The sequence below is a fragment of the Silene latifolia genome, chromosome X, assembly GCF_048544455.1.
Source record: "Silene latifolia isolate original U9 population chromosome X, ASM4854445v1, whole genome shotgun sequence".
NCBI classification, from domain to species: Eukaryota; Viridiplantae; Streptophyta; class Magnoliopsida; order Caryophyllales; family Caryophyllaceae; genus Silene; species Silene latifolia.
The window spans coordinates 323,452,930-323,525,018 of record NC_133537.1 but is presented as its reverse complement, the minus strand read 5'-3'; the positions used below and the strand labels follow the sequence as shown (position 1 = coordinate 323,525,018).

General features: G+C 33.9%; 6 protein-coding genes and 1 long non-coding RNA gene across 8 annotated transcripts in view; 6 read left to right on the top strand and 1 right to left on the bottom strand.

Annotated features, from left to right (window-relative positions):
- Nucleotides 1-20,196: 20,196 nt before the first annotated feature.
- On the top strand, nt 20,197-21,090 carry LOC141620721 (NAC domain containing protein 50-like). The gene has a single exon (XM_074437521.1). The coding sequence runs from the start codon at nt 20,197-20,199 to the stop codon at nt 21,088-21,090; it is 894 nt and encodes a 297-aa protein (XP_074293622.1).
- A 1,102-nt stretch (nt 21,091-22,192) lies between these two features.
- On the bottom strand, nt 22,193-23,944 carry LOC141622047 (uncharacterized). 2 transcript variants are annotated; one of them, XR_012532846.1, is made up of 4 exons: nt 23,265-23,944; nt 22,947-23,131; nt 22,728-22,794; nt 22,193-22,639 (listed from the first exon to the last, which is right to left on the bottom strand). It is a non-coding gene; the product is annotated as an uncharacterized LOC141622047 (long non-coding RNA). The 2 variants fall into 2 exon arrangements; XR_012532847.1 differs by having other exon boundaries at nt 23,024-23,131.
- A 13,095-nt stretch (nt 23,945-37,039) lies between these two features.
- Nucleotides 37,040-41,546, top strand: LOC141622046 (endoglucanase 8-like). Its single transcript, XM_074438118.1, has 6 exons — nt 37,040-37,325; nt 39,413-39,835; nt 40,337-40,429; nt 40,519-40,689; nt 40,783-40,882; nt 40,962-41,546. Exons 1-6 carry the CDS (start codon nt 37,119-37,121, stop codon nt 41,450-41,452), a joined length of 1,485 nt encoding a protein of 494 aa, XP_074294219.1. The 5' UTR covers nt 37,040-37,118; the 3' UTR covers nt 41,453-41,546.
- Nucleotides 41,547-60,310: 18,764 nt separating this feature from the next.
- LOC141620719 (uncharacterized) lies at nt 60,311-63,523 on the top strand. The gene is made up of 11 exons (XM_074437520.1): nt 60,311-60,481; nt 61,144-61,411; nt 61,508-61,595; nt 61,690-61,820; nt 61,909-61,993; nt 62,102-62,222; nt 62,333-62,445; nt 62,606-62,729; nt 62,839-63,051; nt 63,262-63,300; nt 63,389-63,523. Exons 1-11 carry the CDS (start codon nt 60,311-60,313, stop codon nt 63,521-63,523), a joined length of 1,488 nt encoding a protein of 495 aa, XP_074293621.1.
- A 1,042-nt stretch (nt 63,524-64,565) lies between these two features.
- LOC141620718 (uncharacterized) lies at nt 64,566-69,061 on the top strand. Its single transcript, XM_074437519.1, has 8 exons — nt 64,566-64,635; nt 64,976-65,080; nt 65,194-65,322; nt 66,918-67,091; nt 67,171-67,618; nt 67,711-68,216; nt 68,368-68,805; nt 68,928-69,061. The coding sequence occupies exons 1-8, from the start codon at nt 64,566-64,568 to the stop codon at nt 69,059-69,061; spliced, it is 2,004 nt and encodes a 667-aa protein (XP_074293620.1).
- Nucleotides 69,062-69,096: 35 nt separating this feature from the next.
- LOC141620717 (uncharacterized) lies at nt 69,097-70,766 on the top strand. Its single transcript, XM_074437518.1, has 3 exons — nt 69,097-69,436; nt 69,962-70,240; nt 70,333-70,766. The coding sequence occupies exons 1-3, from the start codon at nt 69,097-69,099 to the stop codon at nt 70,764-70,766; spliced, it is 1,053 nt and encodes a 350-aa protein (XP_074293619.1).
- Nucleotides 70,767-70,880: 114 nt separating this feature from the next.
- LOC141620716 (uncharacterized) overlaps nt 70,881-72,089 on the top strand; it is a 1,229-nt gene continuing 20 nt past the window's right edge. Inside the window, exons 1-2 of the mRNA XM_074437517.1 lie at nt 70,881-71,093; nt 71,288-72,089. The exon at nt 71,288-72,089 is cut by the window's right edge and continues 20 nt beyond it. Coding sequence (XP_074293618.1) covers nt 70,881-71,093; nt 71,288-72,089 — 1,015 coding nt within the window. The remainder of the gene's footprint in view (nt 71,094-71,287) is intronic.

Below are 72,089 nucleotides of genomic sequence, written 5' to 3'. Positions count from 1 at the left end.
TTTGTTGAGCAGTTTTTATGGGGCTGTTTTGACGGGTTTCTTTATGTTAAATTGAACCAACTTTCTTGCTATTGTCTCAAGTACATGTACGTGTTTGGATTGAGTCTTTGGTTCGGGTGGAATCCGTCCTAGTTTGGCCTAGAAAACCGCTCTAAGATGGTCAAATGAAGGGGAGCTGCGTTTTTTTTCGGTGCTCAGATCTGCCGGCTTTGTTTGCGTACTACAGGCTGCTTGTGCGTGTTTGTTCGGGGGGCCAGGCCAGGCCTTGACAGTGGTCAGGGGCGAGCAGGCCGGCTGGGCAGCACGGCTTTAATCCGTGTGTGTCCAGCTCGTCTCTTGTGTAGTCCGTGACCGTCTTTCCTCCTTTGTTTTATGCCTTCTCATATCCTATGTTAAGTTTTGGACATGCCTTGTGGTTGTTGGGTCACTCGTATATTGCGGCATATGCTTATGAATGGCTCACATGTGATTATTTACGTTTCATCTCATGTTTTACATAATGCAATTGTTCATTCCCGCTTGTTTTCTTTTTGCTCAAATGGCTTTTAGTTATATGAAATAAAATGGTAGTCCTCGTTATAAAAGTATGAAATGACGTGGAATACTCCATTTACGAGTTTTTAGTTGCTCCTTTTCATTTATTTATCACGACTCAAGTACGTATGATTTATTCTACATGTTAATTAAATTGGGTTAATTTTTATCCGTGAAATATTTTTGTTCGGGTTTAATTGAATTGAATTCCGTCACATGTTTTATGTATCTTAAATTCATTATTTGCCGTTTATTTATATATTTCTCACATGAATCATAAATGTGGAACTTATTGTTTATTCATGTCATAACTATATGAAATATCTTCATTTATCTATTATATGAGCTTTAATTCATTTATTCTCATTTATTTATCGTATTTCAAATACGAGTAATTTATTCCACATGATTAATTAAAAAGAGTCGTATTCTTGTAGAAATGCCATAATATCATCGTATATGCTTGACATACATTTCCGCCCTGCTTGTGCTGTTCTGGCAAGTACGGGTTTGACCTACTTGTCTTTGATTACGGCAAGTACGGCTTTTGGCCACTTGTCTTTGCTCGGCAAGTGAGTCTTATCTTAGTCTTTCGCCACTTTCGTCTTTGTTCGCGATTGGGGTACTCGGTCTCATTAGTAGTCGAGTCTTGGGTGCGTGCTGTGCTGGCGCACGTCGAATCGGGATGTACACCCGAGAATCTGCAGATTTAGACAAGGACCGTATCATTATCGTAGTCCTACCCGGGGAAATTATAGTCTAAGAGTGGTAAATGTCTTGCATTATTTGGATGATTACTTTGGTCATATCTCCTTGAAATACGTGCTCGTGGCTAAGTGGTCGTGTCTGCTTCCTTGTCTTTCTGTTCTAATTATTTATTGTTGCTTATGCATTACTTACTTGTTTATTCCACCATTTCTTTTAACCTTGTTGGTTTAAACACGTATGATCCCATGTTTAGTTATAATCCGATTTAGTCATATCTTATCTATTATGATTATGTGTTTATATTCTTTGTTATGTTCGTTTTGACATTTTGTGGCTGGGAGAACCTTGAGTTACTCCCCACTGACTGTGGCGTTCATGTTTACATGAATGACAGGTATTAGTTGGTGCATCTATGGGGTGAAGACATGTGTGAGCTAGCGAAAACCTTGGACTAGTAGTCGGTTTAGTAGGATTGCTTAGACTCACCTTTTATCATTTTGTCATTCGAGGGATATATTTTCCCTCACCTTGACTATCACGTTTGTATAATTTAATCTTTATTTCCGCATTCTTTATTTGTGTTTTGGATTTTAATGAACCCGCGCTTTAAACTTTAAAAGTTTCAAAATTTTCCAAATTTCCGCTTGAATTTATTAGTTATATTTTCCGCGTTATAGCGGGGGTTCACAGTTTGTCTTTTGTCTCAGGGAATTTATTCCTTGAGACAGTTCTCATTCTTGGCCCGAGTGTTTTTGCGCTTACAGGTTATAGTTCAGCTATGGAGGTAATTTGTGGAAGATGTGGCGAATGGGGACACAATCCCATTTCATGTATGGCTACATCCGAGAGCGTTCTAGCCTATCGGAAGTTTAGGCAAGGAGGCTCTTCCCTCGAGCTTTATGCTGACAATGTTCAGGTCGAGTACAACCTTAGGGCCGCCATTCACACGCAACATCTTGAGCAGAAATCTGGTGCGGATGTCTTCCGTAAACTGCTCGAAAAGTGTGAGTCAATGTGCTTAGAGGAAGACCCGGTAAATGCAATAAGTTTGAGGAGTGGTCGCACTTATGACGGACCAGAACATACTCCAGAAAGTTCAAACGCCGAGGCAAGGATCACTGTTCAGCAAAATGACGAAGAATTGCTGAAGGGTAGTCGATCGAGTGAAATTACCTCTCGATCGACCAGTGCTGAGGAAGAAACCACTCGATTGAGAGCCGATACTTCTCGATCGAGTAAGCTGCACAATGAAACCTCTCGATCGAGAGAGGTTAGCAAGAAAAGCTCTCGATCGAGCACTTCTGAGCCTCGATCGAGAGATGCTGAGCCTGCGGACACGCATTCCAATGCTGACCGTAGTGGTGTACCCTCCCGTCTTTGCGCGGGGTGTCAAGAACGATAAAGGTAAAGAGAAAGAAGAGGACCCACTTCCTATGGTCAAGGTCCCTTACCCGAGTCGATTACGCGACACAAAGACGGAGAGACAATTCAAAGAAATTCAGAGATATGGTAAGAAACATTCGTGGTAACCATTCCTTTTCTTTGAGTTAATTACCCAAATACCTCCTTACGCAAAATTTATGAAAGATATTATTACGCGTAAGAGGGAATTTGGAGAAACAGCTACTGTCGCTTTCATGGAAGAGTCTAGTAGTCTAATTTCGGGAAAGTCTCCCCCTAAATTGAAGGACCTGGGTAGTTTCTCTATTTCTTGTGTTATAGGAGATGTGGTGATAAATAGGGCGTTGTGTGACCTTGGAGCTAGTGTCAGTGTCATGCCCTATTCTATCTTTTCTAAGCTTAAATTGGGTCACCTAAAAATGACCAATATCACCCTACGGATGGCCGACGATCCGTTAGACGGCCCTTAGGTATCTTAGAGGATGTGCCTGTCAAGGTAGGCAAATTCTTTATTCCAAAGTGGACTTTATTGTTTTAGATATTCTTTGAGGATACCCGTGCCAGTTATTTTGGGTAGACCGTTTTTGTGTACAAATGAGCTATTATTGATGTCAAACTCGGGCGTTTGACTCTAGAGGTAGGGGATGATGTGATTACGTTTAGTCTGCCCGAGACCTTATCTAGACCGATGATAGAGGATACTTGTTATTCTGTTGATATTATTGATGAGTTTGCTTACGAGTTTTGGTCGGATTCCTTAGTTAAGGATCCGCAGGAGTCTTTGATGTTTCTAGATGAGTGTGCAGATTTTTCAGATGACGAGGACGATGTCGAGCAGTTGCTTGGAATTACTACAGATGAGATAGAGTCATCGACGTTCAGTGAACAGGTAGAGAACTTGGCACACACTTTGTGCTCAGTCGAGGTAAAGGTCCCCGAGCGTAAAGCTCTCCCCTCTCACCTTAAGTATGCCTTTCTTGATGATACTTTGAGCGCTTTCCGGTGATTGTGAGCGCTAAGCTCAACGACGACGCTTAACTCGCTTTATTGATCGTCTTAAGAGAAATAGGAAGGCGATGGGATATTCGTTGGATGACCTTAAGGGCATCAGCCCTGATGTCTGCATGCACAGGATTGAGCTAGAGGATGATCACAAACCTTGCAGGCAGGGTCAGCGAAAGCTGAATCCGAAGATGGAGGAGGTTGTGACGGCTGAGGTTATGAAACTACTCGACACAGGTATTGTTTATTCAGTTGGGAATTCCAAATGGATAAGTCCCGTTCAGGTGGTACCTAAGAAAGGTGGTACTACAGTTGTCCGAAATGAAAATAATGAGCTAATACCTACTAGACTAGTGACCGGGTGGCGGATGTGTATAGATTATCGGCAATTAAATGCCGCCACCAAGAAAGATCATTTCCCCCTTCTTTTCATTGATCAGATGATAGAGAGATTGGCTTCTCATGAGTTTTTCTGTTATCTGGATGGGTACTCAGGGTTCTTTCAGATCCCTATTCATCCAGATGATCAGGAAAAGACTACTTTTACTTGTCCGAAGGGTGTCTTTGCTTATCGCAGGATGCCTTTTGGTTTGTGTAATGCCCCTGCCACCTTTCAGAGGTGTATGATGGAGATCTTTTCTGAGTATATCGAGTCTATCATGGAAGTCTTTATGGACGACTTCAGTGTCTATGGGAATGACTTTGATAATTGTTTAGCTAACCTTGATAAAGTTTTGCAGCGATGTATTGAGGTTAATCTAGTGCTAAACTGAGAGAAGTGCCATTTTATGGTAAATGAGGGCGTTGTCCTTGGGCACTTAGTCTCCAACAGGGGTATTGAGGTAGACAGAGCAAAGGTGCAAGTAATCGAGCAATTACCCCCCCCCCCCCGTTAATGTTAAGGGGGTGAGAAGTTTCCTTGGTCACGCTGGCTTTTATCGTCGGTTTATCAAGGACTTCTCAAAGATTGCTCGACCGCTTACACAGTTGCTTTTAAAGGATGCTCCTTTTGATTTTAATGATGAATGTCTTTCTGCTTTTAACACTTTGAAGCAGGCTTTGGTCTCTGCACCCATTATCCAGCCTCCGGATTGGAAGCTGCCTTTCGAGATTATGTGCGATGACAGTGATTATGCACTAGGAGCGGTGCTAGGCCAACGGAAAAACAAAGCGCTGAGTGCGATTTATTATGCAAGCCGAACTCTGGATGAGGCTCAAGTGAAATATGCTACCACGGAGAAGGAGCTTTTAGCTGTTGTTTATGTGTTAGATAAGTTTAGATCGTATTTGTTGGGTTCTAAAGTTATTATTTTTACAGATCATGCAGTAAAAACACCTTCGAACAAGAAGGAAGCTAAGCCCAGATTGCTGAGATGGATACTCCTTTTACAGGAGTTTGACTTGGAGATTAAGGATAAGAAGGGAGCATAAAATGTCGTAGCCGACCATCTGTCGCGTCTGACGCAACAGGAGGGGAAGGATTCTCTTCCTATTAATGATTCTTTCGCTGAAGACTCTTTATTTTCTGTTGATGTTTTTTCAGTGACCTCTGTGAATTCTAAGGATGGTGCTGAACCTTGGTTTGCAGATTATGCTAACTTTGCTGTCAGTCAGGCACTGCCGCCAGATTTATCTCATCAGCAGCGCAAGAGATTCTTACACGATGCACGGCAATATTTTTGGGATGACCCTTATTTATTTAAGGAATGTGCAGACGGACTCTACAGACGGTGTATTCCGCAGTGGGAGACCAAAGCTATCCTAGAAGGCTGACATTCGGCTCCTTGTGGAGGACACCACGGTCCATCACGTACCGTGGCTAAGGTATTGCAGTCAGGTTTTTATTGGCCAACTCTTTTCGCTGACACTAAAACTTTTGTTGCGAGCTGTGATGCTTGTCAGAGAACGGGAAACATTTCCAAGAGACATGAGATGCCTCAGAACGGCATCCTAGAGGTTGAGATTTTCGATGTATGGGGCATTGATTATCAAGGGCCATTCCCGTTAGCCAGGGTAATGTAGTATATTAAGTAGTCAGAGACTATGTGTCCAAGTGGGTGGAGGCAATTGCCACTCCCAATTGTGATGCCAGGACCGTGATTAAGCTGTTTCGTAAGATTATTTTCCCCCGTTTTGGTGTCCCTAGGGTCGTCATTAGCGATAGGAGTATCCATTTTAGAGAACAACAGTTGACTGCTTTGCTGTCTAAATATGGTGTCAAACACCGTAGGGGTTTGGGGTATCACCCTCAGACTAGCGGACAGATTGAGGTCTCTAATAGGGAACTAAAAGAGATATTGAGCAAAGTAGTGTCTAAATCACGGAAAGACTGGAGTGCTAAACTAGAGGACACGTTGTGGGCTTATAGGATGGCTTTTAAGACACCAATCGGTGCTTCACCGTATCGTTTAGTGTATGGAAAGTCTTGTCATCTTCCTGTTGAGCTAGAACATAAAGCTTGGTGGGCTATCCGCCAGCTTAATTATGATGCTGACTTGTGTGGTGAGAAGCGTTTATTGCAGCTAGATGCGCTGGAGGAGTTTCGGCTGAACGCTTATGATAGCTCCCGGATTTATAAGGAGAAGACTAAGCGTTGGCACGATAAGAGGATTGTACCCCGTGAGTTCCATGTTGGGCAAAAGGTGTTACTGTTTAATGCCCGGTTGAGATCATTTTTCTGGTAAGTCAAGTCCAGGTGGAGTGGTCCGTACACGGTGACTGGCGTTACAAAATTTGGATCAGTTGAGTTAGAGGACTCCGAGGGGAATCGCTTCAAAGTTAATGGTCATCTTGTGAAGCATTATTATGGGGCTGATGCTGTGGTTGGACGCGTCGAAGTTCTCTTTTTCGACGCGATGGCGGAGAGTGATGTTTGACGCTTATAGGTCGTGCGGGACCTTATAAACCTGCGCTAATCGGGAGGCAACCCGATTGTAATTTGTTGTGTTTGTTTTTCAAACTTTTAACATTCTTTATTTCTGTTTGGTGTGCGTTTGAACAATTTTAATTGAATTTATGCGTATTTTGTACAGCACAGGTACCGTACTGTTGCTTACTGATGCAACAGCCCTCGATCGAGTAGCCTTCTTGCTCGATCGAGTGGTCCTTCCCCTTCAAAGCCCTCAATCGAGCTCCTACTTGTTCGATCGAGTTTATGCACCGCTAAAAGCCTCGATCGAGTGTTGCTTGTCTCGATCGAGTACCGTGTTCTTCTCGATCGACCTGATCCTTTGTCGATCGAGAGCCCTACTAACCTCTCTATCTGGTTCGGTTTGGGGAGGTCCGTGGTCTGCGCGCTTTTGTAAGTTTTCGACTCTCCCTCTCTTTGGTTTGCATCTCTTTTCCTTTACTTTGTACAATGGGGACATTGTACAGTTTGGTTTGGGGAGGGTTTGCATCCATATCGTGTCTGCATGTTGTTTTTATCGCATTTTTGTTACCACGTTTACTTACGTTTGCATTGTATTTTATTTCATAAAAATCAAAAATCTTATAAAAATTGAAAAATTTCAAAATTCAAGAAAAAATCATGTTTATTTTTGCATTTTAGGTTGAGTCTGATGGGAGTTTTTCATTGCTGATAACTGTCTTTTTGCTTAAGCCTTGCATTGTTTCACATCTTTTAGCAACAGCCTTTGCAATTTCTCGAATTTCGTTTCAAAATTCGTTGAACAAGTAGACTTGACTTGAAATTTTGGCAAACTACAATATCTTTCTGAGGTTTAGAGCTTTATAACTGGTGACATCCATGACCAGTTCATGTAGGAGGTGAGTAGTTACTCCTTATAAGGCATGTAACATCAAATTGCATAAGCATGAGTTTAGTCTACTTAGTACTGTATGCATTCGGTCTCGTGGTTGGTGACACATGTTTGGAGAGGCAACCCCTTTATTTCATTTTACCCATGAGCTCCACATAGCCAAATTGCCCATTTTGTCCCTATTTAGCTACAATCCATATTTTTCCTACCCTAGCCGAGCTAGTGATGGTAGCAATGTTGGGAATGCGTTGATTTGCAGTTGGTTATTATATCTTTTCATGAGATGGATGGGTGAAGGAAATGAAGGAGAAATATTGAAAAAGAAGTGAAGAAAAAAGAAAAAAAAAAAGAAAAGGAAAATCCGAAAAGAAAAATGAAAAAGAAAAAGAAAAGAAAAAAAATCATATGCGGAAAATGAAAGACTGTATGTTGTGATTTATACTCCCATATTTAATCTATGCCTTATGGGGAGTTGATAATTTTATGGTGATTAGTGAGTTGTGTGCATCCAATTTGCACTGTTTCGTATTGATTTGTATGGAGTTTGAAGTAGGGAAGTTGTATAATTTGGATCCGTTGTTGCTAGCCTGGCTATTAACCCCACGTATCCAAATTCATTTTAGCCCCTTCTTACCTATTACCTCACTTACCCATATGTAAGTCCTCGGCATGTGTCTTGGTCATCAGTTTGGTTGGAATGCATATGTACGGTTGTAGAGACTTTATTCATGTTAGATTGCATGCATGTTCTTATAGGTCGCAGTTAGATGAGTGTTCTTTATTCCTTCTATCTTATATTATATATCACCTTATGCTTAATTGTGTGATTGAGCGACCCGTGAGAGTCCATTTTTAAAAGTCTTGCAAGGTCGAAAGTTCAGCGTCTCTTTGAAATATGCATGAATTCGTTTGCCTTGATGTCGAGCTACTAGTAGTTGATTCTTATGCATTAAACGGTTTAAGCCGACGGTCTTCAGCTTGTCTATGTTCTACTCCTATCCATTTCGTCCTAACTAGTTGCATTAGTTTGCTTGAGGACAGGCAAAGGTTTGGTTTGGGGAAGTTTGATGCGTGCATTTTATATAGACTTTTACGGTCTCTTTTGGCACGCATTTCTATGTATTTGAGTGATATTATGTCACTTTATACCCCGAATAGTCTACTTTGGCCGGCTTTGCATTATTTGCAGGTACGAACCGGAATGACTGGAAATCAGCCTATTTGCGATCCTCCAAGCTTGCTTAAGAGAGTTGGCGCGAAACTTTACCATCTTGAGACGCGTGAAGGCATCCAAAGGATTAGGAGAACACACAAGAAGTCAAGAACCCCTCGATCGAGATGTCCTGTTCTCGATCGAGTGAATGCAAAGGTGAAGGCCTCGATCGAGATGTCCTGTTCTCGATCGAGGGAAATACTTAGGGAAAGCTCTCGATCGAGCAACTGTGGAGTTCGATCGAGAGGCCACGCACTGATGGGCTTTAATTCGATTGTGTTGTTATTTTATAACGCTTTATTTCTTTGCTATTTTTCTTATAAATAGGCAAGGAATACTAGAGACCTAATTATCACATTCTAGACGTAGGACGGAGACTGTTGCTTTAGTTTTTGGATCGGAAGTACTTTTCATCGCCATTTCTCAATTTTTCTTCTGTTGAATTCGGTATTATCATAGCATAATTTCAATTTAATTTCGTTTATTATGTTATCTATTGTTATTTGCTTTGCTACTATTGTTCCTCATTTCGATCATGAATAGCTAATCACTTTGCTTGGATTTAGGGTAGCCATGGCGTAGGAAGGACGAATTAATTAGGATACCCGTAGTCTAGTTGTATGCATCTGCTGCTTTAATTTCTCTTAATTGTTTGAGTCGACGCACTCAATTAACTGTCTCGATATCCCCTTCTCCTAGATCGAAATATTGGAAAAAGAGTAGTTCTGCAGCGTTTCATTAGGATTTATGCTAGCTAGGGCGAAAGCTAAACTAGTATTGCCTAGGGCGAACTAAGGACCGAAAGGTGACATTTATTACCCACAGCTTGGATTTAGGGCATCTATATTTTAGTCCGGACTTTAGAAGCCATGGTGAACCGATAATCCTAGTACCTTTCTCCCTTGTTCATCTCTATTTTATTTCTCTCTCGTTCCTTTTATTCTCTCCTTTACTCGTAGTTTTTAGAAAACAAACAAACAAACCCCCAATTTTGGTTACTTTCGACAGACCTAGTTGACTATAGGATTCCCATCTCCCTGTGGATTCGATACCCGACTGCCTCTGCTACATTTAGTTGAGATCCGTTGGTTTTATCTTTGACAGGGTTGCGACAGCCGTGTCAATATTTTTTCATTCAACTTGTGACTAACGGTTTTTTGAAGTGCAGATTATGGCAGAGAAGAAGAAGAGAAGAAGAATTGAGAAGAAGAAGAATATGGAAGTGAAGAAGTTGTAAATTATTGTAGTCTTATTATACTGATGTGTACTCATATAATCTGTGTAATAGTTTAGAAAACCAAGGTTTTGGGGGGGGGGGGGGGCGGGGGGAATATTTATGAGACTTTAAATTTCCCTCTCATTGTATTTTGGAGGGAAATGAAAACTTTAAAGTGTACTTAATTAACTCAATAATTCTATTAAGCTTTCGGTTTATATGCTCTAATCAAGCCCCACTTGCTTTTTTCATGAATACTTTTTCATTCTTTATTCAATACCCTTAATTCTTGTGCAAAATGAATTGGGGTGAATATAGATAAGTGGAGGGAGTACTAGTTAAGATGTGCAGGTGCAGTGCTCTGTTAGAGTGTTAGTTATCTTCACATATATGAGGAAGTGGGTCATGTACAAATGAGAGGCTACCATCTTTAGATTTTTCGTAAATTAATTATGGTTCAACACGATAATATTCGTCTTAAACTTTAAACATGTCAAATAAGGTAGATAGAATAAAATGAGGATACCTAGGGAGTTGGGAGTACAAAGATTAAACCGATGTATAATATATGTAAGTAGGAGCACATTTTTTTTTTGCGTGAAAGAAATGGATCTAAATGACAAGAATCTTATCTCGTATGTTTATAAGGGGTTATATTTGACCCGTTTTATCTTTAAAACGGGTATGACCATCATAAAAAGGCCAATTGGAAGTACATAGTCTAGCGTTAATGTGCATACTTGATTCAACCTCAAAGCAATTATTCATCATTTTACAAGTAAAACGAATATGTGGGAAACCCGTAAATTACACTAGGATTACAGTGGCGGAGTCAGGATTTCAATTTTGGGGAGCGAAAAATTTTAGGGGGGCGAACGACTAATTTCATAAGGCACCCTCGAAAAAATTTCGAAAAATTTAACTAAAAATTTCGAAAATTTCATCCGCCAGGGGGGGCGACCGCCCCTGCTAGCCCCCCTAGCTCCACCACTGACCAGGAAAGTACAGTAAAGAGGCAATCAGACAAATTGAGAACAATAACCCCAGCATAGGTAGTTAGGTACTGTGCATGAGACTGTCACCAGGTTGAGATCCGTCGAAGGTTGCATGGTATTCTAACTTAAGGCGAGCTTCCGAACGAGGAAAAAAATACACGGGCATGGAAATCTTTCTCTTACTATTTTGGACTTGTTGGTTTGTTTGGGTTCGGTTTGGCTTTGACGGTTGGTCCTCAATTCTGTTTGTTTAGTTGTTGGGTGTGTCTTATGCAGTTTTTGTTATCTCTTGTTATAGCTGGTTAGGAATGAAGGCGGTTCATCTCGTTCCTATTCTGATTTATCTTGGTTTTAAATTGGTATTCTGTGTTAGTCAGTTCAAAAATGGTGTGTTTGGTTGTGTCCATATGGGGTGGTCCGTGGTTTTGGGTGTGTCGGTTGTGGTGATTCTTCAAAATTAAATGTCAATTTATCTTAATCGCTTTTATTTCATTTCCTCCAATAAATAATTTCGTTATATGTGATAATAATGACTTGTTCGAGCTTGGGGGTCTTGTCCTTTAGTTCGTCTTAGGTCTCCTCTAGTTTGAAGATGGTTGTTCGATGGGCTAATGGTATTCTTTATTCCATCTCATCTATTGGTGGAGTTTATGTGGTTGTTGGGTTGTTGTTTACAGGACCTGTTTATCTCGATGTAGGAGAGTTTTCTCCATCAGAGGCAGTACTTCGTGGCCTGTTATATTCTTTGTCTTTCTACGTTCTTGTATCATAAGTGCATCTTAGTCTTACTTCTTTGCCACTCATTCAACTATCTCAATGGCCGGTAGAAGTTGCTTGTCTTGCTGTTGACTTGGATGCGGAAGCTTATAATGTCCTTTCTATCTGTTACCATCTAGACTTCGTTGTTATAGTATATCTTATTGATGTACTTTTAATTTTAAGTAGGGTTATTTCATAAAAAATAATCCAGCATATAGGTGGCTTACTTAAATTACTCTAACCTATCAATTATTTCAATTAAATTCATCCTATGCGACCTATCTTCCCATAATAGTCTAAGGTAACCGGCTACCTACTCATAAGGTCATATTTAAAAAAAAAATTATAAACTGATAAAATATTATTAAATTCTAAAAGCAGAAAAATAATTAACAAAAATTTCATCACTTTTTTCTTCTGCTACCAGTACCACTGTACCACTCCTCCTCATCTATTGTAAGTTATTTTTTTCCTAATGTCAAAAAAAAAAGAATTGACTATTAATTTTACGGATTAGAAAAAAAATCATGAAATTATGATCATATTATTAGATTTGCTATAAAAACATTGTCATAATTTAAGAGGTATATATAAAATGGTTTTAGTTTTTACACATTTTTGTGTGAGATTAATGACGGACGATGATTGAACTTTTTTTTCATTAATTTGTAGCTTATTCTTAGATTTATCTTTTTTCACTTATGAGTAGGTTAGTTCGACACTTCATTTGAGCTCGCATATCCGTGTCCGACCCTTGACACTTGAACATTGGTATAACACTCCACACTTCATTTTAGACAAAAATCCATGTTCCATAAAATTTTCTAGTCCAACACTTAAGCACACACCCGTATTCGACCCTTCAATCCGGGTTGATTACATAGCATACATATGAATGCCTCACTTGTTTATTCTTCATTATTATTATCTATACAATACTATTAAAAGGGGAACTTAAAATGCCACGTAGTAAATGTCACCTTACACTACCAAAAAGCCACGTCACTTACTACACATGACATGGCAAATTTTAATATGACATGGCGAGTTAATGTGATATAAATCATCAACTTATTATTATATGACATTAATTTAAATATATTTTTTTTCCAAAATTTATATATCCCTTTCAAATTTACATCAAAATTTCATAATTTATAATTAAAATTTACACCAAAGTTTACATCATTATTTCTAATTTTAAAAGTAAAAAAGAAAAAAAAAAGAAATATTAAATGCAAATAGCATAACAAATATTAAACTTTGGACTTTTAAGTTTGTAGATAAATTAAACAACAATTAAAATCAAAATTCATATTAAATTTTAAATTTCGACGTTTATTGTTAGAATATTTTAAGCAACAAATAAATATCACATAATTCTAATTTACTCCGTTTATTAAAAAAATAAATAGTTTGTAAATATTAAGAGTAAATAATAACATATTTAACACTAAACAAGGTGGCTTTTGTCAACAAAAAAATAAAAAATAAAATAAAAATTAAAGCAAACCTTTAACATTTCATTTCTCCTTGCTCCATATTTATGTTTATATTAAATTTGCTAATAATGAAAAAGAATGCTCAAAAGTCCTAAAACCTTACTACATAATTATTATATATATTAAATTTGATGATAATAATAAAAAGACACCCAAAAGTCATAACATGCATCCTCAATTGGATATAAATGTTCGATGTAAGACAACATTTGTGAGCCAAATTTCACGCCAATATTTTTTTGCCCTCATCGCCAACAAAATCGTAGTTGTATATGTAAATAGTCTTTTTTAAAATCTTATCATTATATCAACATCAAGGTAAGTGTATTAAGGTAAGGTAAATGTATTAAGGTTTTAAATTAATAATTTAATAATTTATTTTTAAGTTGCATTGGTTATGAAATGCTCATCACTTTTTAAAACTTTCTTATGTAGGAACTATCAAGATTTGTGGTAGGTAAATCTATTAAGGTTTTAAATTAATAATTCATTTATTTGTTTTTAAGTTCAATTGGTTGCTCATCACTTTTTAAAACTTTCTTATGTAGGAACTATCAAGATTTGTGGTATTGTGCTATTTAAAGGTAAATAAATATACTTACATCTTTATGACTCAATGCCCTTTTTGTATTATTATTTAAAGAAAAATTTAAATTAATAACGATAAGATTAATATCACGTAAATCAAATTTCACCATTTTATTTCTTATTAATTACTCGGTGGATTTTATCCTTTTTTTTTCCCTTAGAGATAGTTCATTGGAGAAAAAATACTATATGGAGAAAGAAAATATTAGAATTGCTTAAAGAACTACTCCCTTCATTCCACTCAATACTGTATTATAAACTAACTACAAGATTGACTATAAGTTTTTGACGGAAGACAACATTTGTGAGACAACATTTAAGTAAATATTTTTGTACCACTATCGCGAAAAGAATTGTATATGTCACTAACTTTTTTTTTTATCATTGTATTAGCACCAAGGTAAATGTATTAAGGTTTTAAATTAAGAATTCATTTATTTATTTTATTTTCCATTGGTTATGAAGTACATCACATTTTTAAACCTCGCATATTTGTTGTTTATTTCTTATTTAGGGATATTGAGATTTGTGGTGTTGTGCTATTCAAAGGTAAATATACTTACATCTTTAGACTCAATGTCATCTTTCTTCCATTATTTAAGAGAAACTTAAATTAATTACAAAAATTAATGACTAAGTGATTTTTTTTATGTAGGGATGGTTTATTGAAGAAAGAAGACTAAGGAGAGAAATATTAGAATTACTTAAACAAATACACTATTCATTCGACTCAATACTATATTATAAACTAACTATAAGATTGACAACATGAATGTAAATGACTAATTGTTTTTAGGTTCATAAAAAAAATTAGTATTTCAAAAACTTTCAAGTATGCTTTATTTTGATATGTGTTGTTTTTTTAATCATCATTTTTCCTTAGAAAAATAACACTCATAGAATGAAATTGAATTTGCGAGGATCTCAATCTTATTGACATGGATAATAGGTAGCATAAATAATGGAGTGAAAAGCCCAAAAATTATCATTTAAGAAAGGAGTTAGATGTTAAATTAGTGGGGTGAATTAATTATCAATTATTAATAACTATAAAGATGAGAGGAATCTAAAAAGTTTATTTACTTCTACATTATTCTTTTGTACACATTAAATTTAATTTTCATTTTCTTTAATTATACACATGAGACACATGCCTATTCAAAATGGCTTTTGATAGAAAACATGATTGAGTGGAATGCTTAGTTTACCTATTTTGAAGTATACGGTTGAATCCCGAAGGTGAAAAATTTGGAGAAATGTCAAAGCACATTTTTGTTTAATATTGTTTAATGGATGAATTATAGGGACTTAATGATCCAATTATTACGAGTTGCTCCTTTCAAATTCTTAGTTCCGCAATTTATTATAGTACTAGCTACAATATTATGGGTGTTGTGAAATGTTAGTTTTTGTCACAACAATTCTAATCGTGTGTTTTATATTAATTTCGGATTTGTTGATAAAATTTTAAAATCTAATTAGTGAGGGTGTTGCATGTTTGGCAATCTTTGTTTGATAATATTATGGTTTCATGTAATGTGATTATGCGAATACCTGTATTATTAATTGATTTTAATTAGCTTCCATTGAGTTACTTCAGTTTTCGATTATGCGAATACCTCTATTATTAATTGATTTTAATCAGCTTCCATTTGCGCATATTTGACCTATCACAAATCACGTAAAAGGATTTGAGTAACACCGCACTTACCATTTAAAACCCTCATAAAAGAACGTCAAATAATGGCATGGTTTTGATAAAAGTATTTACTATATAACACTTTAGTTTCTGATTTTACATAAAACTATTGTACAAAAAAACTAATTTGTCTTGATTTTATAGAAGTCTTATAAAACATGAAACCATATTGTAGAATGTTATGATTTGATTCACTAAAAATATCATAGTAAAAAACAAAAGATCCCGTGAATTTCACGGGTCACAAAACTAGTTATTATTATTAATAGAGTAAATTGATAACTTATACCGAGTATAACACAGTTTTTCAAATATTATACCTAAGATAATTTTCTTTCAAAACTTATACCAAAAATCCTATTTTTTCACAATCTTATACCTAAGAAAATTATTCTAGGTATAAGATTTGAAAAACTGTGTTATATTAGGTACAAGTATAAGTTATCAATTTACCCTTATTATTATCTATAAATACTATTAAAAGGCTACCCTAAAATGTTCAATTAAATCCACGTAGACAATGTCACGTAGGATAAAAAAGCCACGCAGACATTTGAAGCTCACGTCAGCCGCATAACCCAAATGCCACACACACATTCATACCCAATTACTCTGTCTCTTATCATCACTGTTCCTACCGACAACGACAATCTCCCTTTTTCCGCTCATTTCGTTAACCGCCATTAATTTATTATTACATGACATTAATTTAATTCATTTATCTATAAATTAATTTAGTTCACTTATCTATAATATTAAACGATATTATCTATATTCTTAAATGATTTTTGTATATTGAATATATTGTTTTCCCAAATTTATGTAAACCTTAGAAATTTACATCAAAATTTCATAATTTATAGTTAATACTGACATTTTAATTGAAATTTTTGTGATAAAATATGTTAATAAAATTTATGATTTATAATTAAAATTGAATTTGTTGTAATAAAACATGTTAATAAATTAATTAAAACTTATTAATTAAAACTCTTCATATTACTTACCACCCACCATTTTTATTAACATTTTTTCCTATTTAATTCATTTTTTTAATTAAACATGGAAATAAATTGATTAAAACTCTTCATAATACTTAACACCCACCAAATTAATTAAAACTTTTTCCTATTTAATTAATTTTTATAATATAATATGTTAATAAATGGATTAAAACTCTTTATATTACTTAACAGTTAACACCCATAATTTTCATTAACATTTTTTCCTATTTAATTCACCTCTTGAGCTTCTCGGCAATCAATTATCTAATTAAATAATACCACAAAATAAATTAAAAATAAAATTAAAATATTGGAATTTATGGTTGTATAATGGTTATAAAACCTATAATAATTTTTATCTATAAAATCTTATTAAAAGGCTAACTTAAAAAATATGACATTGCAAGTTTAATTGTGACGTGGTAAATTTTAATGTGACATGGTAAAAAAAAAGTTATATGGATTACCAATTTAAGAAAATTAAAAAATATATGATAAAAAAATTTAAAAAATATAAGGTATAAACACAAAAAAAAAAAAGAAAAAAAAATTGTAAACCATTGATCTCCTCTCATAATTTTTTTTATTTATTTACCTTATTTATTTAACCATTATTTCCTTTATTTAATGAAATAACCTTTTAACTTTCCTTTCTTTTTTGGTGAAATGTGAGTAGTATATATATCATAACGAGGGAAGAATTACAAGATAAGTAGAACTTTTCTTTCATCACTACTATATATACTCCGTATTTATGTACCATATTTTTTAATTTTTCTTTCATTCATAAAATTTTGAGAGAATTTGTAATAGAATTTTTCATATATATAGTTATTATATTCACCCTAATTTTCAATTTTATTCAAAAAAATAGCACCTGAAGTATACATAGAAAAGTAAACTAATTGTTTCGTTTTTTATTTTTATTATATTTTGTATTAATTTTTTATTATTTTTTGTGTTTGTATTAATATTGCAGGAGAATGAATTTTCAACTTTATTCAAAAAATTGGTAGGTAAGGTATAGCTAAAGAACTAAATTAATTATTTCACTTTTTATTTTTATTATGTTTTGAATTAATTAGAATCTTATTAGTTACTTTTTTGTGTTTATATTAATATTGCAGGAGAATGAATTTTCAACTTTATTCAAAAAATTGGTAGGTAAACTATACAATGAGAACTAAATTAATTGTTTCACTTTTTATTTTTATTATGTTTTGAATTAATTAGAATTTTATTAATTATTTTTTTGTGTGTGTTTGTATTAATATTAAAGGAGGATGAGATACTCACATATCAATAACAATGCATGAGATTCGAAATAATGGTTATGAGTCTTCTTTACAGATTTTTTTCTTGGTTTGGATGACTCTTTCATTTTTGTCAGTTTTTTTTTTCTACAATGGTGTATTAGAAATATCGAATGATAGCAAAAATCTTTAATAAGTTGTAGACATGTTGTTACATTATTGTCCTCACTCTTTCCTACACTTTAGTCTTCTTTGTAACACTTATGTTCTACTTTTATTTTGTCAAACAGGTTACAAATTAAATTGTTTAGCCAAATTATTAAAGTACGATGCACATGTCAATTTGATCTTATCATGGTGTTATAATATTCATAAATAGTAATTAGTTAGAAACTGATTCTTATTCTCCAATTCATTGTTTCAATTCCAATGCTTTCAAGCCTTAAAAAAAAATTTTTTGTTTTCCATCAAATATACTATTCTGTAACTCACAATATTTTTTGGATAAATATTTTTTTTGAATGATTTGTTTATATTTTATTTTCTCCTGAATTAGGAAAGGCTAATATTTCGTATGAAGTATAATAGTATTGTTTTGATTATAATTTTTGATGAATGATCGAATATGAAGAAGTTATGTTTAGAATCGTATATGCATAAATCTCTATTTTTTGCGTGATTCCGAGAAATGCGTAATTAGTTTTGCTCATCTTATACTACTAATAAATTATTAGAGTTTATCTATAAAGTTTTGATCCTTACTTTACTCTCTTACTTTTTGTCCCAAATCTAATCTTATATATACTACGGAGTATATTATTATAACACAAAATGTGATATTTTAAATATATGTAACCTTTCCTTGGAATTATTTGGAATAGTTGTTAAAGTTGCTCACATAAAAGTTCACGACCGTTTCTTTGCAAGATAAACATAGGGCCAAGTACTTTAAAATGCACCAAAACGACAATAAAAATAGTATCTTCATTCAAGCAATAAAGAGGCAAAATGCAATGTTTGTTGGTGAAAAAACCATTTATATTCTATAATCTTTAAGCCGGTCAAAGCAATGGTTAAATAATAAAGAGACAATTGAAGAATAACTAATTAAAAAGACAATTGAAGAACCATTAATTAAACAGGCAATTGAAGAATCATTAGCAACTCAAACGAGAAAATTGAGAGTCATTGATTTTCTTTCTATAAAATCTCATCGAAATACCAATTCATATTGTCTTATTTGATACTAGGTTGTCCAAACCAACATTACCCGTCCTTACAAAAGTCAGTTTTTTTGTTCTCTCTGTAATTTAGAGTATTTTATTGGAATTTTGTGTCTCCTTTTTTCTTTTCTTTCTGTTCATGTATTTATATTTAATAGTCTTAATTGGAGGTGTCAATTCAATTAATTAACTTGATAATTTAATTAATGATGTTATTGTAGGAGGTATGTATATGTTAATGCGATCCTAAAATGGATGTGCTTTGAACTTCGCGTAATTATTTTGCATACCCAATAAGAAATATTTTTACGAGACTAGCATAATTATCCATATTGTACGAGTTTTAGGATTTTGACAGGAGTATTTATTTAAATTTTATATCTATATATATGTGTACTTACTATAAGTGGAGTAATAAGAAGGTTATATTTTTGTAGAGAAAGAAAGGATAATGAACGAAAAGTAATCACGCTATATGTTTCGAAGTTAGGAGGTTTTTAATTGCATATGTAGTAAAAAATAAATTTTAATGCAATTTGTTCATATATGGAAGGGTGACCTTCTTTTAATGTTTTGTTTTATTTGTAGAAACTTGTACTCATATTTTTAAATCCTTTGAAAACAAGGGACGACAATGAAGCGCAAATTCATGTTCCAATACTTCTGTGGCGCCAAGATTGTCCATAAGACCAGAAGTACCCGAAAATTCAATTTGAGGGATTGTGTCCTCGCTTCAAAACAACCAAGCTATTCACATTTTGGTTTGCATATCATCCAGAATCAAAAATTTGGAGTGTATTAAACTTTTGTTTTAAAATACCGCTCCCTCAGTCGTGTTCATTTTATTTACCTTTTTTTTTAATTTTTTATGAGTGGTTTTTTAATTAAAATTAAACAAATGATTGAGAGAGGAAGACTACTCCATATAAGTTATTCACAAATTAAACACTTAAACACAGTCAATTATTAACGATCCCGTGATTTTTACGGGCTCCAAAACTAGTTATCATTATTATTAGGGTTTTTCCATGCATGATTACTAATCCTAATAGTAATATTTAAATATTTTTTCTAACAAACTTATTTTGTCCTTACAAATATCTCCTTAACTATGGGAAAAACAACTTAACGTGTCTAATAACAGAAAAAATCTTCAAGATAATTGAATCCTACTCGAATTCTTAAAGTATGTTTTGTCCTAATATATATACACAACGTACATTACCCTATTTCTTTATTACAACGCAATAATTCACAAAATTTCCCATACACAAACAAATAATAAGCTTCGGTAAGGGTTTGGTATTCAGCTTTCGTTGATCATAATTATCTTGTAAAATGGCAGCTTATGATCTACCATTGGGTTACAAGTTCGAACCGTCAAAGGAAGAACTTGTTGAGTATTTTCTGAAAAGAAGGCTAAGAGGCGAACCATTGGAATCATTCTACAACAATGTTATCATGGACTTTGATGTATATCATCCCTCGAAGATCATGACTTTAACTGAAAGAAAGGTAGAAGAAGACGGTTTTCAACAAGGTTACTTCTTCAGCTCTCTCGAGACGACTTCTAAGAATGGCAAGAGAATAAAGCACCAATATATCCCTACTCATGGGACTTGGTTAGAGAAAGCCGCTACAAAGATGATATGTTATCAGAACGAGGTTATTGGGATCCACAAGTACTACAAGTTTAACCCGGTTTCTGAATCCAAAGGCAGCATGTTGAACAAAGACGAGTGGATGATGCATGAATACTCTCTTTTACACAACCAAGACAACCAAGACCAAGATATAATTGTATTGTGCCATATTACTAACAAGAAAGATTATAATAATTCCCATAATAAGAGTATTAAGGCTCGTAAGATAAACATGGTAGTGGATCAGTCGTTGGATTATGAAGCGGGTCCTAGTAAGATAAGTCGGGTTGATCCATATACTGAATGGAATGACGAAGATCCATTAAACTGGATCTCTTACGACGTTGGGGATGAGTGTGCTACTGCTGATGGAGGAGTAAAAGACGACGAGTCTTTAAAATGGTTCGAGGATGGGTACAAGTCTGCAATGGAACAAATTGTTGCACAAGAAGATCATCATGACGATCATCAGGTCATCGAGATTCCAGCCGTGGAGATGGCTGCTGGCGAGTTAACATGGACAACAAGTAACTTGGATCCACGGGCTCAAGAAGAGTTAAATAGATTGGAGGCCTTGTTAATGGCTTAATTTTTATACTAAATAATGTTATGTTATTGAACCAACAAGGTACAAGGCCAGATTATAACTTTGTAAATAAAGTTTCATGCAATTCTTTCACGTCTTTGTTTTTTTTTTTTTTTTTTTGTTATCATGGGCAAATTCGTTTAGCTTGTATAGTTATATTTATTTGGTATTATTCATAATACAATGCCATCAAATTTTACTGTATCTTGTAGTCATCAAGAATATTCAAGATTTTTTAATTCAAAAAAAAAAATATTCAAGATTTTTAATGTTGAGTATGAGAAACTAACAAAGTAGTTGTTCTTTGTGTGATGATTTTTAATTCAACAAGTGTTCTATAAAACTGTTTTACAATAATAAACTATTGTAAAATCATATACAAAAAATTAGTATGCTCTTATTGTGGAAGAGTGGTCGTTGATGGAAGTTATTTAAGTTAAGTAGGGCTATTTAGATAAAAGATCACTTGATTTTACAACAACACTTGTATTACACGGTTTATACAAGAATTATTATTATTCAACACTAAAATAAATAATAAAATTTGTAATACACTAATCAGAGTGTCATAGATGAATTTCAAGCATCGGTAGCCGACGTTTTCTAAAAGCATTATTACCAGAAGAATTAGCATTTAGCAAATTTAGCATTTATTAAGTGTGAAACTGGGGTAAAATGAAGCTAGTACTGAGATTATTGCAGCTGATCTCTTGATTTCTTGGTGGTGGTCTGCTTATCCTATATTTTTTCTGTTTCAAATCGTGAGAAATAGGTACTTTGGGAACATTTTGTGTAAGTGTAATTCGGGTGTCCACCATTGACAACAGTGAATAACCCCCTCGGCGCAGATACTTTCACGAAGAGGTAACAACTGACCCAGAAGTTTGTTTCATTCCCTAGGCATGGATCGTTCATGATAGCAGCTCCCCGTTTGTATGTGTTGACTATTTTCTGCCGGTCATTTTGCCACATCTAAGAGGACGTTGGCTAGTCTAATGCGTGAAAAAAAAACCTGTAAACTACTCTCATGAAACAATAATTGATGTGGTTTCTTAATCAAGAACTTTCTATTATACATAGAGGTAGACATTTGAGAATCGCAATACAATCAATGGAAACAAATAGAGAGAATCATTATTGAAATAAGTATTATCACTTGTCAGTGTATAATCTGTATTACATTTGCGCGCTGACGATGGAAAGATAATGAAGACAACACTATCATTGTTAGTCAGCATTGACAAGAGCATTGTTAAATAAATTGCACTCGAAATGTCAATCAATGCGCTACCTATTACAAATTGGTTTTGGGTTACAAATTTATTCGACTTGTAATTCATTGGACTCCACTTGATCCCTAAACCTGTCAAACCGGTCACAAAAGGTTGGGCTAATAATGGTCGAGTCAAAACAAAACATAGGTCCCACGCCGACCAGCCTAGTATAAGATGTCAATCTTGGACCTTGAAGAGTTACTGGGTTGATAAGGGAGGGTTCATTTCCAAAAAAAAATCCAGGACCTCTTCCTTAGCTTTAATCATGTAATAATCGGCTGCCAATTGAAATTTAACGAATTTATAAAAATCATCGGAAGATCGCAAGTTTAACCATATCATCATTAGTATAACATTATAACATACCTCATATACAGAAAAAAATAGTGCGAACTTATTCAAAGATATTGTCTTCTGTTCCAACTGCATTAATCTGCACCCAAGGAAAATTAAGCATCAGAATCCATCCGTTTTTTTGGCTAAGAAAACTTGAGAAATAATAGATCTGTGATATGAACATTACAAACCCAATATAAAACAATTTATGAAAAGGTTCTTAAGATTGCAGTTTAAGGCAATACCGACCACATTTATGGAGCAATGACCGATTCCAAGATCGAATCTCAAAACTGAGATTTAATACCAGGATTGCAAGTGCTAACCTTGTGAAGTATTCCTTTCTTGAAGTAGTAGTCGACCACAGGAAGACTCAATTCTCTGAACACTTGAAGGCGTTTCTTAACTATTTCTTCGTTATCATCTACCCTCCCCTGTAACACACAAGATATCAAATCATCTTATGTGTGATACTCGAAAAAAATGACATAAGATTAACTTGGACGTAATAGGCATGGCAAATTAGAGGAATAAATTGCTCCAGAATATACAACCACATAGAAGTACCTCGTTACGATTCAGGACTCGCTTCACTATTTCTTCCTCGGGACAGTCAAAGAAAAGCACAAGATTTGGCGATGCTCCAATCTGAATTTCATTAGATGACACTTGAATAGATCTGTGGCTTTTTTAGTCAGCTGGTGAAACCGTTAAAATATCAGATGATATTACAATAGCTGCAAAGAAAGTGACTTCTAAATTTCTAATCTTTACAACAACAACATCAACAACAAGAAGAAAAAAGCTGTAAGGCTATAATGATTCGAGGTCGGTTAAAAGTTTGATCTTCGGATGGAATTGTTTCTGTGGTTTGGCACCGTTAGTCATATGCGGGGGAGGGAGTTCGGTTCGCTAGCAACGGGTGGTCGATGGGGTGGACGTCAGGAGTGGCCGGCGGTTTTGGTGGTGGTTTGCTTTTTTTCCTGTGTACTCCCTCCCATCCAAACCAAAGGTTACATTTGACTTTTTGGCACTATTCATAATTGTAGATAATCTTTGGTATTATTAGTAATGTATAAGAGAAAACATAGTCATGCGAGATCTTGTTTGATTCATCGTCATGAATTCTATAAGAATATCAAGTTTTTATAATTTTTAATAATGTGTAACTAAAGATATTCACGTTGCAAAACGCACCTCGGCATGCGTAATAAAGTCAAATGTAACCTTTGGTTTGGATGGGAGGGAGTAGTACATAACGTTGTTTTTTCTTGCCTAAATGAGATGGTGACACCGGGTGGTACCGAGTTTTAGTAACACCCGGGGTATTTTAGTAAATTCATTCCATTTTTGAGGTCTTTTTAAAATTTAAAACTTTTCACTTGAGAAGGGTATTTTAGGAAGATTAATTTACTAGGTTAGGATTTTAAGTGAATCTGGATTCTGGGTAATTAATTTAGGGTCCATCATTGAAATTTACAACTTTCTTTGTGTTTTTTGATGTAGGAAATCGTCATTAAATTGTCCCTCAATTGATTTTCTGAGGCTATGTGTAGTCATTAATTATTGGGAATCTGCGTAATCAATCAACCAAAATTCACAAAGTAATCATACGCTGCAAAAATGTGATTGCTGATTTAGTAAACATGAAAAATTCCCCAGTCGTTGATGAAGAGTAGCGCCATAGTCTTGATAATCCTTACAAGATTATCTATGAATCAGCTTGTTAAATTTGCCTACTTCGCAAAAATAATCTCTATCATAGATGGATTTTTTTTTCAAATCATAACATTTCCCAAATTTAATTAGATTAAGTTACAATAATGCCCATTAAATTTGGCGCAAAATCTGAAAATTGATTATTATTTTTTTATTTTTATCATTTTTTAATTAAGGTGTTACCGAGTTTCGGTAACACCCGGTGTCGCCCTATCACTCCCCTTTTTTTGTTTAAAAAATCAATGTACTAAGACGTACATCAATGCAGTCATACAAATAATTTTTTTGACATAACTTGCTAAGTGCAGGCTTTGTGAAATTTTGGATGAATTCATGAAACGATGTGTGGATATTAGAGAGAATAATGAGAGAGAGATTATAGAGGGAAATGAGAGGGAGAATGAAAGGGGTATAATTGTCAGTGGCGGATCTTGAAAAAATTTCTTATGGGGGCCGGGCTAGATTAAATCGACTACTATTGTAGTCTTTCCATTCTAATTTTTTGTTTTCATTAATATAGCTTCTAAAAAAAATGGCAAGTAAATTATTTGCAGGAAATAGAGGTATTATTGAAATAAAATGTAGTCAAATTAAATTTAAAGTATAAAAAAATCGATGTCTATTATATGGTGTTTTTGTTGTTATTTTAGACATTTTTAATTTAACGTAAATGTAATTCCTTTCTCATGATCATTTGTTTACCTTTGATTTTGACACAAAGGCTAAGGAGAGATGAAAGAACCATTTATTTGGTGACAAATGAACCAAATTGAGTGTTGAAGATAAATTGTTCATCAAAAGCATTCCCAAAATAGAAAGGTAAACAATTGACCGAGACACCCTAATATGGAATAGATAAACAAATAACCGTGACAAAGGAGTATTAGACAAAAAAAATTACTATTTAGAACTAAATTTCGATTCATATTAAAAAAAACGTGAATCTTTATACTCCGCACTTATTGCTTACTAAACAGTTATTTTGTTGATTTAATTAACACAAATTGTTTAGTTAAAAATACGTTGAGAACTGTTAGTCACCCAACAAAAAAATTCCAACTAAATGATACAGTGGGCCAAACAGCCCAGCAATATCATCAAGAGAGAGTATTAAGATTTATATAAGTGGGCCTTTCTTAACAAACATGTGGGTTACCATGCATTATGGTACATCCTAATATCGACAGGGGTCAAACTAACCGTGTAGTGTATTTGCCCCAAAGGTTAGGGGGGGTCTGGCCCCTGCGCAGGTCAAGGGAGATCCGCCCCTGATAATTGTCAATAGTATACTGCGATGAGTAAAATGTGTACTGCGAAAATTAGGGCCCTTAAAATAATGAAATAATAACTAATTTTAAAAGTTGTAACAACTTTAGCACATTATAACATTATACATGTTATCTTCATCATTGACATTTGAGTTGCCATTAACATCGACACAACGGCAGTACAACTACTCTAATCTCATTTTCTTGTTCGTTTCTTTCTGTTGAGAACTTTCAAGTAAATTCGATACGGAATATTTAGATATTTTATAAAAGTTTCGTATAGGGGTCCATATATACTCCTCCGCAGGTATTTGCTTCAACCTTCAATCATGAAGGTTCAAAGAGAACTTTAGTTGGAAATATGAAGTACAAACAAACAATTTAATGAAAACACCATTAAAATTTACGAAACCCATTTCCAATTACACCATAGTCTTAATTAACAATGAGATTTTCAATTAATTAACACATACTATTGTATGAGTGTAAGTTAATTAAAGAATCATGGTAAAGTTTACACATATTTGGAAAAGCATTATAGTGTGTTAGCTAATAACGATGATGATACAGCGGACATGAACATGGAAGCTAAGTGAGACTGGGGGAGATATGGAGAGCGTAATTTGATTATCTGAATACACACATTAATATCAGCTCGATATATATGCGGTCTTCCGGTTTTACCCTTCGTTAAATGAGTTGACTCAATCTATTAAAAATTAACAAAAAGATTAAAATGTGATTTAATTTACTAAAATGCCCACGGTGGCACTGAAAATGAGTACCATCCGGTGGCGCTATCTCGTTTTCCATTTGATAATGAGCTCGCTAATGCTCGAAATCGGCTTGTATGATATATAGCTTGAACTCCAGCTCTCGGTGAGAGCTAGATTCAAACCCGAAATAAGCCAAATCTTTTTCATTAAACTTGATTAACCAACCAATTTAAAAATTAATGAATTACCCTGGGGAAACACGAGATGGCATAAATAAAACACACAAACTCCAAGATTTGAATAAGTTGAGTTTGAAATCTATATGTTTGATACATAAATATCACATGTTATACATAAAAAAATAAAAATTACATAAAATTATATTCACATCATTTTGAACAAATACTAATTGGTTTGAACATAACGTATCGTGAAATGATATAATTTGAGAACTTAATTTTGATTGTTGCATTACTCGAATAAATTTTATTTTAGTTAATATGATATTTGATCACTCACAAAATAATTTATAAAACATTGATCATGCATAATTAATTATCACTTATTAGTTTTAATTAAAATTGTATGTATTTTATTTTAGAACATTGAAGTTAAACCTAAAAAAAATTAATTTGAGAAAAATTAATTTATTTTTATTTATAAGTAAAAATATTAAAGATCATATATAAATTATGTTATTTTTCTTCAATTATAATAATTAAATTTTAAAATAAGCCGCGCGAAGCGCGGGATACTACCTAGTATTAATTAAAATTACTTTTCTTATAATTTTTTATTTAACTCTAATTTATTACTAATACCTTTTATTATTTTTAGTATGGGTTTTTTTGTCAAACACAATCTTTAAAAAACTTTTTTTTTCCCAAACACCACCTTTAAAAAAAAGTTTGTGAAACACAACCTTTAATAATTTTTTTTTTTGTTAAACACGACATTTTGGCTATAATTTGAACACGCAATAGGCTTACATTAAGTCCGATACTTGAGGTTGCAAACGAGGTCAATTTGAGGTGTTTTTATACTCTTTGGAAAGGTGGGAGTACAAACTTTCCAAGCGTTACCAATACGGTGGTGATAGGTGGCCTTATGTGGGGTCTATTGGGGTGTAAATTAAGGTTGGTCAAGAAGTGAATTGGAGGTAAAAACAAATCAGAAAAACACTAATTCACTCCTTAACGAACCTTACTTTACACACCAATAGACCCCTTATAAGGCCACCTATCACCGCCGTATTTATAACGCCTAGAAAGCTTATACTCTGACCTTTCCAATGAGGCTAAAAACACCTCAAATCGAGCTCGTTTACTATCTCAAATATCGACTGAAAGTCAGCCTATTGCAAGTGTTCAAATTCTAGCCAAAATGTCGTGTTTAACAAAAAAAATTTATTAAAGGTTGTGTTTCACAAACTTTTTTTTTTAAAGGTGGTGTTTGGAAAAAAAAAGTTTTTTAAAGGTTATGTCTACCTTTAATATTTAGTATATTTATGTATACCTTTAATATACGTACACACTCCTGTATACGCTACTTCAAGTTCTACGATTTAATATATGTACATACTCCTTTATTAATTTCTTTATACAGTATGATTTAATATACGTATACATTCCTTATTCGTATGTTTATCTATTACGGAAGTATTTAATTCGGGTTTTATTTTTTTTAATTAATTTTTTTTCAATTAATATTTGCGTATACACTTGGAACTATTATCGTAACCCAAAGAGGTTGATCCCATGTTGGATTTCAAGTTGGTGGAGATTGATTTAATTAAAGGACATGCTAAATCCCGCACGCCATTTTACTAAATCCCGCATATTTTTTTGCTTTATTTCAAGTTTACCCCTCTCATTTTCCACCCCAATCAAAGAAAGACAAATTAAAAACAAAAAAGAAAATAAAAAAATTCCAGAACCGATGAACAATCGGACGGAAATGTCCGTGTCTTTGCAGAATTCAAAGTCATCAATCATGTTGTAATCATGAAAATAATCATAAATCATGTTGTAATTATGAAAATTCATTATGCTTGTGTAGTTAATGCACAAATTCTACGAAGTTAGGGCTTGTTTGGTTGCCTATCTAATTCATGGGAAAATTAAAATCCCATGAATTGTAAAAAAGGGTGAGTGTTTCGTTGTCATTTTTTTGGCAAAATGTAGGCATTCAATTTTCCTAGGAGTTTTGAATGCCTACATGATGTAGGAGTTTGATTACCTACTCCCCCCTAGGTAGTTGACAACTCCTAGGAATTCAACTCCTACATCCGCAACCAAACAAGTTTTCTGGATTCATGTGAATTTGTATATGGGAAAATAATTCACGTCAATTGCATTTTCCGGTGTTAATCAAACTCCAAGATGAACCAAACGAGACCTTAATGCCATGAATTCTACGACCACACGCCTGCCACGAATTCGATAACCTTCTTCCCATGTGCCATCCGACCCCCTACTCCGACCGCCTACTGGACAACCCCACAACCACCCCTTCAACAACCCAACATTATTTGTAATCTAACATCTATCCAAATTCCAAACCCTAATTGTAAAAAATCCTCTTTATTTAAAAAAATAAAGTCAATTAAATCGATTAAAAGATGGGAGTTATTAAAATTGTTGATAAAACGGAGAGATTACATGCGATATGTGCAAATTACGATCGATAATTATCTAATTATTAACAAATTTGTTAGGTTTTAAGAGAGAGGAGGGAGAGAACTCATTTTAGTTTTTTTTTATAAGACGAAGGGTAGTTATGGAATATATGGGAAAAGTGTGTGGGATATAGTAAACTCGTGTGCGGGATTTAGCAATTGCGTTAATTAATTAGATGTTTCGGTTTGTAAATCTTGGTTCTTTTGTGAGACAATGTTGAAATCTTTAGACTTGGTTTGTAAAATTGATTTAAGTACATAGGATTACCGACCGCACTCCTTGATTACCAATCGAATGCATTCTGCCAATTTTTTGTGCACTTGGTCTGTAAAGATGAGTAAAGGTATGATCGACCATTTGGCCAGCTCTAACTGCCCCTTCATGAATGACGGGGATGTTGAAGATGATCTTTGTGTGCGGTCAACCGTACGCCATCAACACTCTTATGTTAGCGGATGTAGCTACTTTGTTGTTTTAGTTTATGGTATTACTAAAATAATTGCATTTGACCAAATGAGTCAAATGTCATATAAACCCTTGTATTTACCGCTGTCAAAAAAAAAATTGTGCACTTTCAATACTGACCGAAGTTCTAATTATCGTCTGATAGTAGTCGGTATTTACCGACTGAATGGTCACATTATCAACCGACAATAGTTGGTATTTACCAACAGCATTAGCTATTACTGACCGACTTCAGCTGACTTATTGACTGGTCAATAATTGAGGCACCGGCCAAAGTTACTATTACCGACCACTTTTTTTATCGCTAAGTGATACGAGTACGGATACGGCCTAAAGGAGCTGATGGCACACGGTACAAGGCAACCACATTTGAAGCTAATAAAATGATCATCTTTTATTTACTTATTGCTAATAATGTATTCAATAAGTTTGTAATTACTTTAAACCTTTCATTTTACTAGCTTTATGATTGTAATTAGTGAGGGAGTGATGACAACTCCTCACTTAGCTAAGTTTTTCAAGCCTTGGCTGCCTATATAAGGCCATAAACTTTCAACAATAAGGAAATTCAGAAGTATATGAAAGATTAAGAAAAGAAAACACTTGTGTTTTTGTTATTTTTAAGTATGTAGTTTACATACCAAAAATCCGTTAGTTTTCGACGCGTTTCGAGTCTAACTCGACCGTAACTCAATAGGTCTTGAGTTCGATCACTATTGTTTGAGTTATTGGTCTAACTCAAGCAAATATCTCATTGTTATTGTTATAGGTCTAACGATAGCAAATATCCTTTGTTTCTTGTTTCATTTACATATCAAAAAACACATAAAAACAATAGATTCGTAATTACTTTCAGACAATCCATTAAACTGTTCAAATCAGGTCTTATTCCGCGACCAAATCGTATCACTAAGTTATCGGCCGTATTAATCCGTCGGTATATTCACTTTACTGACCAAATTTAATGACCGGATATTTTGGTCTACAATGTTAGTAAATCGGTTTACCGACCGACCTTAAATAAGTTTAAGTTTAAGTGTAGTTGAGGACCTTAATTAAGGTCCTTAATCACTAGTTATATTAGAAGGGAGCCAATCCTATTACCCATTCAAAAATCTATACACACTTTATTAAAAAAATGATGATTTGACTTCACTTGACTCGGTGGTTAGGTGGTAACTAAAGTATTCACACCCAAAATTAACCCCCATAACTTTGTGTAATTGTGAAATTAACCCCCACAACTTTCAGTTGGAGTAATTTGGCCCCATAACTTACATAATAAGTGAAATTAAACCCCTTTATCAAAATCTCACGAGAAATTCAATTTATCATATAAAAAAAAGTAAAAATGATTATGTTTTTATGAAAAATACAAAATAAAAGCTTACAAAAATAAAAATAAAAAAGTAGCATATATTAGATAGAAAAAATTAAAACTACTTTACAAAAATCAAACAATTTATTATTTTTATACTCCCTCCCATTCACAATAAACCTCCCATTTCATTTTGGCACAAATATTAAGAAAACACACTACCCCACCATATAATTAAATTTGAACCACACAAATACACTACCCCACTATACAATTAAATTTGGACCACACAAACACTTACCAAAAAAGGAAATAGGGAGGTTATTGTGAATAGACGGAAAAGGAAATAGGGAGGTTTATTTTGAATGGGAGAGAGTATAAAATATATATTTTTCAACTAATTTTTACAATTTTTGTAAAAATTTTCAATTGCAAAATATTTTTTCAACTTTTTTTTACATACGTATGTAATTCGGTATGATTTTTGTTAAAAAAAAAATTAACAATTTTATGTGAATTTTTTTGAAATGTTGAAAAATAGAAATATTTGAATATTTTTTTACCCTTTTATTATATTTTTTGTCATGAAAATATTTTATTCCGATTTCTGATTTTAACACAACTACCTAACAAAATATTTTGCAATTGAAATTTTTTTACAAAAATTGTAAAAAAAAGTTGAAAAATCTGTACTTTATAAAAAAAAAATTGTTTGATTTTTGTAAAGTATTTTAATTTTTTTTATCTAATAATGCTTTTTTAATTTATTTTTGTAAACTTTTATTTGTATTTTTCATAAAAACATTAACCATTTTCACTTTTTGATATGATAAATTAAATTTCTCGTGAGATTTTGATAAAAGGGTTTAATTTCACTTATTATGCAAGTTATGGGCCAAATCACTCTAATTGAAAGTTGTGGGGTTGATTTCACAATTGCTCAAAGTTATGGGGGTCAATCACCACTTCCCCCAAAATTAGGGGTTCATATCTTAGCAAAAGCTAAATGCAAATCGAAGACGTACTCACACGGTCATACCAATATACCGCTTACCAAACTTGTATAAAAGTCATAGTACAGTTTCTTTCGTTAATGTTAAAATATTATCGCCTAGAATATCTTATTATAAAGTATATTTATACTGATTATTATTAATGAGAAAGTCAACCATTACCTTTCTACACAAACAATTCGTGTTGCTTCTATGCAAAGATGATGCACAAACACGTTTGACTGAAGGATCAAAGATGCATGAATGTCTGCCCCCTTTCCCATTTGAACCTTTGACAATCAACTTGTACGTTAGTACGTTACCGTAGATCCAAGGGATTTTGTTTGCAAATCTTCTTAAATTACTACCAAAATCAAAAACAATCTCGCAAGTTTTGTTGGTATATCAACAATCCTTCTGAGTCTCTTTTAAACAATCATCATTTTTGTATATGTTTGTTTTTCTGTTAGTTAGCGAGTTAAGTGGTTTGACTTTTCACTTCAAATATAAAAACATATACACAAAGAAATGATTTGTACTTAATAGAGTTTAATTGAACTGGACTGAACGGTGAAGCTGAACAGAACTGAAATTAACTACTGAAGTAAGAGTTAATTTGTGAAAAGATGAGCTGAACTGAAATGAACTTAATGAAGCTAGACTGAACAAAATAGAGCTGAACTCAACTGAAATGAGCTGAAATTAAATTCAGAAGAACATGGCCTAAGACGAAATAAATAGCTTATCTGGGGTCACTAACTCTCGTATACAACTTACGGAGTATATAAGATATAAAAATGTTCTAAATACCTATTTATCGATCGACAATTGGTCTCTCTTAAGACGGACATATATAAACAAAAAAATACGGTCAAAATATGACTTCGAAGACCACTAAAAGCAAGTGTAACCTTTAGTTTGAATAGAAGGGAATATATTCCATATTAATTATCTGTTTTCTAAATACGGAAAGATTCTTGGGTACACTGGGTGTACAAGATTATCGTACACCCTAACCAATAATAAACCTTTACTATTCCATTTAGATTTTACTTTATTATTTATGGAAAGTGTGGGTAATTCTAATAATCTTATTGGCTCGGGTGTACGATGACGTGGTACACCCGATGTACGAAAGAATTTTTCTCTAAATACGTATCACAAGAAAACCCATACCTATAAACATTAGGAAACATTTTTTTTTCGGCAGCTGGTAAAGAAAGATCCTTATACAATTGGCATTGGACTTAGGGGTGTAAATGAGCCGAGCCGAGCTCGAGCTTACCTATGATCGAGCTCGGCTCATATTGTAAAAGTCGAGTTCGAGCCCGAACCCGAGCTCTTGAAATCAAGGCTCGGGATCGGCTCATATAATATTTTACGAGCCCGAACCCGAGCCCGAGCTTTGTTTGCGTACTATTTTTTCGAGTATTATTTTAATTATAAAGTAATTTTTTATTTAAAAATTCAAATTCAAACGAGAATATAATTTTTTATTAGTTTATAATAACAATTATTATGTAATTTTATCTTATAAACTAATATTTTAATTTATTTATTTTAAAAAAACTGATACAATTGAAGTAAATATAGTGAAAAACGTTAAGTAATTTTAAAAATAACGAGCTCAAACGAGCTCCCGAGCCGAGCCTTAGTGTGCTCAAGCTCGGCTCGGTTTGGGCTCAGCTTAGTTCGAGCCCGAGCTCGAGCTCAGTTTGACCGATCTCGAGCCGAGCTTTGACCGAGCCGATCCCGAGGGCTTGTCGAGCAGGCTCAGTTCATTTACAGCCCTAATTGGACTCATTTGGTCAAATGCACTTATACTACTAATATCGAAAGCTAAGACAAAAAGGTAACTACATCGGTTAACACACATGTGTTGATGGCGTACGACTGGTTGAACACGGAATTCAACATCTTCATCCTCAACCTTCTTGAAGGGACGAACAGAGCAGGCTAAATGATAGAACAAATCTTCACTCATCTTAATAGACAAAGTTTCGGAAAAATACCTGCAACAAGACCTAAAAGTGTGTCTCGGAGATTCATCTCATTGGCTATGATACACATCACCTGGAACACAACGAGACCCTTGATCCAACGCGAGAGGGCGGAGTGTGCGCACTTACGCCACACAGACATAGAAAGGAAAGGCAGAACACAGACAAGTAAAGTCTGCTTCCAAAGGAGAGAAAACTCCTACACTTTGGAACACAATCACTATGGACAAGAAACTCGTATCCCAGACAAGCGAGTAAGTAAATAACTGGCAATAAAAAAACTACTTGAACAGGCCTTGACCAAAACTATCTCTGAAGGCGGCCGGATAAAGATGGGCACAACACAAACCGAATGTAAATCTACAATCGTCATTATTAACCCGACAACTAAAGCAAATAACCCATGGATAAGGGGACATGACACCTTAAACATCCATGACGAAGTCGGTAAGATAAACATGTAGGAGGTTATTATTCGGTGTAATAAAAGGCACGATACATAAAGATATATAAAACATTTAACTATAAGAGGAAACCACTGCATCCGACCCAACCAGCGACACTGCCAAAACCCCAACTCCACCCTACCCAACACGCCTCAATAGACAGAACATAAACCCCATCAGCCAGGACCTCGCAGCTAGGGATGTCAGCGGGGCGGGTATAAGCGGGTACCGCCCCGCACCCGCTCCAGTTGGGGCGGGTATGGGTACAGCTTTCGCGGGTGATGGGGCGGGTACGGGTACAAAAATTTCGCCCGCCATGGGTGGTGGGGCGGGGATGGGTTTTACGTCATACCCACCAAATACCCGCCTACCCACCAATTATTAAAAAAATATATACATTATTATGACTTTCGATAATGTTATTTACTAATTTTATTGAAAATCTTAAACTAAGATTATAAATATGAAAATTTACGGAAATTCATGGTAATTAAATTACATTTTATTTTAAAAAGTATCGACAAAAAATATGATATAGGTGGTTGGTGGGTAAAGGGGGCGAGTACGGGTCTAGATTTTCATTTGGTGGGGCGGGTACGGGTATGGAAACTTGTACCCGCCATGGGTGGTGAGGCGGGTACGGGTATGGGAATTTCTTGGTGGGTACGGGTACGGGGGAGCCTATATCCACCACCGCCCCGCCCCAATGACATCCCTACTCGCAGCAACCAAAGAAAAAGACGGACTCAACCTGCGTGCTAGTCACGAGAAGCAAAACAGACCCCACAAACACCAAAACACGAATAATACACCGAGACTCCAAATTCCAGACGAACCCCGAGGACCATCAGCTTACATGAAAGAAACCAACTAAGAGAACTACTCAGACCGTCACTAGTAAAACAGAAATTGGGACCGATCAGTGGGGGAAGGGGGAAAAACCAAATCGTCCCAAAATCACCACCACAAACAAAACAGCGACACCAAGATGAGCTATACTCATCGACAATACCGACGAACTCACGGAAAACGGGAACTTACCAGGGGTGGCGAAAGGGGCGAGGGAGAGGGGAAAAACCCACATTTTATTTCTACCCAAATTCTCATTTGTGATACGTCAAAAGTTTATGACGGAAAAATGTGACCATTTTATGATAAACTTTTTATGTTTTCTTAAGATTTAAATAAGTCAAATATCATCCTATTTGGATAGGTGACACAAGTTTTTTGCTACTCCCTGGACATTTTTACTATTTTACTTTTGTCTCATTCATTCTATTTGACTTGTTTTAAATTTAAGAAATATTTGTTAATCTTAAACAAGAATTTATGATATACAAATACTACTTAATTCTTTTTATTAAACGGTCTTACACAAGTATTCAGAATTCATAAACATATACACTACTAGGTATACACGGTTTAGTGACAGAAGAATCTGTCACTACATTGCCTTTCCCGTCACAAAAAACGGGTTTGTGACGGATTGCCCGTTGTAAACTATAAAAATTCGTACCTGCGATAATAAATAAAGAGGCACAAAAATAATATGGAAAACAAGAGTTTATTTTATTGAAAGATTAAGGGTTACAATTTCCGTAACTCTCTTGATTCCATCTCTAAGGGATTTAGGGTTTGATAGTACTACGGAGGTCTTATCGACTTAATCCATCTGCTCCCCCCAAACCCTAAACACAACAGCTGTATTTTATAGTTCTAGTTAGCTTATAGGGCAAGACGGAAATATTCTCTATTATCCTAAGATATTATCACAATCTTTAATGATAATTATCTCTAAATAATAAATATACCATCTAATAAATATCTACCAAAATATAAAATTTCGGTGTCTACACTCGTCACAAAGGGTAGTCACTGTCAATGGTCACAAAAAAACATATCCCATTATCGTGTATTTGTGATGCAAAGAAAGTTATAAGCGCAACTTCATGTTCTTGTTTTGTTGTGTTGTGTAACTCGGGTGTCACCTTGACTTGGCAAACGAGTTAACCGGGTCGGTTCGATCGGATCTATTTGAGTCGGGATAGTTTGGGTCTCATTGATTTCAGGCTAATTCGGGTTAGATCGCATCACTTTGGGTTTCGGGACTGTTTCGGGTTTGTTGGTAGGGTCTGTTTTGGGTCGAGCGGGTCGGGTTATTTCGGCTCGGGTCAATGAATAAGAGAGAAAAGTCATTTCAAGTCTTTCCGGTTCAATAAGAGTTATGTTTTGTCGGGTTTCATTCGGGTTGGGTGGTTTCACATCGGATCAGTTACAGGTCAAGAAAGCTCAGGTCGTTTTCGGTCCGGGTCGGGTCAATTCAGGTTTCAGGTCACATTCGGGTGATGTAGTTAGGGTCAATTTCGAATCTCGGGTCAACTTTTTTAGATCGGATCAATCGGGTCGGGTTACTGACAATTGCGAGAATTCCCTCAAGATTAAAGTAAACGACTGACTAAGAAAGCAGTACCAAATCATGTCATGAAGATTTCTACCATTAGTAATTTAGTATCAGTAATTCAGTATGTACTCCCCATTTTATGACCACAAGATTAACATATTTTGAGGGGTTTTAATTAAATGTGGAAAATAACGTACATAATAACTGCCCTTTGTAACCGCAAAAATCACACAACCTTTTGATTATCTTCTCACGCCACTCTCCAACATGTAGCCTAACTCCCTTTCCCTTCACTCTCTCCTTTTCCCTTTCTTTCTTTTTTCTCTTCCAAGTTACTATATGCATGCCGGCCTTATATATACTATACAAATTATGTTGATACGTGTAACACATAGATATTGCACAATTAGTTAACAAAATGGGTAAACTTGTAGTTTTAATTATGGGTTATTTTATACTAATTGAGATTATTATAACAACCTCATTAGCAACAATGAAGCATGATTATGGTGAAGCATTGTCTAAGAGCATATTGTTCTTTGAAGGACAAAGGTCTGGCAAGTTGCCTTCTTCTCAAAGGTTGCTTTGGCGTCAAGATTCCGCTCTTCGCGACGGTTTTCAATTGGTTTGTCATCTTTTTCTTTTATTTTCTCTGTTATTAAGTTTAGTTACATGGCTAATTAGTTCATGTATAACCAACTTGAGAGATGATAGGTTTATCGCGTACCTATGCAAAGATAAATTCCATAGACACAAATTAATGTAGTAATAGGGGTCGAACACAAGGAAACGGGAATTACGTCGTGAATTGCTATGGGTGGATTTTTATCAAGGTCGATTACGATTTGGGTTTGGTTTGTTTGGTTTGATGATTAATGAAAATTGCAATGTAAATAATATGATAAAAGATAGTCTAAAGGGTTCGGGTCACTCATGCAAAGGTAAACATATGAACATGTTAAACTCGATACTAATAATTTTGTCAATTGTTTAGGCTTAAAGATACCCACCTTACGGCATTAGTATCAACCATAGACCGGGTCCTAGAAAAACTCTCGTCCATGACTAGGTCGTCCTACCACACATGTTTAGTCTAATTCAATTCCGTGCCTCTCGACTTTAGAACGAATAAACAAGTTTAATCTACGACTACGGCCGATAATCAAAGATTAAGCGTAACAAAGCAAACATGTGATGGAAACAATTGATCAATATTATTATGAACTTTATTTAATCATATTATATGTTTGATTTTGCATGGCTCGCCGGCCTAGCCTTTAGACTAGGAAATTTTAGCTACTCATACTAAAATGTAAAATGCAAACTAATTTATAAGAAATATTGAACATGGTTATATGAATTATATTAATTAGGTGATATGACATACGAAAAGAACGAAGCTAAAGTAAATATGAAATACTTGATTATAATAACTATGTGATAACTAAAGCAATGATGTAAATTGTAAACTTGTAATAAGAAATACCTTATAAAGGAGGACTTGTATGGAAGAACAACCAACTAATAACCAAAAGATTGAATAACAAATGCTTGAGAATCTCTTGAAATACAAAATGTTGAAAGATTAACTAAGAAATGCTTAAACAACTTAAACTTGAAATGAAAACTAATGAGAGAAAACTTATAATGCTTGAGGCTTATTGTAGTAAACTTGGACGTAAAATGAGATATCCAAAACCTAGGAATACCTCTCCTATTTATAGGAGAGGAAGAGAAAACGTAAGAGTTGAATGAGCATGCAACCCCGATCGGGGTTGGGCAGCCCCGATCGGGGTCGTGTGTTCCTCGATTAATTGCTTTAAATCCCCTCTTAATTCCTTGGAGAATCCTAAGTGGGTGATTAAATGTGCGATTAATCACCTTGCATTTGGCATCTTAAGATCTTTTGGAATCTCATGCTTTTCCCTTGACTTTGGACTTGTAATTTGGGCTTGACTTGGATGTTTGATCTCATTTTGTATTTTGCTAATTGATCCAACAAATTCTCATGCAAAAATCCATGCAACTTGAGGCATAAAGTCCATGCAACATCCAATCCTTAGTCCATTTGGTCTTCTTTCCTCTTAGCTTGCAATTTCTAGTACTTTGTAGTTATTTTAGCTCCAAAAAGCTTATTCCCTACAAAACATGTCAAAGTTTCCAAAACAACTAGAAATGCAAATATTAGCTATAAAACACTTAAGATAAGTGCTAAAGACATGTAGAAACAAGCTAATATAGGGGGTTAAAATGTATAAAAAATGCACTTATCAAGAGATTACTTCATTTTTGTACCTCTTAGAAAAAGTTATGAGAGGTGTGGTGGTACTCCTGATTAGAGTTTAAATCCCGTCAGCATTAAAATCGCCTTTGTAACTCTCTTTACATTAAAAAAAAGTTGGTAAAGGTTAGTGCTTAAGGTAATTCCTGGTGTAGTAACTACTAGGGCTTAGTTTAATGAAATATCTAAGGACTATTCTAAATAGGTCGTTCACATTTTTCTTATTTACAATTTTTTTAGTAATACTCGTAACCTAAATCCCATTTTTAAAAGGGAGGCGGATTTTGAACATTATTATTCATTTAATCATATGTCAATTGTTTGTTTATGTCCTATATATAGTCGGACGTATTACAAATTCGCAAGTATGACAAATGTCCTATAGTTGGACGTATTTCCTAACACAACTAATCGATATGTGACAATCTCAGGTGAACAAAAAACAAATAGACTTAGTAGGAGGATATTACGATGCAGGCGACAATGTCAAGTTCAACTTCCCTATGGCTTTCTCCACAACAATGCTAGCATGGAGCGTGATCGAGTTCCGTGAATTCATGGGCCCGGACCTCCAACCTGCCCTCGAGGCGATCCAATGGGCCACGGACTACTTCCTAAAGTGCACTAGCGTACCAGGAGTAGTATATGCTCAAGTTGGTGAGGGCCAAGCTGATCATAATTGTTGGGAAAGGCCTGAAGACATGGACACTCCTAGAACTGTTTTTGCTGTCAACACTACTTCCCCTGGCTCCGAGGTTTCTGGTGAAATTGCGGCTGCTTTAGCCGCTTCTTCCATGGCTTTGAGGGCTTCTAATCGTACTTATGCTGCTCGCCTTCTTAGCCGGTCAAGAACGGTATACTTTATCTTTGTTCAATTTTTTTTATCTTTGAGTCTTTATAAGGTTAATTTTGTATCCCATCAAACACAAAAAAATGTCATCTGGTTTAGTTGGTGACGTTATTAATCCTCTGGCCACTCATCATAACCTGAGTTTAAAAGATGGCTCGCTTTACACAGTTACCATTCTCATACCACAAATTGTTGCGTAGGACCCTTTTTTAAACTAACCCAATAATTAAAAGTCCAAATAAATTAGTTAATAAACTTGTAAAATATTATTTTACTTTGATAACCAAAAACTTTATATTGATAAATTGTAAATTTAGATACCTTAGTTTTCATCATAAAATGTCGAGTCATTAAAATAAAATTAAAATATAAATAAATTTGATTGTTTTTTTTTTTGGGGGGCTTTCTTCTTTTGGGCCAGTCCTATGCTATAGGACGATGTATGGAAGAGTTGTTGTTCTCATACTATGTATGTTGATTTAGGATGATTTTGTTGGCGGAATAGGTGTTCAATTTTGCAGATACATACAGGGGATCCTATAATGACAGTCTTGGACTTTGGGTTTGTTCTTTCTACTGTGATTACAGTGGTTATCAGGTAAAATGATATTTAATTAACATACTAATACCGGCTCAAATACTCGAATGAAATTTTCATTATCATAAAGAATTGTAACTTTATTGCAGGATGAATTAATCTGGGCTGCAACTTGGATATATAGAGCATCTAAACTACCCTTTTATTCTAATTACGTCTTAAACAACTTCCAGAAACTTGAACCACCTTACAGTGGTGGTAGCTTCGCCGAATTTGGTTGGGATACTAAGCATGCTGGCATTAATGTACTTATTTCTAAGGTTAAGTATCGGTATATACTAATCCAACTTAATCAACTTTGTTAGAATGCTCTGCATAATCTGATTTGATTTGATTATAATAATAATATTCAGATGAACATGGATCGACGTAGTCAATTTATCGACAAAGCTGATAACTTTGTATGCTCGGTGTTGCCTGAATCACCAACCAACATCGTTTCTTATTCACCAGGTAGTTTGTGTTCATTTAGAACCCGTTAATTGCGACCTTAATCATTCATTGAACTCAAGCGATTTCAATTTTGGTGTAGGCGGGCTAATGTTCAAAGCGGGAGGAAGCAACATGCAGCATTCGACAGCGTTATCGTTTCTACTCATAGTACACGCACGCTTCTCAAGCCGGACAAAGAGGTTGATCAATTGCGGAAATGTGGCCATTAAACCCTCTAGACTCTTACAATTAGCACGACAACAAGTCGACTACATACTAGGAGATAATCCACTAAACATGTCATACATGGTTGGATACGGCAAAAAGTATCCGCAAAAAATACACCATAGAGGTTCATCATTGCCATCTACTCGAGATCATCCACAAAAAATTCAATGTAGCCAAGGATCATCATACTTCTTTAGTAGCGATCCTAATCCGAATGTATTGGTTGGTGCTGTGGTCGGAGGGCCGGACATCAAAGATGAATATAAGGATTCTAGGGCGGATTTTGTTCATTCTGAACCAACTACTTATATAAATGCACCTCTTGTAGGTCTATTAGCTTTTTTCAAAGGACATTCCAATTGATTTTTTCAATTTTAATTTATGTTATAATTCTTTTAGATGAAAAATGTATGTGTAAACGACTACTAGTTATACATCCGGAGGAATGTTGATCAAATTGTTTGGCATTTCTCTCAGTGATGAACTTGGAATCACAATGTAATCCTTCTGATTAATTTTACATTCCATTACTTTGTATTTGGTTTCATATAGTTCTTGAATTAAATTTCAAATTTTTAAGGCTCAAATGTGCGCAATCTGTCGCTGGTAAGAATCGAATCCCAATCTTTCTTTCTTTCTTTTTTTTTTTTTTTTTTTTTTGATGACGAGGGGGTTGAATCCCTCCGGGCCCATGCATTCCCGCACCACCACATGGACACCCCTTCGGGAGCTGCAGTGGCCAAGTGATCATCGCCCCAGCTGGTAGTCGAACTCGGGACCTCTCAACTCCTGTATTTCTGCAAGCTTCAAGGTTTAACCCGACTACCACTGGACTAACACCACTTGGTTAATCGAATCCCAATCTTAATGCATAACTAAAATGGGCTACATTAGAACTTTTTTTGATATTTTTTCTGTTGTCAAAAACCTTTTTTTCTACTAAATTATACACAAAACGCTGCAGAATATTTTCATTTCCTTCGTAATTAATACTCCGTACATAACTATTAGGACTTTGTAACTACATATACCTTCTGGAATTTACACGTATCGAGAAAGGCCCATCATATTTCTTCTAATATGATGGGAGTCCATTTAGACAACATTAGTATCATATGTTCGGAATTAAATCATGTAAATTTAACATGTGTCGAGAAAGGCCCAACATGCCAACACATTTCTTCTATTATGGTGGGGTCCATTTTGACAACACTAATGTCATGTGTTCAGAGTTTAATCATGGTAAAAATCTTTTACACGCAATTAAAGTACTCATCTTATATATATATATATATATATATATATATTATATATATATATATATATATATATATATATATATATATATATATATATAGATAGTTTCAGGTAAGTCCCTCATTTTGGTTGAGTCCGTAAGTTCTATTCTCAGCCACATATTTTCTGAGTGTAACTCTACTGCATTATGAGTGTAACTTTATTCGTTAAATGACTTTTTAGGGTAACTTTAACTTTTAGAGTGTAACTTTAACCTTTTCAAGACATTTTATTCACAAAAATTTAAATTTATGTTATAAAAATGAAATTTTAAATAAATAAATTTGAATTTATATAATTTTAGGAGTGTAATTTTACTGCCGTACAAGTGTAACTTTAGTCGTTTTGAGTGTAACTTTAGTCGTAGGATGATTTCTATGCATAAATTTGAATTTGTATACTTTTACGAGTGTAACTTTACCCCTTTTAAGTGTAACTTTAGCCGTTGAAGTCGTAACTTTAGTTATATGGTGGTTTGTAGGTAGAAACTTGAATTAATATACATTATTATTGTAACTTTAGTCCTTTCAAGTGTAACTTTTGTCTTTCAAGAATGTAACTTTAACATGGGGTGGAAGTTTAATCAATATAGGTGTAATTTTATCGTGTTACGATTGTAACTCCAGTCCATATAAGCGTAACTTTAGACATTTAGCGTTGTAACTTTAATGAATAACGACCACTACCACCCAACCCGTCATGAAACCACCTGTGACCGCCACCACCAAGGCACCAACCGTAAATTAAAAAAAAAAAAAAAAAAAAAAAAAAAAAAAAAAAAACAGATCGTGGTTTCATGAAAAATGGAGGAAATCAGGAACAAAAAAACAGTAGACTAAATAAAAAAAATAAAACCCACCACCTATCTACCCACACCCACAACCGCGGCTGCCAACGCCACCACCACCACGGTCCTCCTCTGACCACCACCAACAACACGAAAAAAAAAAACAAATCTGAAAAAAAAAGACAATACCACCATCACTCGGTTAACCACCACCCACCATGACACCAATAACCACCACGAACCGGATTTGAAATAAAAGAAAAAGAAAGGAGGCACCTCGGCATCACCACCTTTTCTCAGATCTGAAAAAAAAAATGCAAAGAGGCGGTTGAATGGCGGCGGCAGAAGAGGAGTATTGGCGGTGACGGGTGGTGGCCGAAAGCAACAGGGGGCAGATGTCAGCCGTGGGTGTGGATATTTGTGATTGTGTCGTGGCAGGGGGCGGTGGTGTCGGGGCAGGAGGCGGTTGTGGTTGTTGGGGGAGGAGAGATTAGGGTTTGTAGAGAGAAAAAGGTTTAGAGAGAGAGAGATAAGTGAGAAAGAAAGAAGCAGGAAATGAGGAAAAAAATAGGGTTTTTTTTCTTTATATAGGGTTATTGTAGTCCACATATTTTATTTTAATCTGAGCCATTCATTCACCTTTTTAGATCTAATCTCACCCCTTTATATTTCTCATCCAAAGGCTTAGATTAAGACTTATGGACTCAACCAACAAAGGTGGACTTACATGATCCTTTCTATATATATATATATATATATATATATATATATATATATATATATATATATATATATATATATATATATATATATATATATATATATATATATATATATATATATATATAAAATCAAAAACGCTGTGGATGCGCCACGTGTCAACCTTACCTTTTTAAATACACATATTAATTACAAATTAAATTAAATAAAAACATAATAAATGTTGTATAAATCTCAGCAAAATATTAATTATAGTTTAATAAATTTTATTATAAAATTATATTAAATAATTACAGTGATTTGATTCTAAATTTACTAAAAAGTTATTTTGATAAAAATTCTAAAATGTAAATAATTACGTTCATTGTGAAAAATGCTTTCAATTGAGTATAATTTTCATTATATTTATTGAAATATTTATTTTGATATATAGAGATGATTAAAGTGAGTGTCTCACAATGTTTTACATTTACGTAAAAAAATATTTTGAGAAAGTTATAAAACTTAGACTATTAAATCCATTAAGAAAAATATATTTGGAAGAGTCGTTGTATATATTAAAAACACAACTTTAAAAAAACTATTAAGAGATAAGTTTTTATAGTCTGGGAATGAAAAATAATTATACTGGACAAATTTAATACATATGAGATTTTGATAGGTTTCAATAGTGTGATAACGAGTATGTGTACGAGTGTGTATATAGTGATCGTGAGTGCATTTGAATAATCAAAACAAAAGTAATGATTATTAAGTAATATAGTATTATACGACATGAAAAAGTAGAAAACACGTTACATTTTTCTTTAATATCTTTAATTAAATATGTATAAGTCAAATGTAAAATATTGATTATGACTAACCAAATACTCCGTATTACTTTTAGTTAAATATTTTATATGTTATCTTTTAAATACTTTGAAGTTAAATATCAAAAAATAATATTTGAGAAAGTTCAACCTATTATATTTACAGGTAATAAACTCTTAAACATCATTATATATAATTGTTTACCAAAACAAAAGGTGAAAATTTCTCTTAGATATGTTTGACACATATCACATGCAAGACACAATCAAAACATTTGAATAAGTTGAGGTTGAACTTTATATGTTTGATAGATAATTGTCACATGTTATACATAAGAAATTAAAAATTACGTAAAATTATGTTCACATCATTGTGAATAAATATTAATTGATTTGAGACATAAAGTATCGTGAAATAATATAATTTGAGAACTTATTGTTGATTGTTGTATTATTCGAATAAATTTTATTTTGATTAATATGATATTTCACCGGTCACAAATTTATTTATAAAACGTTGATCATGCATAATTAATTATAACTTATTAGTTTTAATTAAAACTCTTATTTATTTTATTTTAAAACATTGAAGTTAAACCTAAAAATATTAAATTTGAGAAAAAATTATTTATAAGAGAAAATATCGAAGGTTATATGAATTATATAATTTTTCTTCAATTATAATCATAAAATATTAAAACAGGTCGCGCGAAGCGCGGGATACTACCTAGTTTTAGTTGTAAAATTAGTCATTGTGTTGTACTTGAAACCATTTCAGCACATAATTACTTTCATTTAAACAAAATGTATCCAGATCACAATCAGGAACCATACTTGTCTATTTGAAATTGATAACAATGTAACCAACTTACAATGATTATTTTTTATGTTGTCCATAATTGTTATCAAGACTATATTGGTATCCACTCGTTATACGAGTACATAAACAACATCTTTGCAAGTCTCATTAAGACAACAAAATGTCGTTTCCTTAATATGTATGTCATTAACAAACCATAAAAGCGAATTATATACCCAGAACTTTCGTGTACACATAAAATTATCCTTGTCTCAAATAAATCAAAACACTTCTGAATTATTTTATTGAGACTGAATATTCCAACCTCTGGATACTCGTTTCAAAAACTTTCTCACTTGCCTAGCACACTCTGATAACGTGAATCTCAAGGTGTGTCTGACACAACTTATTGCATATTTCCATTAAGGAAAACTACATTATTCACGTATACCTGTCAAATCTCAATTCATGTATGTTGACATGTGCTAGAAGAATCCAAACTCTATATGGTTACAGCACCATCGGGCTATCAACCTAAGTGTAATATTACGGTTTTCTATGTCTATGGGTACTCTATCGAGTGGGGCTTACTCTGTCGAGTAAGTATGTTTTTATATGAAACAGTAGTCTGTCTGATGGGTACTCGATCGAGTATGTGAGGCACTCGATCGAGTAAGGGGCACTCGATCGAGTAAGTTACTTACTCGATCGAGTAAGTTACTTTTACGGGTTGTTTTGACGGGTTTTGATAGCAACGTGAGAAAGATATATAAACTTAATCCGTCCGTTTCTTTTCACTTTTTCTAAACTCCACAAAAGAGAAAACAAGGTTACGTAGTTCTCCTCTCTCATATTGTTATCAAATCCCAAGGCTTGTGTCGCCATAATCCTGAGTTCTTTATATCGTTGAGACCGCCATATTATGGGTAAGATCCTTGTACCGTTTTTATGTTGATCCGTTGATTTTAGTTGAAACCCTAATTGGGTAATTTGGGGGTTTTGGGAGTATTGTGTTTATTAGATGTTGATTGTATGATTGTATGTTTGATAGGAGGTGATTGTATTGAAGAACGATTTTGATTAGCCGCTAGACCGTCCAGTGGTGGTTGCATTCCGTAGGGTTTCCCTACTTAGTATTAGTTACATGATGTGTGTGGTGATTGTGTTGTAGTTAGTGATTGTTGATTGATTCAGACGGTTGTGATTTCATATTGTTGATTGATTCGATTTGGTTGTTGATGTTGTATTGTGGTTGTTGTTTATCCGTCTGTGTTCTTCTGGTGCGTCCCCTGGGCGAGTGGAGTCACTTGCGGGAGTGGCTTCACGCCCTTGATTCGCCTTCTGTGGAACCCGCCACAGAAAGGATGTGCACATTAATAAACATGGGTTTATCGCTCGATGGAGATGAGTGGGGCTTAGGTGGGAACGGCGCGTCCCCACCACCGGCGGCGAGGATTATCTCATTGCGATGGGTACTCACGGGGCTACACACTTTAGTGTGTAGTCATTTATGAGGTGATTGGAGATGGAGACTGAGATTGTGTGTGAGTTGTTTGTATGATTGTTTCAGTGTAGCTTTGATTGTGTAATTAGTTCTGACCTCGTTTAAATGTTTTAAAAACTGTGGTGATCCATTCGGGGATGGTGGGCAGTTATTGAGCAGGTATGATATGACGCGTATGGGATAGCTGGGATGAGTCATCACGTGGCGTTTAGAAGTCTTCCGCTGTGTCAGACGATGTTTTATAGCTTTGATAGTTTTATCAGTAGACCGTCTGAGAACTTTGTATTTCAGTTTAACAGTTTTGGTGTTGAACATGTAATCACTTTAAACTATATTGTTATTTAAATTATGTTTTTTCATTGTCATTTGATTATCATTGCCTCGGGTAACCGAGATGGTGACGTTCTCATACCTTAAGTGGTCCTGGTAAGGCAATTGGAGTATGGGGGCGTCACAAAGTGGTATCAGAGCGACGATCCTGAAACCTGTAACTATTTAACCTAATGAAAATAGGAAGTCAAATTAAAATGAACCCGGGGTAGAAGTTGTAGGAGCTAATGCAAAGGCTTGGGAGACGTCCTAAAGTCGCGAACTCGCCCTACAAATTTTGAGCCGGTCACCATGGGATATGAGTCGGGATCGCTATGTGTTTATCTTGTGAATTGTGTACCTATATAGTAATGTGTGGCATGAATCAGTGGATGTATGTATGTGGAAAATGGGGAATGTGTAGAGAAAGATGATAATGAGGTGATGTTATACATTATTAATTGAAAGCATGATAGTTGTGTAGCAGTTGTTTTACGATATGGCAATATAGAAATACGGAAAGGAAATTTGTTTGGTTTGAATTATACATAAAGTTATGTATATATATATATATATGTTGTTGGTAGTGTTGTACGAGTTTATATAGCTGAAAGTTTGAGTAAGAGCATGAATAATTGGTGGAAAAAGATGAATAATTGTTGCATGATAATATGATTTCTGATAAATCATGTTGTATGATGGAAGAAATTTTATAATGTTGTTATGCTTGTAACATGTGAATAGGAGACTTGATGTTATATATTTGTGATTTTGTTTACGTAAAGTTATAGAATAAAAACATGTAGGTAATACATGCTTGGTAAGTTGAATGATGTATGTGCATAATGGATGTTGTTGCTTGGCTTTTGAAGATAGTAACATGTGGTTAGGGATGCTGGTTTTATGAGTATTGAGTTGTTTTGTTTACCTTGTGGTCGCTTAAGTTGTTTGGAAGTAAAAATCAAGTAGTTATGTTTTTCGATTATAGAGAGGTTGTCTTTAAACTGTTATAACTTGAGATGTATAAATTATTTTAATGTGATTCCAGTTGGAGGTGATATCTTGTTCTTTTACGATTCTAACAATAGGTCACACGCCCAAAACGACCAAGAAACGAGTGAGTTATGACCATTTTACGAAAACTGGACAGTGCTGAGAAATGCGTAGGGTACTCGATCGAGTGGCCCTTACTCGATCGAGTGCACCTCTTGTTACTCGATCGAGTAGCCCTGGTAATTTGTTTTACGTGTCTCTGACCTTCACCTACTCGATCGAGTAAGTCTTTTACTCGATCGAGTGGCCTGTACTCGATTTAGTGACCCCTGTTTTGAGTCATATGGTTACCTTTTGACTTCGTTGCATATTTGGTTTAATTCAAAGGTGTTATATTGTTTCTTTATGCATTGTTTTATGTCTGTATTTGTCCTGATACGTAAGTTACCCTATCTTATGATGTAAGGAGTGGCACCTGTGGTGAGTATGAGTTCGGTGGGAGGACATGAGTTATATGTGGTTGTGATAGATAGTGGAAAAAGAAAAGGAAGATCGTTATGGCTTAATTGAGACATAGAGCATATTTTCTGAGATGAGATGAGTGATATGATTGTATGTTGAGTAACGTAAAAGCAAGTGAATATGGGCAAGGGATGATGCGAGTCTAAGGAACGTGAGAATGAAAACATTGAAAGTAAGGATGTGGATAGTGGCAGCTTGAGATGTGTAAAGAATTATGGAGGGAGATGGTTAGGAGTCGTGTGGGTTAAGGATATATGTAGTGAAAGTTCGTTTTAAAGGGGTTGAGAAGAGTGGTATATAGTGAACTTTATGGAGACATGTCGCGAGGTAGATTTGTACACAGTGAGTGAGTTTGGGAGATTTGGTTTATTAAGAGGTGAAACTAGTGTGTGATTTCCTTGGGCAATTAACGGTATGAAATGAATTCTGATTTCTAGAGAGGTACAAAGGAGATGCAATTGTTTGAACAGTGAACGTTGATTTTAAAGATAGATTAGTGGCAAGTGTGAGTGATAGCATAATAAGAGAAGATCCATGGTAAGAAAGAGTGAGATGATATCGATATGAAATAATGGGATTTGAGTTTTGGAGCGATGAGAAGGTAATTGGAGCACTAAAGGGTTAGGTAGAAGTAATAAGGAGTTGAGCTATTAAATGGTATTGTTGAGTATAAAGAGCAAAGAAGTATAAAAGTAAGCTGAGAAAAATGTTCATCGGAGTTATGTGACATAAAAGTAAGGAATCGTCGAGATGTATGATACTATCAAGAGTAAGTAAGTTAATGGTTATACAGAAGTTTCAGGACAACATGATTAATCATGAGTTTCGAGGAATTAAGGGAGTATGAAGTTGGTGGAGTATTTGCACGATACGAGATTTTTGGTGGAGAGTTAGATGACGATACAAGTAAGGATAGTATTGGGAATAATGTTGAGGTAATTTTGGTTGATGGATTTGATGTTCATTATTTGGGATGTTAACCATAGATAGGAAAGAAACCGTGATGTTTAGAGATGAGTGTAAGAGGCTTGATGTCCGAACAATGGTGGTGTTGAGGTGTTGTCACTAGTGGTTAAGGGCGATGATGAGCAGAAAAGATAGCCATTCTAAAGAGGTTGATTTTGTAGAGACCAGATTGATAGGTATGGTTGTGAGGAAGTATAAGATGTGGTTATAGGAGGCGGTTGCTAGTAGTTGAGTAGTAATGGTATGGTTATACTTGGGATGAGGTGATGGTTATGCGAATGGGGAAATATGTTATGTGGGGCATATGAGTTAAGCTCGGGCGACAGGTAACCTTTATCGAGTGGTAACTTACGTGAACAGGATTGACTAGTTGGATGTCATTATGGATCTAAGATGTATATAAATGTTGGTGTGAGGTTCTGACCTCACGAGAAGCGGTGTTGTGTGATAGTTATAAAGTTGTTATCTGAATGCTCTTTAATATATGTTGGATACGGTAACTTAATGGAATGGTGTTCAAAAGTGATAGTTTGGGTGATTTGGCATGACTGGTTATACTTGTATGTGTATTCCGTAAAAAGGTAGGGATGGTATTCATGAGATTCTTGTCTGTTTATTCCGTATAATATAGTGTGTTGTGATTTAGTAAAGCAGTCTTGAGTAAGTTTTATTGTCTGGAAAGTTATTCTGAGTCCGTGTTTATGGTAATTGTATGTAGTTGTGATGTCTATCGATGTGGTTGTTGTGCCTCGGGTGGTGATCCGGGCACGGTACTTAGTGTTGTGATGCGGGTATTTTCGCACTACGGTGTGGCTGTGGGTGGCGATGTTGTGATGCCGTCACCGGTTATGGTGGAGTAGGCGAGATGATTATGACACGAGTTCTCAAAAGTACATATCAGTTATACATAGATTGTTGTTTTGTTTGTCGCCGCTTCCCCGAGAGTTTCGGTTTGTACGATAGACATTGTTTTGTTTATTGATGTTTCTTACCGTTTCGGTTTGGGAATGAGGGTACAAATGATGATAAAAAGAGAGTTGGGTATGTTTCATTGTTGTCATGGTATAGTGATATTCTGTTGGTGGGACACAGTTGTGAGAAGTTGTTATAGTAATTTTGATCTTGTTTTAAGATGAGGCATCAGTAGACATAGTCATGGTAAGTGATTTGTGGAACATGAGTTGTACTGATATGGACGCTGCAGGGGGTTCATAATCAGATTTTGGGACAATGAGTGTAGGGTGTTGGGAGTTAGTTTCATGTAAAGTTTTGTATAAGTTTTGCGGTAATGAAAGAAAAGAACTTGAGGATCTAGTGTGAGTGTACGTAACAAGTGTGGATCGTGAGTTATGCTTTTGGCGATAGGAGTTTTATATAGTTTATATAGAGAGGTATGTCGTGTTGCGGTAATGTGGAAGAGTTGGAGTGTTGGTTATGATAAGGATTTTGTGGTATTGGTTAGATGAAATGCAGAATGAATTGAGGTGTGAGAACTGTTTAAGTAAGAGAGCCTTAGAAATAGGAATGGTTATAGGTGTTGAGGTCTTAGGCGGTTATCCTTGACATGTGGTGGTGATGAAGATAATGAGAAGATATAGCTAAGGATCTAGTATTAGTGAGTTACGAGGACGTAACATTTATCTTAAGAGGAGTAGGATGCGACAAAGAGAGTTTAATGGTTGTACAGGTTGTAGTAGATTTGGGTTTGAGTCTTGATGTAGAATAAAAGATTGATTTGTGTTATGGTTGATTTTGTTAAAGGTCATGACCGTGCTTGTAGGGGTGTGATGTCGTGGAGTGCGAGAATACTTCGATAGTTTTGGCAGTTGGATGATGATGTTTAGGAGTGTGAGTAAACTTCGAGGACGAAGTTCCTTTCAAGGGTGGTAGAATGTAACATTCCGTTTGATGTCTATGAGTGTCTTGATATTGGATTTGCTAGTGGATGATATATTACGGAGCTAGCAGCGTTTGTAGACGGTAGTTGGTAGTGTATGGAGTTAGTGTCGAGAGAGATATAATGGGGTGATACGATATCGTGAGCCATGTTGTGGAGGTAGGAATAGTTGGTGGAGTTGGTGTTACGAGTTCATGTTTGGTAGGTTGGAGTTTTGTTTTGAGTTCTTAGTTGCGTTATTGTGTCTTGATCGAGTTAGTATGTTTGTTTGTTTTTGAGTATGGGTTGAACTTCGGGGACGAAGTTCCTTTTAAGGAGGGAAGACTGTAATACAACGGTTTTCTATGTCTATGGGTACTCTATCGAGTGGGGCTTACTCTGTCGAGTAAGTATGTTTTTATATGAAACAGTAGTCTGTCTGATGGGTACTCGATCGAGTATGTGAGGCACTTGATCGAGTAAGGGGCACTCGATCGAGTAAGTTACTTACTCGATCGAGTAAGTTACTTTTACGGGTTGTTTTGACGGGTTTTGATAGCAACGTGAGAAAGATATATAAACTTAATCCGTCCGTTTCTTTTCACTTTTTCTAAACTTCACAAAAGATAAAACAAGGTTACGTAGTTCTCCTCTCTCATATTGTTATCAAATTCCAAGGCTTGTGTCGCCATAATCCTGAGTTCTTTATACCATTGAGACCGTCATATTATGGGTAAGATCCTTGTACCGTTTTTATGTTGATCCGTTGATTTTAGTTGAAACCCTAATTGGGTAATTTGGGGGTTTTGGGAGTATTGTGTCTATTAGATGTTGATTGTATGATTGTATGTTTGACAGGAGGTGATTGTATTGAAGAACGATTTTGATTAGCTGCTAGACCGTCTATGGTGGTTGCATTCCAGGTAGGGTTTCCCTACTCAATATTAGTTACATGATATGTGTGGTGATTGTGCTGTAGTTAGTGATTGTTGATTGATTAAGACGGTTGTGATTTCATATTGTTGATTGATTCAGACGGTTGTTGATGTTGTATTGTGGTTGCTGTTTATCTGTCTGCGTTCTTCGGGGTGCGTCCCTGGCTGAGTGGAGTCACTTGCGGGAGTGGCTTCACGCCCTTGATTCGCCTTCTGTGGAACCCGCCACAGAAGGGATGTGCACATTAATGAACATGGGTTTATCGCTCGATGGAGATAAGGGGGGCTTAGGTGGGAACGGCTGCGGTCCCCCACCGGCGGCGAGGAGTATCTCATTGCGATGGGTACTCATGGCGGGGCTACACACTTTAGTGTGTAGTCAATTATGAGGTGATTGGAGATGGAGACTGGGATTGTGTGTGAGTCGTTTGTATGATTGTTTCAAAGGTGGGCTTTGATTGTGTAATTAGTACTGACCCGTTTAAATGTTTTAAAAACTGTGGTGATCCATTCGGGGGTGGTGAGCGGTTATTGAGCAGGTATGATATGACGCGTATGGGATAGCCGGATGAGTCATCACGTGGCGTTTAGAAGTCTTCCATTGTGTCGACGATGTTTTATAGCTTTGATAGTTTTATCAGTAGACCGTCTGAGAACCTTGTATTTCAGTTTATCAGTTTTGGTGTTGAACATGTAATCACTTTAAACTATATTGTTATTTAAATTATGTTTTTTCATTGTCATTTGATTATCATTGCATCAGGTAACCGAGATGGTGACGTTCTCATACCTTAAGTGGTCCTGGTAAGGCACTTGGAGTATGGGGGTGTCACACTAAGTCCAAAACTTTGTAATGATACATGAAACCATTTTGAATTTCATGGCTTCTAGCCACTTTACACTTTTTGAGTTGGAGCTCATTATTGCTTGCTTAAAGGTCAAACTTATACAGGTTTATTCATAGGTGGTACATTTATATCTTTTCATGGATCTTAGCCATCTCCATCAACATTTGATGAGAATTCCTATGAATTTTGATCTTTTCAATAATATTCTACTCCCACTGTTTCTTTAGAGACAATATTCCCATTGAGAATCATTTCAAATAACAAACTCTTTGTACTTGAATGAGACGTAAAATTAATATCCTACCTTAGGATAATCCCACAAAGTACATGTCAAATTTGAGTATAAATTTCAGAAAACTATTCCTAATAAAACTATAAAAGAATAACCGTTGATATCATCCTATGTCACTCTCACATTAAAAAATTCCCCGCCAACTTAAACCATAAACTGATACTAATACTTTAATAACACTTCCTATTATTGCATTTTATATGGCCCTCTTCTTTCCAAAACATGTTGAAATCTTTTCCATTTTCTTTCTAACATCTTTTTTTATTTAATTGTGATGATAACATTATTATTATATCATTCACTACATTTTCCATTATTTCTGAGTTTTAATTTTCTATTCTTCTTCATAAATAATTAGAGTTTTTAATTTTTAGTATGTATAGATTCCGCGCAATAAATCCGCAGTATTTATAGAGTTTTTACTTTTTTAGTGTGTATTATTTATCCGTTCTAAATTTATATCGTAATTTTTCATATTTCAATTCTGTATTTTGATATGAGAAAAAAAAATTAAACTACAAAACTAATAAAAAAAAGTTGAGTATACCATGAAATCTTTTTTTTAGTGATTTTTTTTTTATCATAAAGTGTTAGTATTTGTACTCCGTATTTTATAATTACGTACCACTTTTATTTTATTTTGATTAAAACATTATAATTTAGAATTTAATGAAGAAATTATACACAGTTAATAATTTTTCAATTCTTAAATATATTATCAAATGAATGAGTTTTGATGACATCTTTATGCTGCGACTCTCAAAATATGAGTTTACCCATTTTAACTTATCTTCTTATTCTTACTCTTAAAATCTATTTTTCCCGTTGACATGATAAGCTACCGACCAAAGATCTATTTGGTTTTGCCCCGTATCATTGCCTTGAAATGCAGTTAGCCTTCCTTATGACGGAGATATATGTCTTAATAATAAAACGGGTCAAATATCGTCCAACATGGTCATATAAGATAAATCTTTTGTTTTCTCAATGTATTCTGTTTTTGTCTTATTCCCCCCCCCCCCCACATGGGTATATATCCTTCTTAAATGAGAATTTACCTTTCAATATAGTCATGGCTAGCATTTTGGAATGCAACATTTCAATACATATGACACATAGGATAGGGATTATGGTTTGTAAAATTTGCTTATTTTCATCTTTAATTATGTATAAACATTTCAATACGTATCATTTATAAGTAGAATTTACTTGCATTTAAAATTATTAATACCCTATGAATCTATGACACATAGGATAAAAGTTATGGTTTGTAGAAGCTCAAATCAAAATTATGAAACACGGGTATACGCATGATATGTGACAAAAGTTTAAGCATGTTTTCACGATACGATGGTAACTATTAATCATTAATATACAATATTTTAAGTATAACAAATTTTAAAACTTATTTTTATATTTTATCTATATGTACCCGTACAATCTTACACGGGTTCTAAGCTAGTACAGTCATGGGCATACTCGCACTTGTCTAACTTAGCAAGAACACAAATTTCTCATTTAACCCAACCGATACCATCTGAATTTGAGTTGGGTTGGATGAACATGGTTCGGTTAAAGACTCGGATTCGGACTCGACTCGGATAACTTTAGGGGGCGTTTGGTTCAATAGCATGGAATGGAATGGATTGAAATATATATGAATCCATAAGGGTATGGGGTTCTAAATCCATTTCCTCATAATCTTGTTTGGTTCATCTTAAAATTATAAAAAGGAAGAATAGAGTTTCATATCAAAGGTAAGAATATGGGTATGAGATTCTAGGGGGTTGTAATGGAGTTAGAATCCATCATTATATATATAAAAGAATAATGTAAAACCAAGAATAATGTAAAACCGCTGACGTAGCGCAACAATATTTCAGAAAAGTACTCTACAAGGCCTCTCCTTTACTCTCACAATTTCAGTTTTTCTCAGCCAATCAAAACTAACCCCATTGCCATGTCAGCTGACATGTCAGCCGTGTGAAATTATTGCCTTTTGAACCCAATTTTCCATAAAAAACGAGTGATTATAATACACATAAAAACCGTGTAAAATTATTGCCCCAATTTTCCATAAAAACGACTGATTAAAATTCACATAAAAAACGTTTCAAATTATAGCCTTTTGAACCCAATTTCCCATAAGAAACGAGTGAGTAATGTCTCCATTCTTCACCATTCACATTTCAATTTTCCACAAAAAACGTGATTACAATTGGGTTGCACTCTTCACCATAAATATTGCAATTTGCCACAAAAACACAATCATCACAATACCCATTGCAGTAGCCAATTAAAAAAAAAACCCTATTTTAAAAAGCGAGACATAAAACCCTTACTCTACCCTATTAAAAAACCGTCAAAAAAAAAGCCCATATAAATCTATAAAATATAATTAAAAATCTGCCCTAAAATGACTAATAAACGCCACGTAGACAAAGCCACGCAGGATCCAAAAATGCCACGTAAATGCCACGTAAATGTGAGCATCAAAACTCATTGCCACGTAATTGTCTTATTTTATAGATTTAATTCATTTTTTTATAAATTAATTTAATTTATGTAACCCTTACAAATTTACATCAAAATTTCATAATTTATAATCAATATTGACATTTTAATTGAATTTTTGTAATAAAAACATATTAATAAATGTCATAATTTATAATTAAAATTGACATATTAATTGAAATTTTGGTAATAAACCATCTTAATAAATTAAAACTTTTCATATTACTTAACATGCACCCACCATTTTTATTAACACTTTTTCCTATTTAATTCATTTTTTAATTAAACATTATATTAAATTGATTAAAACTCTTCATAATACTTAACACCAACCAAATTAATTAAAATTTCTTCCTATCTAATTAATTTTTGTAATATAATATGTTAATAAATTGATTAGATTTCTTTATAGTACTTAATACCCATAATTTTCATTAACATTTTTCCCTATTTAATTCACCTCTTGAGTTACTCAGCAATCAATTATCTAATTTAATAATATCACAAAATAAATTAAAAATAAAATTAAAATATGGGAGTCTATGTTGTGTGATGGCTATAAAACCTATAATACCTATGATAGTTTCTATTCACAATATTTATTTAAAATCTATTGCTCATTTACCCATGAGTTTCTAAATTGTGGATTATATTTTATGGTTTAATTTATTTATTTGATTATGGAGAGTATATTGATTATTGTTGTTGTTATGTCCAATAAAGTATATTTTAATTTGTTATGTTATTGGTTTTATAAATCCTTTGATTTATATTTAAATTCATGTTTCCCATTTGGTTTAATTTCAATGATTTAAATGTGACAATGTTGATTCGTTTGTGGAGTTTTTGCCATGTTGATGTTTTACCTTTTGGTCAATATATTTTTTATATGAATTTTAAAGCATCGGAAAATGTATGTGAATGCAGATAAGACAAAGCATCACGTGGGTAATCTGAAGAGGGAGGAAATACAAAAGGCACGAAGCTGAGGTAAAATCTATCTATCTATACAATATAATTAAAAGGATACTTAAAACATTTAATTTTAATTCACATGGCATTTTTATAGAGGTTAATACTAATTCTTCTATATTAATTACTTAATTATTTATTTTTATACAATATTATAAAAAGGCAAAACTATGTATTAACAAGTTAATTATCTCCAAAATTGTCACATGTTTATAAGTACCAAAAAAATTAAAAAAAATAGTAGATGCAATCACTAAAAAACTAATATAAACTCTTTATTTTCCTCTCATAAATTTGATTATTAATCTACCTATTTATTTAACTTTAATTCCATAAGATAATTAAAAAGCAAGCGATATTATCTACCATTATTATTCTGCATGTCATATTTTAATTTCGGAAGATAATTTCTAAACCATTCTCATGCAAAGTAGATTGCGTAAAATAATGATAATAATAAAGCAAACCTTTCACATTTCATTTCTCCTTACACCATATTTATGTCTATATTAGACTTCATAATACTGAGAAAAATCTATAACTCTATAATCTAAATAAAAAATCTATAATCTATAAATCTAATTAAAAGGCAAGTCAAACTATCTATCATAATCTATATGTCATATTTAATTACATACGATAATATCTTAAACCACTCTTGTATAAAGTAGATTTTGTAAAAAAAATAAAAATTATAATTATTAGTAATCAAGCAAACCTTATACATTCCATTTCTCCTTACTCCTTATTTATGTTTATATTAAATTTCATAATAATGAAAAAAAATGATGCTCAAAACTCAAAAGTCATGAACCTTAATTCATATTTATACTTATATTAAATTTGATAATAATGAAAAAATAATGCTCAAAAGTCATAAACGCATCCTCAATTGTTTATATATTTTTGTTGGAAGGCAAAATTTATAAACCAAAATTTTTCTCATCCCTATTGTTAGTAGAACTAAATGTGTCACTAATTTATTTCTTTTTTAGTGCAAGTTCCATTGGTATGAAGTTTTGATCACATTTTTCAACTTCATCGTATGTATTTGTTTTGTTCTCATTTAGGGTCTACCAAGATTTGTGGTGTTGACCTATTCAAAAGTTAACATACTTAGATCTCTAAGACTTCATTCCTATTCCCTCTTTCTTTCTCTATTTAAGAGGAAGTTTAAGTTAGTAACGATAATATTTTATAAAACAAATCCCGCTGTTTTGTTGGTTAATTCGCACTAATTACTGAGTTACTTTTTTATAGGGACGATTCATTGGAAAAAGAAGACTATATGGAGAAGTAAAATATTAGGATTGTTTAAAGAACTATATATTAAAAACTAAGTGTAAGATTGACGACATCAACGTGAATGAGTAATAGTTTTTTAGTTTTTTTTTTTTTCAACTGTATTTTTTTATTGGGAGAATGCACATGGTGCCCTTGAGGTTTGCTATTTTGCACGATATACCCAAAATTTTGATCCGGAAAACTTTAAGAGGTCATAACTCGTGTTTAAGAGATCGAAATGTGACGAGGTTTTTTTTCAAATCGATCGTCTTTTCGAGAACTACGATTTGAAAAAAAAAAATTCAAGTTTGGAATTCGTTACCAAGAGATATGGTTACTCAAAGTTTGTTCGGTAAAAAAAAATTTGACATACTAAAACTCTTAGCCACGGGATCCAAATACGACAATTTTTTTTCCAAATCGTAGTTCTCGAAAAGACGATCGATATGAAAAAAAACCGTCACATTCCGATCTCTTAAACACGAGTTATGACCTCTTAAAGTGTTCCGGATCAAAATTTTGGGTATATCGTGCAAAATGGCAAATCTCAAGGGCACCATGTGCATTCTCCCTTTTTTTTATTTGACAAATTTAACAAAAATAACCCAACGTTTGTTAAGTATTCCGAAAATAACCCAACCTTTTGATTTTAACAAGAATAATCCAACGTTTGCTTTTATGTTACAGAAATGTCCCAACATTTTACTTATATTTCGAAAAATAATAATTTAATCAATCCATTAACTTATTGACCATATATTTGCATAAGTAATTATACAAAATTATGAAAAATTTATTTAAGAACAATTTGAAGCATGGAAAAAAATTTGAAAAAATATTATACTGTTGTTCAAAATCCCAAAATGAATAAATTATATGTTTAAAAAATTGTTTGTTTCCTCAAATCCACGGTTTAAAAAATCAAAAATATTTCTCGCATAACTATTTCCACAAATTTAAAATTTATGTTATTTGTTATTTCTTTTCAAAAAAAATTATATATTTGTTTTATAATTAATTTTCCATTGACAAACTAAAGAAATTATAATTTTTCCAGTTTTTTGGTTATGAGTTTTTTTTATATATGATATCACAAAATAGACTTTAAAGATTTATGAAACTATTTTACAAATATCATTTATCAATATTTGGTAGAAATTTGTTTAATTGAGATTTTGGGATATTTATGTGACCAAAATACAAAGGTTGGATTATTATTATTTAAGTTAAAAGGTCGGGTTATTTTTGGAAGACTTATCAAAGGTTGGGTTATTTTTGTTAAATTCGCATTTTTTTTTGGTATTTGTTGGTTTTTTAACTTTTTTTCATCATTTTAGCTTTGAAAAAATAGCACTCTTTAATTTATCGACTTTGATCTTTATGTTAACATGTCAATGCCTGTATTTTTAATACACGATCTATCATGAATTATTCATGAGGTAATCTTACTATGTGATTTGTATTTTATAAAGTATCAATTACTAGAAACACTAAAAACATCACACTAAAAACAAAATATCCCGTGAAATTCACGGGCCACAAAACTAGTTACATATAAAACAACAAACAATATAAATTACACATAAAACCCTTACTCTACCCTATTAAAAAACCGTCCATAAATCTTTATATTCTCCATAAACTTCTCGGAAATCACAGTTGCCATAAACCTCTTTATTTTCCTCTTAATTCCCCTTCACTTCCTCTTCATTCGTTCCCCATCTTTCCTCCATCTTTCAACATGTAAAAAAATTTCTAAAAAGCTATTCTCAAAAAGTTCTTCTCAATTTCTCAAATGGCCATGACAAATGTTCTTACTATTAGTCAACTCAAATATGGAGTTAGACTTACTCAAATGAATGTTAGGGTTGTTCACAAATGGTCTAGGCTAGAATTTAGCAACAAAAACAACAAAGATAATAAGAAGAAACTCGATGCCATTGAACTATTATTTGTTGATTCAGAGGTATGTCTATTTTCTTTTCAAAATATATAGGTTGATTATGTATATAACCAAATCCCTACCTTAGTTTTCAAAACCAATTTTACTGTGATAACTTTGAAAATATGACAGCATCAAAGGACTACTACTTCACAATAGAAAGAAGAGTAGCCAGTTTAGTTAGCCATTTTGCTTTATCCCAATAGACCAGAAAAAATAAATTAAATATTAAAGGGACAATTTCAAATACGACAGGAAGGGCAAAAACCTTCATCTACACAAGAAAAGCTACATAAATGCACAACAGTGAAAACGGAGAGGTACTCATTTAGTCATTTGTAAGTTATGATTACGAATTTTAGATTATTAAAGTGATGAATCAAATGCCCCTATAAGCTGCATATAGCTTCATGAATCTATCAGGGAAAAGAATGCCTGATCTTGGTGGGAAGACATTTTAATAGATGTCCCTACGAAGTAAAGTTTCATATGTTATTACAAGAGCCACACACACTATACTCCCATATACAGACTGACAAAGGTTGGAAGAAAGAGAAGGATTCATTAGTACCAACTTTAGCCACTTATGATACACCAACAACGTACCTTTATAATTCTTAAAATATCAGAATGATTAGTATTTTTTTTTGTTAACAATTTTTTTTGGCGATTTTTATTTTTTACAGAATGAGGTTATCCAAGCAACTATTCGGAAACAATTAATTTCTCATTTCGGATCACAACTGTCTGTTGGTGAGGTGTACACCATTTGCAACTTAACAGTAGATAACAACACTGGCCTAGACAAGGCAACCCCTCATCCATACCGTTTAAAGTTTGAGTATTCAACAAAAGTTCATTCCACAAGTGATCCAGCAATACCAATAAGTCTATATCGATTTGCAAGTTTCAACGACATCTTGGACGGTAAAGTTCCCAATACACATTATATAGGTATGACTTTACAAATTTAATATTTATCTTTGGTATTTTTTTATTTTCGAGCTACTGTTTTTTTTTTTTAAAATATTTCATTTTTGACCTTTGCAGATGTTATAGGAAAGCTATATGAAATTGGTCCGATAACAGAAACTCCAAACAAATATGCATGTCGTACTATTAAGCTTGAAGATTTTCAGTAACCTCATCTCTATTTATTTTGAATTCAAAAATATTTCACTTCATAAATTTCATATATCTTAAACTAAAAAATTTTTTGTTTAAAATTTTAGGGGAACAAAGCTTTCATGCACATTATGGGATCCTTTCACGGTTCAAATACCCGATATCATTTCCAAACTTCCCAATCCAGAACAGTCAAAGGTCATTGTCATCCAATGTGTTCAAACAAAAAAATATGAAGGTACTGTAACTCATACATAATATGATCAAAATAATTTTAATGTTGAGATAAGACTCTAATATTCAACCTCTTATACTTAATTGTTTAGGTAATTGGCGCGTCCAAACAACTTTCAACGCTACTGTTTTTCAAGTCAACCCCGACATACCAGAACTCAAAGAATTTGAGCAAAGGTATCACTCTTTTATATATTTTTTTTTAAACAATTTTAACTACCAACAACATTATTGTGGCAGTTACCTGAACTCTATGGTTCATTTACGCTAACTTATTTTGTTCAGTCTTTCCACTCCGGCCGCAAGCAACTCTTTGCAAATTATTGACGTGACGGACGACGACGAAAATAATGACATGACATTGGATAGTATAAAATCGATCAGTGACATAAAAGAGAATGAGAAGGTAGTTTATTGCCCATGTCTTTATTTAATAAAAATTAAAGTGAACTATAATGATTTATTTGTTATTTCACGTCTACCGAATCCTATATTTAAATAAGGTATTTATTGCAGGAGGGTTATTACTATACGTACGCAAAAATAATCGACCTTGACTGCACAGCTGGTTGGTACTACGACAGCTGCAAGCTTTGTTGGACTAAGGGTACCAAAAATCAGAAGGGGAGGTGGGTTTGTTCCAGACAGGTTGTGATTGTGGTTATATTAATTGTTTTACATCTAGAGTTCCCAGGTCCAACTTTCATAATTTTTAGTCTCCTCTTTAATTTTGTTTGTATTGTTTCAAAACTTCAAATGTGAGACTAATTTGAATTTTATTAACTGCAGATTCCAGATTAAATTTCAGGTTTCGGACCCTTCTGATGATTTGGTATATTTTGTTGTATTTGATAGTCAAGTAAATCAATTCGTCACTCAATCAGCCACTGAGATGCTATCAAAAATTGAAAAGGTTAACCTTTTATACTTCATCGTTTTCTTTTTACTTGACTATTTCAATAACCCAGTTATTAAATAAAAAAATGTTTCTATTACTAATTTATATTCTATGTTTTCCATAGAGTGGTGGTGATCCACAAGACATACCTCGCGACCTAAAAGTGTTCCTTGACAAGTCATTTGTTTTCAAGATTCATATACATCCTAAGTACAATGTGGCTCAAGGTGGTACTAACTATACCGTTGCCAGTATGACTGCCAACCCTGACATTGCGCATAAATGGCATCAAAGATATACTGAAATTTTCAAAATATGCTACAATTTTCTTAAACCGGTTTCTTTTTTCCTTCAAAAATAAAATAAAATATTAACCGTTTTACCTTTGACGTATTCATAGGCGGAGATGAATTCTTTTAAATCGAGGCCTAGACCTTTGACTGATGGTCAAAGTTCGAAGGTTATAATCTAAAAATTTACCCTTATGATCAAATGATCGACATGTTCACAATCTACGGCTAACTCTTTTTTCTCTTTTATTTATTAGGTCATCAAAGATTTGGCTGTTCATAGTATTGACGTCGAGGTAAATATATCATTTAATCGAATACTTAAACTACGTACACGTATTTAAGTAAATATATCGATCTAAAAAACTTACTATTTTTTTTCAGGAGGAACCGTCCCAAACCGAAGACAATAGCCCAAAGATAACTCCTCAGAAAAGGCCATCCCCAATTGATGACCTTCAATCATGTGATGCAAGCTCTGCAACTAAGAAAACCGCTATTGTCAAGACGGAGAAGTGATTTGATAATGTTTGATTTAAACTTTAGAACTATTTTGGACGATTGTTGTTTTTTGATAAGACTACTTTTTGGTTAGATTGTGTTAACACCTGAACTTCGTGTTTTCCATTGTTGGATTTAAACCGGTGTAATGTTTACAATTTCTTTGAATTTCTTTGGGAGCAATTTCTTTTGAATTTTTGGTGTGTTTGTCTTTTCATCACTGAATACCTTTTGAATTTCTTTGGGAGCAATTTCATACCTTACATATCCACTATGATATGCTACATTTAAACATTTACTCTTAATTTAAGAGTCAATATTTGAACATTTTGTGATTGAACTTCGATTATAATGTCACTATTAAAAAACTTAAAACACTTCTTATTTATTAAAACGCTACTTTAAGAAATATTTTTTTAAAAAAATTGTTTAAAGAAATATAAGCGAATAACCTAATCATATGTTATCTTATTTCACAAAACCCTAAAAACAATTTCCAATCTCTTAGCAAATTATAGTAGACTTGAAATAATTACAAATTTAAAATTGGAAGTCGACTTTGAGAGTTTAATAAAATTGACTAATTAATTGAGATAATGTTATGATAAAGAAAAAAAAATAAGAAATCTTTAGACGACTATTGAACAGATTTTAAGATTTTGAGAACAGATTTTGAGATTTTGAATAACCTGTTCTCAAAATTGACTAATAAATTGAGATAATATTCTGTTCTCAAAAGAAATAATAGTCGTCTAAATATTTCTCAAAATCTGTTCTCAAAAACATGTTAAATATTTCTAAATTTTAATAGTCGTCAAAATCTGTTCAATATTCTCAACCAATAAAAAATAATAATCAATGTGTCACGTTATTCAATTTTTTATAGATAACAGTGTCTCTCATTCATTGTATTTTAGGTAATTGTATATGTATTTGGAATGTTCTACAACCTGACTATTACAATTCTACAACTCCAAAGCCCTACAAGTACTCCAACTCCATTCAAAATCACGTAATACAACTTCTCACAAAACAAAAAAATTAAAAACCATCTGCATCCATGGCAGGATCTAAATCTGAACAACAAACAACAAAGAAGAGTAAAAGAAAAAGCAGTGAAGGCGATAAAGGTTAGTTCATCTATTTTATACTAATTTTACTTTTAATGAATCTCTAATCTAAAAACTGTTCAATAGTTTCTACAAGGTATTGTTTCTTAAACAGACTTGGTAATAATTTTATGATTTTTTTTATTAAAACTTTCGATTATATCGTGTATAATAATTTCAACAGCCATATCTAAAGTATGTTTTATGAAAATATGTATGAAAATATAATAAAGTCATAGGTTTAGATTTCCATGAAGCTATTACTTAGAAATATTGTTAATGGATCTCCCTAGAAAGTGTGATTTAAACCCAGAAGTTCGTTCTTTTTTTTCCTTTTCTGATTATTTTTTATATCTTTTAGATAGTCCATTTTTAGAGTTTCGTGAAATAACAAACACTCATGGGCGAATACATACAACTACACAGTCAACAAAGAGTAAAGCACCACTTTATGGAAATACCTCAGGTATTTACTTTTTTATTAATTAATTTACTAAATGCAATTTCAGTTTAGATACCCTTTACGAATTCTTCATGTATTAGCTACATAGTAAATTTTTTTTTTCACTATTTTTGCAGCTGACCTTGAGAATATTAGATCCACACAGAAAACAACGTCAATGTCCAGTAACACTCATTCACAGTTATCCAGTCATATATCAATTGAGCATTTTAATATAAACATGTTGAGTACTCCAATTTACCAAGGTATGTCATCTAAATACACATTTGTTTTCTTATATAACAAAGCGTATTACTATACTCAATTTCGTAATTTATATTTAATTTAAAAATAATATAATATACGTCTTTGTTACCACTACGTGACATAACAAACAAACAAGGACAAAGGCAAGCAACAATTCAACCAAATCCTGGTAAAGCACCAATGGTTCAATCTCAGAATGGTACGTCTCTCAATTTAATAAATTTTATTTATTTACACAAAAAAAAATCATTTATATCAGTACTCCTTAGATAATTTGAACTCCGTTGTATTAGAGAGGGAACCCATGTTGTATTAGAGAGGGAGCTCATGTTGTATTAATTTTGGTAGATAAAAAGATAAGGTGCAAAAGAGGAAAAAAAATACTGTACTCCATAGATAATTTGAACTCAACCTGTGTACTGTGTGAAAATGAGATGGATCATTGATTTTTATATAACAAGGTGAATTACTAATTTATTTTGTAATTATTTATATTTAATTTAAAAATAATGTAAGGTACGTCTTTGTTGCCGCTACGTGACATAACAAACAAACAAGGACAAAGGCAAGCATCAATTCAAACAAATCATGGTAAAGCACCAATGTTTCAATCTCAGAATGGTATGTCTCTCAATTTAATGAATTTTAATTATTTTTATATAAATAAAATTACATATACATTTGCAAAAAATAAAACCATTTTCATTACCTTAATTATGTTACATGGTTACTTATATAATTTCGCACCACACATGATGTTATAGTGTTTGATTTCACGCAAGTATTTCAAACACCTCCACATATCCAACGGCAAACATCAATTCAACAAAGTAAGGGTAAAGCACCGTTGTATAAGACCCAAAATGGTACGTTTCTCAATTTAAGGATTTTTATAAAAATAAGTATGTACCAATCACTCTGATTTTTATGTTACTAACTTATTTATTTATTTTTTCCTCATTATCTTAAATTGACTAATTTTACTCAAGCACTTCAACCGCATCCAAATATTCAAAGTCAGTTGTCAATTCAGCCACATCAGGGTAAATCACCATTGTATCAATCTCAAACTGGTATGTCTATCACTTTAAGAATTTGTTTTTAAATAAAGCATAGCTGTGAAAATGAAAAAGCACCAGATAGGACGAAAAATAAACTAATGGCAGCCTCTATAAGCAACTTTTGGAATGGTAATCGACTTACTACCTCTTTGAGAAAAAATCAACTTATAACTATTTGATTTTTTAATAACCCAAATGTGTACCTTAATTTTGTCTCATAGATTATGAGTTGGGAAAAGGTGTAAACGACGGAAACAACGGAAACAAAAATTTTCCGTCAAAAGATCCAATGCAAATTTGGAAGTTTTTACGAGCCATAATATTTATTTAACCCAACAACAACGGGCAGCAAAGTTAGCGAGGAAAAAGAGGAAGCTTATCTTACGTCAAAGAAGGATTGCTAAAAATTCTTCCAGCTCAAGACGCACAACTCCATCCAGCACCATCACATTTGGTAATTTTCAACAAAACCTTGCAGTTTTTTCAAATAAAGGAAAAAAATTGACATTTACAAAATCTATACATTTGTACAGATAATATTGAACAACAACTTTCGGGGAATCAAATCTTCATCACCGATAACACTTCACTACAGCGGCATTTTGAAAGACAAAACATGATCCGAGATATAGCACGAGATCTTTCATCAGCATATGAATCTTATGAAGCAAATAATCGTTTAAGAATGGAAGATGATGACCTTCAAGGTCATATTATTTTCATATTTCAAGCACAATTATTATTCATTTTTTATTCTTTTCTATTGACATTTCTCTTTATTAACAGATCTTGAAGGATACGATGATATCGGGGACCCTATTTTCACTTGCACTAAATGTGGAGCTCAGATGTGGTACGGTGAAAGGGATCGTATGGATACCAAGCCCGTGGTGCCCTCTTTTACTATGTGTTGTAAAAATGGAATAGTAGAACTTCCGTTTATAAAAAAACCTCCAAAGTTGTTATGTGATCTTTTGATGCGAAAACACCCCAAAAGTAAACATTTCATTGAGAACATACGTAGTTACAATAATATGTTTTCATTTACATCTATGGGTGGAAAAATAGATCATTCAGTGAACCGAGGTAGGGGTCCTTACACATTTAGAATAGGTGGGGAAAATACACATTTAATTGGAAGCTTATTACCTAATAATGACGCACCACCCAAATTTTGTCAACTTTATATTTACGACACCGAAGAGGAGTTGAAGCACAGGAAGAACGCACTAAGGTTAGCCTTTTTTTTCTACTTCAAAGTTTTCTAAAGTTTTAGTCAATTTTTCTTCATTTTAATATTTTAATCTTTAACAATTATATATGCAGCTCTACTAATGGTATTCAGTTTGACGATGGTCTAATGAAGGATTTAAAACAAATGGTTGATCGTTACAATGTTTTGGCAAAATCATTTAGAATGGCTAGAGATCGGCTACACCAAGGTGCTGATGGTGAAGTGAGGTTAAGGCTCATTAGTGCACGTAATACAGATGGGAGGACATATAATTTACCTCTCTTGTCTCGTGGTGGTGGCCTGATTGTGGGAGATATGGAGAACACAGTTGATAGTAGGGACATTGTGGTTGAGGAACGCTCTGGTAGACTACAACGTATATCAGAGCTACATGCTTCTTATTTAGCCTTGCAGTACCCTATTCTCTTTCCGCGTGGAGAGGATGGTCATAGACTTGGTATCCCTCATAGTCAACATTTTATAGCATCTTCAAGTAGCAATGAGAACACTAGGGATAAGTTAACCTTGAGGGAGTGGTTTGCTTTTCGCATTCAAGACAAATCATCAGCCAAGGAATATCCAACTATTTTGATGGGAGGTATATTCTTTTGGACCTAATTAATTTTTTTGTGCTTATTAATTTTTTCCTTTTTTATTTTTATTTTTTATTATTTTAACCTTTAATTAATTTAGTGTTTTAATATATGGCTTCTTTAAAAAAAATTGTTATAACTTTATTTATTTGTCAGGAAAACTATTTCAACAATTCGTTGCTGACGGTTGCACGATGATAGAATTTGACCGCTTAAAGTACATCCGTTTCAACCAACCAAAGTTGCGGTCGGAGAACTTCAAGAATCTAGAAAATGTCGCCGCTATAGGACAAACGAACCCGTCCTCCGCTGGTGTTCGTTTCATTGTCCCCTCATCTTTTAAAGGGAGTAAGGGTTACATGAGAGAAACATATCAAGATACAATGACTATTTGCAGGTGGTGTGGGTATCCTGATTTGTTTATTACCTTCACATGCAACCCAAAATGGCTTGAAATTACTAGGTTTGTTAAAAAAAAAAAAGGACTACGGCCAGAGGATAGACCTGATATACTTACTCGAGTATTTAAGTTGAAACTCGACGAGCTCATGCGGGACCTTAAAGAACGACATATTTTTGGACGAACAAGGGCAGGTGAATTTATCATTTTATTTAGTTTACTTTTTAAACATATCTTTTATAATCTTTAACTTTTCTAATTTTGATAATTAACTCCATGTAATTAACTAATTCTTTTTTGGAATTTTTTTTTCCAGTTGTTTACACTATTGAATTCCAAAAACGTGGCCTCCCTCATGCTCATATTTTGCTATTTTTACAAAGGGATGACAAGTTCCCAGAGGCCGTCGATGTTGACCGTATTATAAGTGCTGAATTCCAGACCCCTTAGAAAACCCAACCCTTTATGCAGCAGTCAAAGATTGTATGATTCATGGTCCATGTGGAGAACTTAACCCAGATGCGCCATGCATGATTGATAGAATTTGCTCTAAAAAGTTTCCAAAGAGGTTTAATGAAAGAACTACTGTTGACGGTGATGGTTATCCAGTTTATAAGAGAAGGGAGAATGGAACAACAATTATGAAAAATGGTAAAACCATTCATAATGGATATGTTGTTCCATACAATGCAGATTTATTGTTGAAATATCGTGCTCACATTAACGTTGAATGGTGCAACCAAGAAAGATCCATCAAGTACTTATTCAAGTACATTAATAAAGAATATGACCGTGTCACTGTTAGTGCAACTCGCAGCAATAATGGTACTCACTTTTATTCATTTATTTTCTATTTCATAATTTTTGGCATAAAAAATTACACTTAAATGTCTTATGATGACTTTTTTTTTAATAGGTAGTCAAGACCCAAATCAAATTGATCAAATACAAGAATACTACGACTGCCGTTACATTTCACCATGTGAAGCAATTTGGAGAATTTTTGCCTTTCCTATTCACTATAGGACCCCCCCCCCCCTGTTTTAAGGTTGGATTATCATCTACCTAATGAGCAAAACGTTATTTTCCATGATGACGATCCAATTGACGAAGTGGTAGAAAGGTCTTCAGGAGGTAGGACAAAATTCACAGCTTGGATGGAATATAACAATTTGAAATCTGATGGTAGAGATCTAACATATTGTGAGTTTACACAAAAAATTGTATGGAAACAAAAGGAAAGGGTATGGAAACCGAGGGAAAAAGGATTTACTCTTGGCAGAATGTATCATATGTCTCCAAATGGTGGTGAGAGGTACTATTTGAGAACTCTACTGAACTTTGTAAAAGGACCCAAATCATATAAAGATATTCGAACTGTAAATGGAGTCCCTCACACAACTTTCAAAGAGGCCTGCTACGCTTTAGGCTTACTTGGTGATGATAAAGAGTACATTGATGCCATTAAGGAAGCGAGTTATTGGGGGACGGGATTTTATTTTAGGAATCTTTTCGCAACCCTTTTGCTCACAAATAGCTTAGTGAAGCCGGAATTAGTGTGGGAGAAGACGTGGAAGTTATTATCAGATGATATCTTACACAGAAGACAAACGGAACTACGTAACCCAGGTACTTGGATCCATAATTTACGTTATTCATTAGTTCCATATAGTAACGTTCTCTTCCATTAACCGAAATTTAATTATTTTTCGTGATTACAGATCTGCAACTCACAGACGAGCAGTTGCAGACTTACGCACTATCCGAGATTGAATCTTGGTTGCAAAGAAATGGTAGTACCCTGCGTAAGTTTGACAACATGCCATATCCGGACGTTGACATTCTTGCTACGTGCTCGAATAGGCTCTTCGCAGATGAGTTATCTTACGATAAAGATGCTTTGAAGAAGAAAGATGAAGTGCTTACTTCTTCAATGACAGATGAACAGAAGTCTATTTATAGAAAAATCATGTACTCCGTTCAAAATGGTCAAGGTGGTGTATACTTTGTTTATGGGTATGGGGGAACCGGTAAGACTTTCCTCTGGAAAACCTTATGCGCTGGAATAAGGTCCAAAGGTGAAATCGTTATAGCTGTCGCTTCAAGTGGCATTGCAGCTATCCTTGTTCCAGGAGGGCGAACAACCTACGCCTGACTAAGCATACCTATTAATGTCGATGAAAACTCCACGTGTCATGGAATACGACCAGGAACCGATTTGGCAGAGCTATTAAAAAGGGAAAAGCTTATCATATGGGACGAGGCACCTATGGTTAATCGTTATTGTTTTGAAGCTCTTGATAGAAGCTTGAGAGATATCATGAGAACTTCACTGGAAGGAGACCCTGAAAAACCATTTGGAGGAAAAGTTGTGGTCTTTGGCGGTGATTTTCGACAAATCTTGCTTGTTATACCTAAAAGAAGCAGGCAAGATATTGTTGGTGCTGCTATCAGTTCTTCTCCTTTATGGAGATATTGCAAGGTTAGAACATAATGTCTATTTTATTTTACCATCAGCTTCTACTATAATGCTACCATAGTTACATTTACTTAGTAATTCAATTCTGACCCTCTTATTTAATTATTAAATTTAAGGTTTTGAAGCTCACGAAAAATATGAGACTCCAAGTCGGAAGTGCAGAGTCAGACGTTGATGAAATCAGATAATTTTCAGAGTGGATTCTCGAAGTCGGTGATGGTTTAGCTGGTGGCCCAAATGATGGTGTAGCTAACATTGAATTACCCGAAGATATACTAATACAGCCTGGATTAGATCCAATAGCTACCATTGTAGAGAGCACGTACCCATCTTTAAAAGATCACTTAGGTGACCCTCAGTACTTCACTGAAAGAGCTGTACTAACACCTACTCATGATGTCGTCGAAGTGGTAAACGATTATGTCTTGGATCAAATTCAAAAGGAGGAGAAAGTTTACTTAAGCTCTGATGAAATCAGCAAGGAAGAGACCAATTGTGGGGTTCGGGAACTTTACTCTACTGAGTTTCTCAATTCTATCAGATGTTCTGGTTTACCCAATCACAACTTAAAACTGAAAATTGGAGCTATAGTCAAGCTTCTTAGAAACATCGACCAAGCTAATGGATTGTGCAATGGCACCCGAATGGAGGTAAATCATCTAGGAAATCGAGTGATAAGTACAACTGTTATTTCTGGAAGTCATATTGGTAGCAAAGTCTATATTCCCCGCATCACCTTGACACCTTCCGACACTACCATGTTCCCAGTTAAGTTCGAAAGGAGACAATTTCCTTTAGCGGTTTGCTTTGCCATGACTATTAACAAAAGTCAAGGACAATCTCTATCCCGTGTTGGACTTTATCTTCCTAGACCAGTCTTCACCCATGGGCAATTGTACGTTGCCTTATCTAGGGTTACAAGTAAGAAAGGTCTAAAAGTCCTTCTTCTAGATGAAGACAAAGGAGTGACTAATAAAACATCTAATGTTGTTTACAAGG

Bases quoted from the DNA above. Each gene is read 5' to 3' on its own strand.
- LOC141620717 (XM_074437518.1), top strand. From the start codon at position 69,097: ATGATTCATGGTCCATGTGGAGAACTTAACCCAGATGCGCCATGCATG. The intron at 69,437-69,961 runs GTACTCACTTTT...ACTTTGTAAAAG, and splicing joins TGCAACTCGCAGCAATAATG to GACCCAAATCATATAAAGAT. The intron at 70,241-70,332 runs GTACTTGGATCC...TCGTGATTACAG, and splicing joins AACGGAACTACGTAACCCAG to ATCTGCAACTCACAGACGAG.
- LOC141620719 (XM_074437520.1), top strand. From the start codon at position 60,311: ATGGCCATGACAAATGTTCTTACTATTAGTCAACTCAAATATGGAGTT. The intron at 61,412-61,507 runs GTATGACTTTAC...TGACCTTTGCAG, and splicing joins TCCCAATACACATTATATAG to ATGTTATAGGAAAGCTATAT. The intron at 62,446-62,605 runs GTGGGTTTGTTC...TATTAACTGCAG, and splicing joins ACCAAAAATCAGAAGGGGAG to ATTCCAGATTAAATTTCAGG.
- LOC141622046 (XM_074438118.1), top strand. From the start codon at position 37,119: ATGGGTAAACTTGTAGTTTTAATTATGGGTTATTTTATACTAATTGAG. The intron at 40,690-40,782 runs GTTAAGTATCGG...AATAATATTCAG, and splicing joins TTAATGTACTTATTTCTAAG to ATGAACATGGATCGACGTAG. The intron at 40,883-40,961 runs GTAGTTTGTGTT...ATTTTGGTGTAG, and splicing joins CATCGTTTCTTATTCACCAG to GCGGGCTAATGTTCAAAGCG.
- LOC141620721 (XM_074437521.1), top strand. From the start codon at position 20,197: ATGGCAGCTTATGATCTACCATTGGGTTACAAGTTCGAACCGTCAAAG.
- LOC141620718 (XM_074437519.1), top strand. From the start codon at position 64,566: ATGGCAGGATCTAAATCTGAACAACAAACAACAAAGAAGAGTAAAAGA. The intron at 65,081-65,193 runs GTATTTACTTTT...CTATTTTTGCAG, and splicing joins ACTTTATGGAAATACCTCAG to CTGACCTTGAGAATATTAGA. The intron at 68,217-68,367 runs GTATATTCTTTT...TTTATTTGTCAG, and splicing joins TCCAACTATTTTGATGGGAG to GAAAACTATTTCAACAATTC.